Raw genomic sequence first — 70,805 nt, forward strand, 5'->3', positions numbered from 1 at the left:
TAGTTTTAATGACAATTATACGTCATGCATAAAAAATTTAAATCCATTTTCCAACATCCTAAAATAAAACTAAATGTCATGCATGCTAAATAAACCCAAAGCCTAAGTCCCATGCTACAGTTTAAAAATAAAACAGTACAGTCTCTAAGTAACAGAAAAATGAAAATAACAAATCTAATATACTTTTAAAAAAATTAATAGAGAAAACATTCTGAGTCGAGACCTACCAGACCTAGTGGGTTATCTGTAAAGATGAAAATTAAAAGGGAGTGAGCTTAAAAAACTCAGTGTGAGGCCGATCACAAGTAAATTGTTGCAGAGCAATAACCAAAGCATACAAAATAATAGTTCTCAATACAATTACAATCATATAGGATAGCATAATTCAACAGTTCATTCGAGCATACTTATGAATGTCATTGCAATTCATAAATAACAAGAAAGTTCCTACCCATACTCCGCTACACTCATCAATAAAAGTCCCTCAGAACTCTTCCAACCATAACACTCCAGTTTGTGGACGAACCTCCAGTATCTACAAATGAACTGTTAGTAGTAAAAAATTAAGGGTGAACCGCCAAAATTTTTAGCTTTAAAAGTTTGCAGACAAGCTGCGAATAATTTGTGGACGAACCACCAGTGTTGCAGATTATTTCACTGTTAGTACTTCCTCCTTACAATCGTCCCACCCCATGCAATGCAGTATGACATGTTTGTAACAATATCATGTAAATAGTAGACATGTTTAACATGTATTCAGTTCAACAGTAGCATTAGACATGCTTAACATGTATTTGGTTCAACATCAATAGTAGACATGCTTAACATGTATTTGGTTTAACAGTATTAGTAGGCATGTTGAATATGCAATCAGCAGTACAGTGGTAAGAATAACAGTAACAGTTCATCAGAAAACATAATGACAGTAGACATGTAATATTCACATGTAATACCCCGAAAATTACTACAGTAAGAAAGTATGTATCTTTTATATAGTAAAATAAGAAAAGAAAGTGGCAAAAAGGGAAATTTTGAGTTATGTCAACATTGGGAAGTATATTATGACATATTAATTTAAGAAAGGATTAAATCGCAAAAGTGAGAAAAGTTCTGTTGCCCAATAGTAAATACTCAAAATTTGAGGGGTTAAAGTGTAAATATGAAAAAGTTGAAGGACCAATAGTGAAAATATTTTAAGGGTGGATAATCTAGAAACTAAGAAAAATTGGATGAATTAGGACCAAATTGAATAGGTGAAGAATTATGATGGACTAAATCGTAATTTTACCAAATTAAGTGATGACTCAATGATGAAATTTTAAAAGATCATAAAAGGAAAAATGGTCAATCAGAAAGAGAGAGAAATCTAGAAGGTAATGATGATGTTGGTGATATTTTTAATTAATTAATTAGATAAATGTTATTTGATTAATATTTATTAATATTTTTAGTGTTATTTTATTATTAAATGATTAATATAAAAGGGAGAAAAGATGAAGAGAATTTTTCATCTTTTCATGCCTCCAACGTGAGAAGAAAAGGAAAGAAAATTTATTTTCTTTACAGTTTGGTCATTTCACCAAAAATCTACCATTTTCACTTAGAAATTAAAAAAAAAATCCATAGCCACCAGGAGAGAAAATTGATAAGGAGACTAATGGGAGCTAGAATATCAAGTTAGATTCAAGAAATAGAAGTTGAAGGAGAGATAAATTAAGTTAAAGATTGAAATCAATTGGACAAGGTAACAACATCAAGATTTTAATATATTTTTGAGTTTGGTATTATTGAAAAAAAATATGAAATTGATGTTAATCTAGAGTTTTATTATATAAGGTTCTATGTTCTTGATATGTTAGTGAAGGGAAATAAGAGGAAGTGATGGAAAATATTGTAGAGAAATGAAAGGAGGGTGTTATAAATTTAGTTAACAACATTTTTGTAACAGCCTGATTTTTGACCCTAATCCAAACAGTGGTTTTGAGACCACAAATCCGAGTCTGAAAAAAATATTTTAGTATTATTTTCTGTGTCTGCGATATTTGAATTTGATTGTGTGAAATTTTCATAAATTAATTTGACTATTTGTGTGTTTAATTTGATAAAAGGACTTAATCGCGTAAAATGCAAAAGTGGCTAGTTAATTGTTAAAGTACTTTATTGCTATGGTTTTTCTAATGTGGGGTCCTTATGTTGATATTATACCAAATAAATTATAAGTGGACTATTGTAGACAAATGTTAGTGGATTTTAAATGAATAAATAAAGGTTAAAATAGTAAATTAGGTATTTATATGTATTAAATAAAATAAAACATGAAAGTGGCCATGCACTTGGCTTTGTTTTGCCGAAAATTGAAGAACAAAGAACACCTTTGGTGTTTTAAACATTCGGCAGTTAGGAAGCTAAAATTTGGTATGTATTTTGCTTGGCTTTTGATAATTTTTACGTTTCTGAGATCGTTGCTTCGTATACTTTAAAACCCATGTCTTAATTTTGTGAATTGTGGATAATTTTGAAATGTGCCATTGATGAATGCTTGAGTTTTATGATGTTAATAGGTGGGAAATAAATATATGTTGTTAGCTTTTCATGTTATAATTAGTAATTTTTGATAAAAATGTGTATTAAGGACTAAATTAAGAAAATATTAAATTGAGGGACTAGAATGTGAAATAAATGACATGCATGGACCTATATGAGATTAGGAGTATTCGGCCATACTATAGTAAAATTAATTTGGAATATTTTGTGTTTTGTGTAAAAAAATGACTAAATTGTGAAAAATGTAAAATGCTAGGGGCAAAATTGTAATTTTCCCATTTATGTGAATTTAGGCTAAATTTGATGGAATAATGTTTAAATAAGTTTAATTTGAATTTATTTAGATCAATAATTAAAGAAGTCGAATTTGGATCGGGGAAAAACAAAAGTAGTCGAATAGTCGAACGTCTCCGTCTATATCCGAGGTAAGTCTATTAGCTATTTAATGATATTAAATTAGTATATATGTATGTATATCGATTGTAGTTGTTGTTGAGCTTTAATTTGAAGTAATTTGATTGAATAAATTAAAATTATAAATGGTATATATATATATGTGTATGAAGTGTTGAATATATATATATTTATATATATATATATGCTTATATAAATTTTTGAATTAAGTTAAAGTAGGAATGCTATAAAGCATATATATATAAATATATAATGTATTAATATTTATATATGTATCTATATGAATATGTTCTGAATTTAATTGATTGTTTGAAGGTTATATATATATACACATAAGATTGAATATGAGAAAATCAACACATGTATAAATTCTTGCTTTGATAAAAGGTATGTATTATACATGGGTTTTCGAATATACATATATATATGTAAAAAAACTTTGGGTTTTGATTAGTGATATGTATATTGTAATTGTATAGGTAATTTTTTAAATAAGGTGATTATATGTGAGATGGAACATTTATATATATAATTAAGTATTGATTATATTATAAGATATGAATGTTAAGCATGTATGTATAGTTTTGAATATGTATGGATGTACATAAATATGTTTTCATATTGAGCTTAGATACAAATATATATATATATATATATATATATATTATGCTCGAATAGGTGTGTATACATAAGTACATGTAAATTATTTGTATTAAATTTAGTTATGTATATTTATATATACATGAATAAGTTGTGAACTTAGGTAAAGGCAAGAATGTGTATATATAAATTCATATAGGTTCGAATATAAATAACATACTTGTATGGGCTTTTAATTTTTATTTAAAAGGCATAAATGTTAAATATGTATACGGGAGTTTGAATATATATCTATATGTACATTTGTGTACAAGTTTTAGATTGAATTAAAGACATAAAAGTTTATGTTTTTATAAATGAGGTTGGAATATATATTTATATGATTATAAGTTATTAGTACTTGAAGTGGATTGAAAATATGATTTGCAAACTCATTTATGTTTGAGCATGGACTACGGTGAATATGTGTTTCTTGTTAATAAATATTTGAGGAATTATTCGTATATGAGAAATTGAGATTTTCGGGTTTTAAAACCTAGCAGGCTAAGTTGGTGTGGTGAATCGGGCTATAAGCTGGCGGGCTAAGTGCTTGGTGATTTGAATCAGGCTATAAGCCTAGCAAGCTAAGTGCTTGGTGATCTGAATCGAGGCTATAAGCCTAGCAGGCTAAGTGTTGGTGATCTGAATCGAGGCTATAAGCCTAGCAGGCTAAGTGCCGGTGATCTAAATCAGGCTTTAAGCCTAACAAGCTAAGTGCCAGTGAATCTGTTTAAATTAAATGATTATTTGCATTAGGTATATATATGATTTTGGTTATATGTAATAGATAAATATATGAACATTTGTTTCTAAGTATTTGATGAGCATATAAGCGTTCGAATCTTTGTGTTTAGTGAGTATATATATGTTGGTTATCATGAAATTGTTGGATATATATATATATATATGTATGCACTCGACAAATGTGGATTATAGTAAAAATATATATGTGCATTCGGCACATGTGGTTAATAAGTATAAGTATATGCTTTTGGCATATGTATTTGAATAATATATATATGCATTCGATGAAGTGCAAGCGATAAGCACTTATATGCATTTAGATATATGCAGGTGATAAATACATATATAAATTTAGTTATAATAAGTGTATATGCATTTGGAGCTAATATTTGTTAAGCATATATGTATATAAGCATTCGGCTATTCATGTTTATGGTGAATTTACATTCGGTTTTAAGAGTTGATAATTAAGTATGCTTTTGACTATATGTAATAGTTAACATATATAGTATTTGCGAATTCATTAAGTGTATCAGGAAATTACATAATTATTTTATAATTTCTGTTATGCTATAGACTTACTAAGCTATAAAAGCTTACTTTGTTTGTTTATGTCTTTTTGATTTTTAGACTTAAGATCAAGCTTCAAGCTCGGGGATCGTCAGCAAGTTCATCACTCTATCTGCTGTCTCGGTATTAAACTGTTTAAATTTTAACTTTGGCATGTACAGGCTAGATAAATGTTTTGGAAAGTCGTACTTTGATATATTATATATGAAATTATAGCCATACAAAAATGGTTTATTTTCTTATGGTTTAACGGGATCAAAATGTTATGTTTTGTTTTAAAAAGCTTAAAGTAGAATTTATAATTATACTTACTTAAAATTTGGCTAAGCTTAATATATTTCCATTTTTATATATATATACAATGCTTATATTTTGATTTAGAAATAGTTGATTTAAACATGTATTCAAACGAATTGCATATCAATGTTAAATTCTTGAATTCTATTGAACGTTTGTATTGAGGTGTGTTTTGTTCAGTAATACCTCGTAACCCTAGTCCGACGACGGATAAGGGTTAGGGGGTGTTACATTTGATTGGTATCAGAGCCACGGTTAGTCAGTTCTAGGACTAACGTATTGCGTGTGAGTCTAGTTGTACATGCCATAATTTATATTTCGATAGTGTGATGACTTCTGACATCTAAAAATATGATTTCGTATAGTAATGGATCCCGATTGAGCTGTAGCTGATGACGTTGAAAGTATAGCGCCTGCTCCTGCGCAAGGGGCAGTGCCAGTTGATTCTCGGCCTACCTCAAGTAGCCAAGAGGGGAAGGCAAAGCAAGCCTTCTACCAAATGATGAACCTTGGTATTTCTGCAATTTAGCCAGGTAGTACCTTGGTATTTCTGCAATTTAACCAGGTAAGTTCATATGAACTATATTCTGTATAATCTTGATTAAAGTGAATTTGATATTGAAAGTAAATTTTGAAATGAAAGTGAGTTTGAATGAAGATTTGGAAACCTTATTAACTAGTCGAGTTGAGTCGAATATAATTGACATGTCATAGGATTGGAAGAGTACGGGAATTTATCGGCTTTGCCAATCAGTCACTATATGTGTCGTATTAGGCACCACGTGTGTCGTTTCAGGCACTTTATGTGTCGTATACTGCTTCTGATATATTGATCAGGTACAAAGTACCGTTTTAGGCACAATGTGCTGTACTGGTGTGTTTGGTTGGAATCCGTGTATTCGCCAAGGTCCGGGTTTATGAATAGGGTGAATAAGCAAAATGTGAGAATTGAATAAATTTGATTGATCGTACGACTGAAAGTATAAGGAAGAAATTGTTAGTCAAATTGTGAGATTTGAAAGCATGAACCTAAGGTTCATGAATTGATCAAATTCAAGTTATTAATATATGATATTGTTGATGAATTGTATATGAAATATGAAACTGAATGTAAAATTAGTTCTTATGAGTTAAATACTCATGAATTGAATATGGACTGGATAGTGCCATTGTTTAAATGAACATGCTATAATGACAGTAGACATGTAATATTCACATGTAATAGCCCGAAAATTACTACAGTAAGAAAGTAGGTATCTTTGATATAGTAAAATAAGGAAATAAAGTGGCAAAAAGGGAAATTTTGAGTTATGTCAACACTGGGAAGTATATTATGACATATTAATTTAAGAAAGGATTAGATCGCAAAAGTGAGAAAAGTTTTGTTGCCCAATAGTAAATACTCAAAATTTGAGGGTTAAAGTGTAAATATAAAAAAGTTGAAGGGCCAATAGTGGAAATATTTTAAGGGTGGAAAAGGGTGGAATAATCTAGAAACTAAGAAAAATGGATGAATTAGGACCAAATTGAATAGGTGAAGAATTATGAGGGACTAAATCATAATTTTACCAAATTAAGTGATGACTCAATGATAGAATTTTAAAAGATCATAAAGGGAAAATTGGTCAATTAGAAAGAGAGAACTCTAGAAGTTAATGATGATGTTGGTGATATTTTTAATTAATTAATTAGATAAATGTTATTTAATTAATATTTTATTAAGATTTTTAGTGTTATTTTATTATTAAATAATTAATATAAAAGGGAGGAACTATGAAGAGTATTTTTCATCTTTTCATGCCTCCAACGTGAGAAGAAAAAGAAAGAAAGAAAATTTCTTTTCTTTACAATTTGGTCCTTTCACCAAAAATCCACCATTTTCATTTAGACATCAAAAAAATTTCCATAGCCACCAAGAGAGAAAATTGATAAGGAGACTAAGGGCAGCTAGAATATCAGGTTAGATTCAAGAAATAGAAGTTGAAGGAGAGAGAAAATCAAGTTAAATATTGAAATCAATTGGACAATATAAGAACATCAAGATTTTAATATATTTTTGAGTTTGATATTATTGAAAAAAATATGAAATTGATGTTAATGTAGAGTTTTATTACATAAGGTTCTATGTTCTTGATATGTTAGTGAAGGGAAATAAGAGGAAGTGATGAAAAATATTGTAGAGAAATGAAATGAGGGTGTTATAAATTTAGTTAACAACATTTTACACTAAAACAGTTTTGAGACAGCAGCAGTAGTCTAAATTTTAAAATTTACCAAAAATCATAGAAATTGAATTAGAGGTTAATTAAAGCATTAAATTAAAGCCTATTGAGTCTAGTTTTACATAGAAGAAACAATTTAAGCAAAAGAATTTCGTATTATAAGATATATGAATTTTTGTGAGACAGGGTCAGATTGATTTCGGGTTCCCCTGTTCTTACTTTGTAAAATCACCAAAAATTGTAAAAATGGTGGCTATGGAAATTTTTTTGATTTCTAAGTGAAAATGGTGGATTTTTGGTGAAAGTACCAATTTGTAAAGAAAGAATTTTTCTCTCTTTTTTTTCTTCTTACGTTGGAGGCATGGAATGATGAAAAATTCTCTTCATCTTTTCTCCCTTTTATATTAATCATTTAATAATAAAATAATACCAAAAATCTTAATAAAATATTAATTAAATAACATTTATCTAATTAATTAATTAAAATATCACCAACATCATCATTACCTTCTAGAGTTCTCTCTATTTCTAATTGACCATTTGTGCCTTTATGATCTTTTAAAATTTCATCCTTGTGTCATCACTTAATTTGATAAAATTACAATTTAGTCCTTCATAATTCTTCACCTATTCAATTTGGTCCTAAGTTATTCATTTTCTTAGTTTCTAGATTATTACACCCTTAAAATATTTTCACTATTGGTCCTTCAACATTTTCATATTTACACTTTAACCCTCAAATTTTGAGTATTTACTCTTGGGCAACAAAACTTTTCTCACTTTTACGATTTAATCCTTTCTTAAATTAATATGTCATAATATACTTCTCAATGTTGACATAACTTAAAATTTCCCTTTTGCCACTTTATTTCCTTATTTTAGTATATCAAAGATACATACTCTCTTAGTGTAGTAATTTTTGGGGTATTATATATATAATTATTATAACAATAGCAAATCAATCATCAACTTACATATTCTAGCATGTTCATAATATCACGAATTGAGCCGAGTGAATAAAATTCCTAAAAATAATACAGGGTTTATATAAGGACTAAACTAAACAATTTACAAAATTCTGGGATAAACTATAAAACATTTGAGGCTATAGGTTGTCTAACAGATTGTGACTATGTGAAAAACGTAAGAATTATCCTACAAGAGAGACACGGTCATGTTACAAGCTGTATGAAAGAGTTGTGGCCGCGTGGTTCATGAAGTAGCCTAGGGTTTTGAGAGGCACCTGACCATGTGGTGGTTGTGTGGTCCACCCGTACGGCCCTAATTCTACACACAATCACTACCAATTCACTTGCAAAAAGAACACAAATCTTTCACTGGGGGTCCGATCAACATTTCTCACAATCAAATCTGATCCAATTCACCTAAATCATGTCCTTTAAACAACATTTACACATGAATTAGTTGTTGGTTTCAAGATTTGTCAAAATGATCAAAAGATTTGGCAAGAGTCATAAAAGAAAAGGTAATTGAATTGAAAGATTAACGTGGAACGATGCTATTGTGGGATTACGAGTTCGCCTTATTGAAATGAATGCACTTACCGAACTTCTGATGAAAATACGGATGCTATCGGTGATGAATTCAACAACCGGTAGAAAAAAGAGTAAACAGGGAGTTGATTTTGATTCGGTAAAGGAAATATAATTTTCAACAATGGAATGAAAATATAATGTAAAGAAAGGAAATGAAAATAAAGTGGGAGAAATAAAGAAATGAATACAAAATTCTAATTGGAATTGAAAAAGAAAGCAAGATCCAAGCCTAATTAGGAAAAGGTGAGCAAAATACCCAAGGTTTGGAAACCTTAAGGGTGGCATAACAATTTACCCATTTGCTGCCGAAAATAAAAAAATGCTTGGAATTGAAAAGAAAGTAATATCCAAGTCTAATTAGGAAAAGATGAATTAAATACGTAGGTTTTCCAGGGCGGCATAGCAATTTACCCCTTCACTATCGAAAATAAAAAATGCATTTGGGAATAAAGTGGCTCAAACCTAAGGTCACTTAAGGGAAAAGTTAACTCTTAACCATTAGGCCTAAAGCATATTTATTGTTTGGTCTATATTTCTAATTGCATATATTTGGTGTAACTTTTATCTTAGATTGTTGAAAATTAAAAGGAAAGAAACGAGAGGAAAATAGCTTGATCTTAGATCTCTAGGGACAACACTAAACACTTAACCATTCAACCTTATTCATTTTATTGTCTACCTATTACAATTAACCCCCTATATTTTGGGGTGTGGGAGTTAGTTTAAACCTTTAGCAACGATTTTAAGATAAACATTGGTAGCTCAAACCTTTTGCGACAGTTCTAAAACAACACTGCTTTAACCAATTAATTAACGTAGGGTATACGACTTACCACGAAATAGTTTTGGCGCCATACCTTTAGCCACGTTATTAAGTGAAACCCTTCTATATTACATATTTTACTGGCGCCAATTGTTATGATCGCCACTGTTGTTGTACCTTTTAGTGGTGTTTTATTGATAAATGCTGCTAAATACTTTTATGCAAAATAAATGTTTTTTTTGTTTTTGTTTTTGTTTTTCACATAGATGTGGTGGCGTTTAGACCTGAAACCCCGAAATATGTTATGCAGTAAAATCATATAATTAAGTATATTATAATATTTTACTTGATTATTACCAAAAAGTATTTTTAGTAATTTAAAATTATAGAATTAAATGAAATAATATCTAAGTAACAATTTTCTTTTATATAAAAAAGAATAAATGATGATTTATTTTATAATTTGAACAAATACTTCAATAAAACAATTTACTAAAATATTAAATTATTATAAAATATAAATATAATTTATTTTATATAGTGGAGGCCTTTGACAATTCATTGAGTGGAATTTTATTTGCTATATGTGTGTCGGTGCCAATCTCAAAGGTAGCATCGTTGGAAATCTGAGATGGAGAGGAATTTGTGACAAACTAAGCTATTAATAAAGGTAAAATTGGCTAATGGGAAAGGTGACCAACATCTAATAATAGTGGTCAGTTCCGGTACGGAAAGATGCATTTTAATTTTAAATGGTAATGATGTTTGCTTCCTTTATTATGGTTAGTTCTTTATTGCTTAAAAAAAACACTTCTGACTCCAAAAGTACTTTTGAAAGAAAAGCTGTGAAGAACAAGCTGCTTTTGGCTGAAATTTTTAGCTTTTCAGAAGTGCTTTTGAAAAGCATTTCTGAAAAGGAGAAGCTAAAAATTTTAGCTTTTCTTCTCCCAAAAGCACTTTTGATGTTTAATTACTTTTGCACCCCTCCAATAACATAGTATTTTTCTTTTTTTTTCTTGGTGTTTAATTACAATTGTGTTCAAATCATTAATTAAAATAAAAAATATTTTTAAAATACTAATTACAAATATTAAATATTTAAAATATAGTTTATATATTCTAATTAAATTTTATAAATAATTAATATTTATTGCTTAAAATATTTACAATTTATATTTTATATATTAAAATATTAACAACAAGTTATAATAATTTTTTTATATTATTACTAAAATATAATAATATTAACTAATTTAAATATTATTTAAATGCATATTTGTTACTTGATAATAAGATGTCTAAAATGGACATTTTATTTCTCAAAAGCATTTTTTGACAGCAATGCTAAACACTCAAATTCTAAACCAAACTTTTCAAAAGCATTTCTTAAAAGCACTTTTCCACAGCACTTTTCAAAAGCAATGAAGAACTGGCCCTTAGAGTGTAAAACAACTTTATTGATTTATATAAATATTTTATATTTGGCTATTTATGGATTTATGAATTGTATATAATTTATTAGGAAGAAAAAAACACCATAAAACGCCGTAAAAAGAGACACGTTCAATGGCGTTACATAAGAAACATCGCTATTTTTCGCTACATTGTTTATTGTAACGTCTTTTGTGGCGTTTTCTTGTTTTTCGTGATGATTTTTAAATGCGTTCATAAATTCTGCAAAAAAGTTAAAAAAAAAAAAGCCATTGAATTATTATTCTCTTGTAGTGGTTAATCAAGTTGAAGAGTAGAAACAAGTTGAATATTTAATAAAATGATCAATTTGCTTTTTGATCTAACGTACAATAATTAATTTGCCCTCTTTTTAGTTGAAAGGGAAAAATACAAGCAAATTTCTAGTATAGGGGCCTTCGTGGTAGTTTTACTTAATCCTACTTATCTTTTAATCCCACTTCAGTTACATACAATTTTTTGAAAAAGCCAAATCATCACTTAATAACACAAATGGATGGAATTTATAACAAAATGACTAATTCACACATTTTTCTCTAAAATATAAGGATTTATGTACTCAATTTTTAAGGAAATGAGACGAAAAATAATTCAAATCATAATACAAGGAACTCCATAATTATACTCAAAAATAAAGTAAAAGGAAATGAAATATATCAAATACATAAACTTACCTACAAAACATCTATTTAATTATAAGTAAAACTATAATTATTATCGATACGAACAAAATTACAAGCACAATGGCTTAAGTACTAAAAAAGCCTTTTGAAAATAACTCACAAATCAATTGAACCCCTCGCTAAAAAGTGTAATAAATTGTGCCCTTAATCAAAAGTTAACTATCAAGTAAACCTTTATAATATGGTTTTCTATAGCAACCCCATCAGACCATTAAGGATTGATGTGGTAAGTGACATAACGACTAACATGACATCTCACATGAAAATTTTAATGACATGACTATTGAAGTGAAAAAATGTTGATTTGGAGGATTTAATTTATTTTTAAGAATCATATAAAATTTTTAAAAGACGTAAACTAATAAAAATTAATAAATTATTACTAAATCTATCACACCCATTTTATGAAATATATACATGTATATATAATATAGAAGGAGTTTTATTTTAAAAGAAAATAAAAGTAGATTTCAAGTGACATTATTTTCCAGTTAACTTTAATGCGATTTATTGTGAGTGTGATATGTGTTCTATATGATCTATTAAAAAAAATGAGTGTGATAGATTTAGTAATAATTTATTGGCTTAATAGATAAAAAAAATTAGTAAAGTCCTCATGAAAATTTTGCACCCAATTCATCCCTTAAAGATGACAAATTAATCAATCAAGCCCCTAAATTAATGTTGATTAAGTTTGACTATTAAATTTTGTTGACGTAACAAATGGACCAATCAAACAATGATATTCACGTGTATATCATGGTGACATAGCATTTTAGCACATCAAAGCATTAATGTCTTCCCAATCAAAGCATTAATGTCTTCCTAATTTGTGACATTTATATAATTGAAATAATAAGTTTTTATTCTTATGAGTAATTCAAATTTTAGTAACAAAATTAAATATATAAAACAACATTTGAAGTAAAGTTAAAACGAATGTGGGTAATTTATATTCATTGATTCATATTTGTATGCACTATAAATTAATATCCAACAATAAATCAAATATTTAATATATAATGTGTATAAATCCTCAAAATAATAGATCGAATGGTGTCAAATAATTAACTTTTATTATAAATTAATGACTATATATATTTGTATAAATAAAAGCTTACATTGTCTTATGTATAAATTGTTTTATATCAAAATATGTTTATGGTCTCTTTACATGGGTAAATTTGAGTTTTGATTTCCATATTTTAATTTCACACCATTTAATCTCTACTATTATAATATCTTTAGTTAGTACAAATAATTAACATCTTTAACTATTTTGGTTAAAATGTTTATATGGATTTTCCTTAAAATAATAAATTCTAACTTATCATGTTGCAATATATATATATATATATATATATTATTAGAATGGTGTTTTAAAAGAAATTCATGTTACCATTCTACCTGAAATAGTTATTAATATTAATTATTTGGACTAATAAATATTAAATTATGTCAAATTAAGGTATAAGGATTAAATCTCAAATTTAAACATAATAGAGGCACAAAATTGAAAATTAACCATTACGAGTAAAATTATTTGATAAGTCAAATTAAAATGTAAGGAACAAATGCCAAATTTGAATATAATAAAAGCACCACAACTGAAAATAAACCATACCTTAAAATGCCAAACAGAAAAGACAATTGTAACTGCCTCCTCTGGTGATTGTTTTATATATAGGTATATTGTTAGTGGATTTAGTATTAGAGAAAATGTTAGTAGAATTTTTATAAGTAAAGTTGGGTCGATGATATGGTAAAAAGAAAATGTATATAAAAAATGGGACACGTGACAGATTTATATCTTTACTTGTGACATTAAAAAGAATGCACCACTTTAATATTAATGTAATTTCAAACTAAGGTGTATCCTGACTCGTTTTATTAAATTTAACGAGAAGTTTCATAATTAGTATAGATATTAAATTAAGAAAATAATTTGAAAAAATAAAAATATACATTATATAATTGTTTTAGAAAAACATAATTAGGTAATTATATAAAATTACTAGTTTCTCATCCCGTGCAAATACATGAGTTAGTTGTATATATTACATATAATATATTAAAATTATAAAAAATTTGAACATCTTAAAAATAATATAGCTTAAATACGGTATCAAATAATGTATATTGTTCAACACATTGATTGGTTGAATCAATAAAATCTTCTTAATGAATTTTCAAATATTTTCGTTCCTTTTAAACTCTTTAACAAATTTTTTTATTAATTTTAAGTTGCTTGTTGTATAGTATCTCGTACATCTCGAGTCTCGACTTCGCACTATAATTATTTGATCATTCTCGTTAAATTTATTCTTCAAATCTTTAATTTTATTTGTATAATAGATACTGTAATAATTTAATTTTATTTATGATTACTCAAATGTTAAACTAATTTGATACTTAGAATTATTCCAACATATATTTATACTAGCAACCCTTTAAACAAATAAAATAAGGTTAGAAAATGTAAAATCAGAAATTGCTCTTCTATTTGCAACTATATAATACCGGTTCCATATCTCTTTCTCACTCACCCTATATTCCTTGTTTTCTCTCTCTACAAAATCTCTGCTCCCCTCTCTTTATTTTATTTTTCTCGCCATCCAACCACACTTCAAAAATTTCATACTCTTTTGCAGTTTGCTCCTTATAAAGTCTCCCCATCTTTCTATGTATCCAATGACAAGTTACTATATTGAACACTAAGCTTTTTTTTCTAATTTCCTGAAACATTTTCCAATGGAAAATGACGATAACAGAGGCGACAAGAAGAGAGCCCGGGAAGAGTTTGAGAATTTTGAGTCAGAGGCTAACTCGGTTCCCTTTTTAAAACTCTCTCGAGTCCACTCGTCCGAGTTCACTCGTGTGGAATCCGACCTTGATTACGTGGACGTTCAGTTGCCAGAGACAAAGCATATCCAGGAGGATTTGCTGAACTTCCTGGACGATTCCGACCCGGACATTGGACCTGGGCTGGGGATTCAGGGACTTGACTCGGTTCTCAAAAGTTTCGAAGAAGAGATTGTAGTTCCGACTCAGGCGACGCTACCGGTAACATCGTTGGAAACCGGCAACTCGAGGCCGGATCTAGGGTTTCTTTTAGAGGCTTCGGATGATGAACTGGGTTTGCCACCGAGTTTTTCGTCTGTTGAGCAGGGCGTTGATATAGAGGGAAGTGTAGAGTTAGGAGCCGATGGAATAGAGGAAATGATGGGGTATGAGTACCCGATTCCGAGTTACGGATCGTTTGACTTCGGAATCGGCGGTGACTCAGATGCCGACAACAAAAATCATAGTAATAGTGGTGATTTTGTGGCGTTAGGAGGCTTGTTCGAACCCATCGTAGAAATTTCGGAGCTAACCTCGTGACCTGAATCGCTTTGCGAACTACGGTGCCGTTTGATGTAAATCTTTTTTTTTTTTTTGAAAAAAGAGAGTGGATATGTAGGTTTGTAAATCTTGTTAATTACTAAAATGGTAAATTAAAGAAAAAAAAAAGGGTTGGAGGCGGAAAGACGGAAATAAAATTGGGAATGCAAATTTGTTGGTGATAAATTTTAATTAAAAATAATTATTTTGAAGCATGCATATTTTACAAAATAATAATAAATTTATGCTTTTAAGTGATAAATTCCTGGATAATTATTCTGACGATAAATGACTTCCAGAGCGGTTTTTAATTATTTTACTATATTTTAGAAATAAATGGTAGCATCGTAAATTTTGATGTGGATAGAATGATATTTACTTATAAATATATAAAATGTGCAAAATATTTGAATCATAAATCAAACATAACAACTTAAAAGGGTTTAGACATAAACTAATTTGATTTGATTCAGAATTAATAAAACAAAGCTTATATATAATTTACATATGGAATCAAAAGTGTTTTTTAAGCAAGAAAATTTGGTACCTTTTTAGACTTAATTTGGAAATATTTAATAAAAATAAAATAATTACTTTTATATTTTAAAAAATTGTTTAAGGTTTGAATATATTTCGTAATGCACAAGTACATGCTTGCTTTTTGTATGCATCAATATTTAACAATATTTTTCATATCTTTTGAGAGATAGGAAAGGTGAGAGAAGGAGAAATAATGTGGTAAGCTTGATAACTATTTTTGGGATGAATAGGGAACAATGTCATATGCTTGAAATTGTTTCGAGTTATCTTTTAGTTTGAAATTCAAACGTCTTAAGCCTCAAAACATTACAAGCCTAGAAAACCTATGTGACCTAAACATTTCCTTTATATTATCTTCTTGATTTGTTTATAATTAGCTTAATGGATGTTTTTGATTCGCATTTTGTGCCTACTACATATCTATATAGTTTATGTTAGATAATATAATCCAGTATTTGTTCATTTGAATTGCCCCTAGGTTTGCTAGTTCTTTAGTGAACTAGGTATATTTGCTTTAGGAGTGCTTAAATTAGCTAAACATCAATCTTAAGTTGCATGTGAGATATGTCATGTACAAATTCAATATTCGATTGACATGCTTCTTATTGTTCAACACATTCCAGGGGTCATCTTATGTATGTTCTGTGTGATTTCTTGAGGACAAGGAAATGCTTAAGTATGGGGGAGTTTGATATGACGTAATTTGATATGTCAAATTAAACTCTTTCGAGTATTTAATGAGCTTGTTTTCAATTAGTTTATGAGTTTTTTAATGTCTTTTTAAATATTCTTAAATTTTAATGTTTTTGAGACCCAAGTTGATGAATTTTTTTCTGTTAGGAGTCTAATGATTGATTTGAGCTTGTGCAGGGAGATAACTATGGCCAAACCTTAAAGAAAATATCATTTGCTTTGGGTGTTGCAACATTGATGCGTGTATGTTATGACATCAATCCTCCATTACCTCAAGGGAGCAAAACTTCAATGAAAAACCAACCTGGAGCAGTCTACTGAGGATGTCGTGGCACCAAGTGTGCTGTGTCACAACACTGAACCTCGATATCTTGACTTCAAGCCTTTGAGGTTACAACTTCACAGTTGATGGTTGAAATTAAAGAGACAGGGCCACCGTTGTCGCAACACCGAGAACTCCCAAGCCAAGATTGTGCCTATTGCCACGAATGTCACAATAGTGAAATCCCACAAGTGAAAAAATTGTAGGGGCAATTTTGTATCCAAATAAACTTGAAGTTACTTTTTGTTTAAGGGCATAATTATTACTGTTAGGTTAAATATTAGTATATTATAAATTTTATTTTATAAGATTTTGGAAGTAGATTTTTGATGGTTGAACATTTTCCTCACATCCCATATTTTTAGATTAGATTAGATTTCTTCTTTTTTTTTTTCTTTCCTTTTCTTCTTATTTTTAGATTAGGTTTTCTTTTCTTTTTAGAATAGACTTCAATTTTGTTGCTTTCTATTTCTTTTTTTTCTTGTTGAAGACTATGCAAGAGAGAGATAATCAATCTTTTGAGCTTAATTGGATTTTCATCAATTAAATGAGTATTTTCTTACTCTTTATTTCTATGCCTACCATGTGTTTAATGAAATATTTGCTTGAAATTTAAGTTTGATTATGTGCTAATGTTTGTTCTTGATTAATTGATTTTCGATTATATTGAAGTGCTTAATACACTAGAATTGACGCCTTTAGTGAAAAATCTAGATAAGTGAGATCGATAGGAGAGTTTATCCTTGATAGTTCGGTATACTTATATTGGATAGTGAGACCAAGAGAAGAACTACTTGTCTAAGTGAGATCAAGAGAAGAACTTAGTAGATAGTTCCAAATTAATATGAGAGCGATAGGAGATTCCTTGTTAGAAGTGGCAAGCAATATAATCGGAATAGGTTATTAGTTTAACTAGCAATCGGCTAAACGGTTGACAATCATTATATCATTTTCATTATCTAAAACAATAAGAAAAAAGTTTAGCTTAGTTTGTTTAATTGATAGTTTAAATTTAGTTTATAAACAATTTATATTTGATTTTGCACTAATAATTTCCAACTCAATTAGATTAATAATTGCTAGATTATAAGTAATTTGACAAACACAATTATCAATTTGACAATCCTTTGTGTTCGATCATTTAAATACTCGAAGTGTTCAATTGTAACGCTTATAAATATTACAACTAACATATCATACTGACGCACACATGCCGAAGCATGGTCAGTGGGCCCCTACGCTATGTCCCTTGGTACCACAACCTAAACACCCTCTGCTAAATACAGTGTCTGCCGAAACTATATTTCATAATTGCAAGTTAACAAAACAATGAATGATAATTATGCATTGAAACCGTAGCCCTTTTGAAATGCTAAGTAACCAACCTCTTAATTTACATATCTATCAGTTTCAATTTGGAGTTGTCTCAACTCCTAATGATAGGTGGTGTGACTCGAGTTAACCTTAAATTAACAATTATTTTCAAATCTATCAAAAATATTATAAAAAATTAAATCTTAAAGCTCGTGCCTACATTGCACATAATGTCTTTTTACCCTTTCGCTAACGAAAAAGAGAACGGATGAGTAGAGATTTATGCTATAAACAACATTCACATACCACATCCATGCCATATATGAAGGAGGGTGCTACAACCGTTCAATTTCTCTATTTTCTGATTAGCCGCATTGTTTGAGCCCGGTGCATGAATGCCAAAATCGCAGAACCTTGGCTATTACTGTTTACATGAGCAAGGTCCTCCGGCAACAACGAATACATCAACCAGCAAAGGCCCCCTGCTTATCTGTCATTAAATGGACCGCTAATGATGTATAATATTAATACGTAGACTCTATCATGTTAGTTGAACTTTTCGTTGCTCATATCATCTCTTCACTGATGAATGTAGACTCCTTTTAAAAATAAAAAAGATTATTTTATAATTGTTTTAGAATAAGATGAAAGATATTGATAATAATTTTTTTAAAATTATAATTAAATAAAGATTAAACAAGCTTAAAATTACCACATTATCTGATTATCACTCTATCCCAAAATTAGCCGTAGTTAACCGAATTGGATTAAAAATGAGCAACAGAGAGGTCGTTTTGTAACCCTTTTATTATTGGTTGAGACATGTTTTTAAATATACTGTGTAGTTTACTCAATAAAATAATATCTGCTCGTTCTTATCCTGCTCGCTACTCTCCACTCAAATGGCGCTATCCTTAACCATCAGCAATGGCATCAGTAGCAGTAGCAATGCAAATGGGGGCCCAATCCTTCCCAACAACCAGCTACCCTTCGGCCTCCCTCATCGCCGCAACGTCCTCTTCCCAATCTCCCCCAGAACCTTCCACTTGACCTCCGCTGCCAAAAAGTTCTCTTCCCGAACCGGACGCTTCGATAGCAAGAACCGGAGGAGCAATCTCACCACAAAAGAACAAGATGAGGAACAGGAGCTCAAACGGACGGCGGAGATTGAAGAATCGAACATTGCTGTTGGAGTTGGATTGGAGGACGTTGGTGGGAGTTCGTCTGAGATTTCGGCTGATGGTAAGCCGTTCCCCGATCTTCCGGGCCTTCAGCCGGATTTATGGGAAGGTCCCAAATGGGATGTTTTCGGTTTCCTTGTTCAGTATTTGTGGGCTTTTGGCATCGTTTTCGCGGTATCTCTCAAAGCTCTTTATCTCTGCCTTTTTTTTTTTTTCCGTTGTTCAGTTTTGTTGTGCTGATGCCTGAAATGATCGATATTTGAATTCATATGAGCCTATGAAGGATTAGGATTATGGGTTTAAATCAAAGTTAAAAAATTTAACAATATGATAACTTCTGCATGCTGGTAAAGGGAAAAAAATCTACCCTGTCTAAGTGGTGGTTAGAACTTGAACTTGGGTTTGGAGATTTTAGTTGCAAAGTTCAAATTAGAATTTATGAGCCGGGGATGTGCCATAAGAAAATAATGAAATTCTGCTTGTGTTAGAGTCCAAAGCTTCATTGTGGAGTTACAGGGAAAAGGACCGAGAAAGAATGTTCATACTCGAGAGATTTTTTGTAGATTACATTTCCTCAGGAGGGGGATAAGGGAATGAATTAAAAAGATCAGATAAACACTAAATAGGCACCCGTGAAATTTGGAGAATTATGGGAGATTAGTCTGAAACTTTATTCGAATTTGGTGGCGGCAACAAGGTAGCCTGGACTATTTCTTGAGAATTTCTTTTCTTGGGTTTGTGATGGGAATTAAGGAAGGTGAACAGCATGCAGCACCCAGACTTGCTGGGCTTGATTTTGTGCTGACCAAATGTGAAGATGTAGTTCCCGAGTTTGGTGAAACATGGAAACTAATCTGTGGTTATGGTTTAAAATTTTATGCTAATATACATCATAAAGGAAACAAATGACCCTGCCCCTCATTTTGCCTTGCATGGAATTTGTAGAATGTTACATCCTTCAGTAGAATCAGTAGCGCTCAGAGTTTCTTCTATGTAATTTCTTCATCGTATACTATAAGAAATATCGATGTAACTTAAAGTACTTGACACAATTGAGATCCACTCTTAAAGACCAAAGTTTATGACAGCTTTCTAACCTTACACACAAAACACTCGTTTTCATAATATTTTTCATTGGATTAAGCACTGCCTTCTTTTTTGTAATACGTTTAATCGGTAGCGCTCATAGTTTCTTCTATTTCATGGTCGATGTAGACTATCTGTTACATTCATTCATGGATTACTCAAAAGGTGGTTTGAGAAGTAGGTGGGTGATTAATCTAGACCTGTTGCAGACCAATTTATATACTTCTATGAAGACACTTGGCTATGATTTGTCTCTTTCGTATGGTTGAAATACTTGAAAATCCAAAAAGTTGTAGTCCTTGGTGAATTGGTTTTCTGGGGAAGGGAGAGAGTTGTTTATTTCAAGAATAGGCTGGACCTACCCTGTTGTACTTTTTCTTTTCACTATAACTAGGAAAGAACCATGGCATTTCAAAATTCATTGCTATCCATGGAACAGGTGAGCTATTTTGCTTGTTTCTGGTTAGAAAAGGCACTATTTGATGATACTTGAATCTGAGTTTTGCACTTTATTGTATCAGTTAATTGCATGCGGGATTGCTGTGGCGACTTATAACGAAGGGGCAACAGATTTTAAGGAGACTCCTGCATACAAAGAGTCGATCCAATCTCAAGAGCTATTAGAACAACCTGATGCCTCTAATTCAGACGTCTTTGAATCAAATCCTACTGAAGTTGCACCCAGTTTGGAATAGTTGCTGAAAGTGGAATCAGATTCTGCCCTAAACCATCGACTGCTTTTCTAATGAACGCTCTCGGCCTTGGAAGTTAAGGGACACTTTTCAGAGGATGGATGCTAAAGTTGCAGACAATGGTGATGGCTAATTAATATCATGTAAAGCAAAATTCATAACAGCTCATAAAAGTTGACACTGTTAAACTGTTCTACCCTTATTTTTGGTTTATAATCAAGTCCTTAAATTATTCGGGATTATATGAAAAGAATAACAAACGGAATAAGCATCTCATGGTATGTTAATGGAGAAAGCTATATATATACAATTATTCTTCAAATTGTCTTTCGCTATAATTGGATTTGGAACAAATACAAATCCAAAATTATGCCTTTTCCTTGGTTCGAAAGAGAATAAAGCTTAGCAAATAAGCAATAAACGGATGCTTTCTCCAGCAAGAGAAATGGAACTATGTGTTTACAACAACTACTCCAATAGGTCAAGAATACATTAACTAATAGGCAATAAGCCATGCCAACATCCCATGTAAGAATCAGATTCCAATATCATAAGAGATAAAAAAGAATCTCAATATATTAACTAGTTTTCTTCACAAATTAGGGTTTATTTCCAGTTATGTGCACAATTTGAGTATGGTGATCTACAATTTTTTTTTTTGGTATTTTCATGTTTGTTTTATTGTCTAGGTTTGAAGTTTGTGGCTTACATTATTTTTTATATAAAAAAAAAACGAAATGCATGATGCATCGTATTATAATATTTGGTATTTTTAATTACTTTTGTTATACTAACAAGTTTGATCATGATTCCTTTTTCATTCTAAACAAATTCCCATAATTTTTTTGCCTTTTTAACATGCAACTTTTTTTTCTTTGTAATTCAAACCCCTCATTCTTTGGAATCTTGAGAGAACTCCTGCTGCAGTCTGCAGGCTTCATGACAGAAAGGGCAAGTTCCCCCCATTTTCCACTGATTCTTTCAAATGTTTTCTGAACTTATTGTTTCAATCAACTCTTCATTTATATTAATGCATTGCAGATTTGTTGCATGGTGATGAGGATCAACATTGACTGCAATGGGTGTTACAGAAAAGTAAGAAGAGCCCTCCTTGATATGAAAGGTTAGATCAAAATATTCATCATCATAAGATTTGCTTTGCTTAATAAGAACCCTAAAGGTGGTCATTTGTTTTCTTTGTAATAAATGTTATGATGTAGAGTTGGAAACGCATTTGATAGAGAAGAAGCAGTGCAGGGTAAGCGTCTGTGGGAGATTTGTCCCGCGGGATGTGGCCATCAAAATAAGGAAGAAGACGAATCGAAGAGTGGAGATATTGGAAATACAAGAATTTAGCATCAACGATGAACAAACTCACGAAGAGAAGCCGTTGATGATCACATCTAATACTTGGAACCTTGAATCCAACCAAACCCATATTGAAACCTGTGTAGCATGTATATGATGACTATAAATATTGCATATGAATTAATTCAGTTGATTTGCTTGCATATGTCGAGTGAGGAATATACATGTAAACTTCTGATGCCTTAGTTATGAAAAACTTGATTAAGGGTTGTGAAATTCAATGTTGGTGTGTGTCAATCCTGGTGGTCTCAGGGATGAAAACAGCAAGGTCTGTGCCATTTGTCTTTGGTGAATTGATGGCAGCATTACCTCTGTCTGTGTAATGGATTAAAGCAGGTAATTCAAAATTTGAATCAAAATAGAATGTCAAAATTAAAGCAAAGATATGATTTTGTTTTGTTTGATTAAGCTTAATTTCAGACAGGGTGAAATTAGAGGAAGTTGGCAGAGATCCGACAAATGATAGAATGGCTTTTAAAAATGATAATTTTTTATTTAATATTTTAAAAAGTTATTAAAATATTAAAATTTCATTTTAAATTTCATAAAAATATACCTTCTAAGTTTGGCTTCACCCCTAATTTCAAATTGGTTATTCAAATCTAACTTAATCACAACTATGAAGTGAAATTTGAAGATTTTATTGACTAAATATGAGTAACTTGTAAATACAAACATCTACCTACAAGCCCTTTTAATTTGTAGGCCAAAATCATTCACCAAGAATTTGGTATATTGTCAAGGTAGAGCTCTAAATTTGATAGATGATAGGATTCCATCAACATTCTCTCTCTCACACACACATGCGTCTTGCCCTTAATTTTTTTTTTATCAAATTTCAATTTTGATCCTTACATTATACTCAAATTTAAAATTTAATCATTATACTTTAGTTTTTAACATAATTTAATCTTTTTATTTTTATAATGTCTAAATAATTAGTATTATTGATTATTTTGATTAAAATTTTAGCATGAATTCGTATTAAAACCAAAAAAAAATTTGCCCTGATAACTTGTAATGAGTGTTTTTTTAGCAAAAATGCACATTGATATTTTAACCAATAGAGGAAAACAGAGAAGTAAAGTTGATGCAATCATAGTAGTCTCTAAACAAACTTGACCTAATATATGATTTCAAATACTGCGAGTTCATCACTGTCATTTTTTCATTCATTTTCTAAATGGTTTTGTTTTATTAAGTTTCGAAATAGATATATTACTTTGGGGGGTTCTCTGGTTTTTTCTGGAAATATCCAAGACCGTACAAGAAAACAGGGGCGAAGCTAGAAAGTTCTTTTAGGGGTCGACATAAATTGTAATTTTTATAATGGTTAAAATATAATTTTTAAAGAAATAAATCAAAATTTTATCATTTTTAAAAAAGATTAAAATATAATTTTATTTTTACTAATTTAAAATTTTAAAAAATTTTAAAGTCCCAAAATATAAAAAATTTCATTTTAGGGCGGAGCCCCATGCCCTAGATTCGCCCCTGCAAGAAAGTGCCGGACAACAGCTTTGAACCGAGTGGTTGCTGTCCGAAAGAGACTTTGGACAACGTTGGGTTTGGTGATCACAGCTTTTGGTTTTTGTATTTATAATGCCTTAGGTTTGCTTGCACGTTTAAATTTGGGTCTAAATTGATCAAAATTTCTGTATCGTACTATAATTTTGAGATATTGAATTTTTATATTTTTAATTAAAATATTCATCTATTCATCTAATTTTGCACTTATAAAATGTATAATATTTTTTAATCCTCAACTTTTATCCCTACGTACAAAATATTTAAAAAGTCTATGTTTTTATATTTTCAAAAAGTCCTAAAATTAAAATTTACAAAATTATTAAAAATATTCCATAAACATATGAAGAAATAAAAATATTTACAATTCAAAAATAAAAATACTATTCTTTTAAATTCATTAAATTATAAAAAATACAAAAAGTTTCCAATTTTTTAACAAATGTGTTATTTGCATCTTTAATTGTAATAAAATCTCTACAAAATTTGAGTTATTCATTCAATATATATTAAAATTGAATTTGAACTAGTATTTTAATTTTAATCTTATTCAAAATTTACATTAAAATCCAATTTAATACTTATTGAATGAATAACTCAAACTTTGAAGATATCTTCTTATCATCCAATAAGTAAATTACATATATTTTTGTAATATTTTTAACATTTAAATAAAAATTTTAAGATATGATCATTATTTTAAACCATTTTAGGATTTTTATTGCAAATATAGACACTTTTAATTTTATAATTTTATGTACTTTTAAACAATAAAGACCAAATTGACAAAAATTATAAGTATTGAGGGTTTAACAAGTTGTTTTGCCTTTTTTTATAATTATAAAATTATATGAAAGTATAGGATTAAACCTCTCAAAATTAAAGTACATACACTAAATTTTAAATTTCATAAAAGTAGAGGACTTTTATCATATTTAAACCATAAATTGTTATAATTTTTTTTACTTTTTGTAAATTGTTTTGAAATTTTATATAGAGCTAGTACTTAGTACACTAACTGTGGCGATTTTAACAGCATAATAATTTTACTTCTCAAAATTTACATATTTTATCAATTTGATCATAATACTAAAAAGTTCAATAATTTCAACTATTAACGCTATACATTCTATCAATATGACCTTAATTTTAAAATTTTAAAATAATTACATAAAATATAAAAATATTATGGGAAATAAATATAAGAATATAAAAATACATAAAAACTTTAAACTTTTCCAAAATTTTCAAAAGAAATATTAAGAATACATAAAATATGTTTTGTTGATGGAAGGCAATCAAGTAAGAAAAATATATATACAAGTATAATACAAAAAAGTTTACTTTTTTTTTTCTCAAAATTTGCTTCTCTTTCAAAATTAAAATCATAGGGGACCATGAAGTATTGTCCTTGTGTCATAGGCCGGGATACAAAGCAAGTGACCATCGCATAAAATGTATCCTATGAAGGTCTAACGATTAGATGGAGATTATTCGACTTACGAGAACGAACTCGATTTAAAAAATTGTTGAAGAAGCCTAGTAGCCCAATGAAGAAGATATGGAAAGTTAGGCTACATTGGTAAAAAAACTAACCTTAAAATATTAAAGAAAATAATACATGATAAGATTAAATTTAATTTAATTATGTAATTTTGTAAATCACGTAAGGATAAACTTCATCTTGTCCGTCGGTCGATGTAATTTAGCTTTAAACAAATAGCCTCCCCTCAATTATAGACCATCCATTAATCTGTGATGTACTGTATTCTTTGAAAGCAAATACTTAAATACCTTTCGTGCAAATTGCGAAATTAAAATTCTAACAGTAATATTTGGTCGTGGTTATCCTACTCTTAAAACCCACCAAAGGATATGAAATTCAAAACACCATTATATGTGGTCCTCCAAATACTAGATTAACCTCCTTCAGATCCACATTGCCTCTTCACCATTCGGGTTGTTAGAGTTGTTGAAACTGGGTGGAATTTATATTGGAAAAAAGACAAGACATCCCCATCAACTAAAAACATGGATATTAAATAATTATTTGATTTCAAAAAGGAAAAAATATTTGTTTTATAAGGATCGTTGGAATGGCGGCCCACATGGGAATGGACGGTTGAAACGTGAAAGACCTTTCCACTGATTCCTACTTTGATCGGTAGGTTCGGCATTTACGATGCCGGCTCATACTTTTCCCCTCCCTTCCCTCTTACTTCCCTGCTTCTCGTCACCCTTCCATCATCTCTTTAAAAAAAATTTGAATCCATTCTCCTCCAGAGAAGAAAAATTCTCCCCACGCTCTGTATTCATATTTTATGAACCATATGTAAAAAAAGAAAAACAAGTTTCTGTTTCTTAATGGCTGCCAAGTTGGGTTCGTTTAGGCACTCCCTGCTAGAGAAAAAGGGGAGAACAAAGGGGTACCCAGTGCTGGGACTGTACGAGGAAGAAGAAGAAGAGCAAGGGAAAATATGCTTTTCTTACAGGTTGGTAAGCGACAAAGTGACTGGGTTCTCAAAAAAGGTTCAAGATGTTGCACGCAAGGCATGCCAAATGGGAATATCGGATCCCAGAAAGATTGTTTTCTCTGCCAAGGTGGGTCTTGCCTTGATGCTTATTTCTTTGCTTATCTTCTTGAAAGAACCCATCAAGGAGCTCAGTGAACACTCTGTTTGGGCTATTCTTACTGTTGTTGTCGTCTTTGAATTTAGTATAGGTACGTAATTTTATTCTTAATCATGCTTCTATTCATTTCTTTATTTATTGTTGTCTTGGTTTTTGAAAACATACATCCCCTGGTTTCTTTAATGATTTTATTATTTCCTTCTTTTATGGTTGGAATAATTGCTTTTATGAACTGAAAATAACACCGTAATTGATTAAAACTAAACAAATAGAAACTCTGAATGAATTAATACCATAATTGTTTTTTTCCCCTGTAGGAGCAACTCTTAGCAAAGGATTTAACCGTGGGCTAGGGACATTATCAGCTGGAGGTCTTGCATTGGGTATGGCTGAATTGTCTCAATTGGCTGGAGAATGGGAAGAAGTTGTTATTGTTCTTAGCATCTTTATAATAGGTTGGGTTTCGTGGTCATCAGTTGTGTTTCAACTCTCATGTAGTATGCTGTTAATTAGTAGTATCTTTACGAGTTACTCGTAGGTTTACTCTGACATGACACACATTACCAGGATTCTTTTCAACTTATGCAAAACTGTACCCAGCAATGAAGCCTTACGAGTACGGTTTCCGCGTGTTCACGTTGACGTATTGTTTCATAACGGTATCCGGGTATAGGACAGGGGAATTTGTCCATACAGCAGTGACGCGATTTTTGCTAATAGCACTTGGTGCCAGTGTTAGTTTAGTTGTTAATATAGGCATTTACCCCATCTGGGCCGGTGAGGATCTGCACAACTCGGTGGCTAAAAATTTCATGAGTGTGGCGAATTCTTTAGAAGGTTAATATGCATCTAATGTTTACTTATTTATCTCTACGAATTTCAAAAGTAAGCTATCATTCTCATGCTTATTTACTTCCACATTTGATCAGGATGTGTTAAAGGTTACCTTAACTGCGTTGAATATAAACGGGTCCCTTCGAAAATTCTAACTTATCAAGCTTCAGATGACCCGGTTTACAGTGGCTACAGATCAGCTGTGGAATCGTCGAGTCAGGAGGAAGCTCTGGTAATTTTTGTTGTACTTTTGTTGCATCTTGAACTTGGTACTTGAAATTTTCATGTTGTTGTATTTATTCCGTTTTTCCTTCTTTTTCTGTTCCTATGCAAAGTTGGGCTTTGCCATCTGGGAACCACCGCATGGTCCATACAGGTCACTTGGTTACCCATGGAAGAATTATGTCAAAGTAAGTGGAGCATTGAGGCATTGTGCATTCATGGTCATGGCATTACATGGCTGTATACTTTCAGAAATACAGGTACTTATTCATACCTATCTCGAATGTATGCAATTGATGGTCAATTCCACATTCTTCCTGCATTGTTTTTTCTATAGCAGTGTGGCACTAGGATCCCTGAGTCATTGGCTTCCCTTTTTTCATTTAGCAGTTATTCATTTAGCACCAGGTTTATTGCTATGTTGCTTTGACTCTTCAGTTTTCTTTAAGCACATCCATATCCAACGCATATCAAGACATAGGTATAGGTATGTTTATTGAGAATCACAGTTTACTGATAGATGATTATCCGTTACAATTCTTCTCCTTGTTGACCATTGTAATTGCTACTTTTTTAATTTATTTTCTTAAAAAAGAGATGGGTTCATGTATTTTGAATAATAATATTTGTATGTGTAGGCTCCACCGGAACGGAGACAAGTCTTCAGTCAAGAACTTCAGAGGGTAGGCACTGAAGGTGCTAGAGTGTTGCGTGAGCTAGGGAACAAAGTAAAAAGGATGGAGAAATTGGGTCATACTGACATTCTATGTGAAGTAAGTGAAGCTGCAGAAGAGTTGCAAAAGAAAGTTGATCGGAAATCATACCTCCTTGTCAATGCCGAAAGTTGGGAAATTGGGAACCGACCACAGATTCTATTAGAGCCCCAAGATTTTCTTAGCTCGGATGGTGAAGAACACAAATTCCTGGGTTATAAGTCCTTTAGTGAAGCAGTACTTGATCTCAGATCAGTTTCCATGCCAAATAATTGGGATTACCTCAATACCAATGGGGATATCAACCCCATTGTCTCTCCTGGCACACCCTCTGAAGATTTACTTAAGCAACAGATATCATGGTCAGCATGCCCTACGTTTAACCCCGATGCAAAGAAACTTCCAGAAGAGTCAAAAACATATGAGAATGCAAGTGCATTGTCATTGGCAACATTTACTTCACTTTTGATTGAATTCGTTGTAAGGTTGCAAAATGTTGTCGATGCATTCGAAGAGCTGAGTGAGAAAGCAACCTTTAAGGAACCTGATGAGCTACCAGCAGCAGCAGCAGCAAGAGAGTCCATTGGCTTTTGGTCCAAATTGTTTAGAAGCCTGAAGTTTTAGAATTTGCATAAAACATAGTAGTTAAGAATTAGAAAAGTAGGAAATGGAATTGCTTGGAGCCTAAAGCCGGCGTTACAGCCTAAGATCTGGACCTCAACATGTAGGATTTTAACAAGTCTCTTCCCAATATAATGTTCTATAACTTAATGAGATCGGATCTGATAGAATGGAATGGAACGTGAAGTGAACACTGCTGTCTTAGCCAGACTCGACTTAAACCGACAGTGTACAATGTTGTAGGGTAAACATTTTGACCTCTAACTGCAACTGCTTTAGCCATGACTTCTATGTTATCATCCATCAATCCATGTTAAAACTAGTCCATTCGAACCAGCGAGTTTTAGATGGGTTCGATCTTTGTTATTCGAGAAGTACAACATGAAACTGCCATTGTTTTCGGGTTATGAGGTGGAGAATGTTATGATTTTCTTTATTGTCCTTGATCCCATTTCTCCCCTGGTATCACTTCAATGCTGCTTTGAATGGCTTCCCAAGCATCCAAGGGTTAACTCTTTTCTTTTCGGTATATTTAAGAGTTGGCTTTTGGTGAGCTGCATCGGTCGTTAATAGCTCAAGCTTATTGCTGTTGAAACATAACTGCTGACATTTTCGGTCAATGCAGACATCATCATTGCTTCTTTTGAGGTGATATTTTATTGAGCTTGCCTGAATTCAAACAAATTCGAAGTTGTATCTTCGTCAGTAGTTTTGATCACTGGTCAGGTCACGGTTTGGCTTAACCAGCTCAAAAATTAAAATATTTAAGATTGTTTTTACAACTAAATTTAAATAATTATCTTTTGGTACAGAAATATCTTTTATTAATAAATAGTAATTCGGTCAAGTCCAGCTGAATTAATTTACGAAGTGAATTGTTTAAATCTCGGTACAGGTAGATCTAGTCTATTGGGCCGAGTGGGTAGCCTAATACGGGTAAATCAAATATTTTGGGCCTTTAAGAGAATTAAAAATTATCATGATGGTTATTAGATAAAAAATCAGCCATTTTGCCAATATAAAAGAACGCAAAATGTATTATCTTCCTATTTATAGGTTGGGGATGGACTATGGATACTTCTAGTCATTGTGTCAAAAAGAGCAGGAACTTTTAAAAGTAATTTGATTTTAAAACTAACAAAATATACAAATCATATATCAACACACATATAATATAACACAAGTGGTGCTATGCTTTATCTATTTAATTTTTATAGTTTTTTTTCTTTTTGAAGATAATTGAATAAATAATTTATTTATATAACTTAAATTTGATGAATAAATTAACTTTCTTTTTCATATTTTTGTTTATTTAATTAACTATTTATTTTAAGGGAAAATATTTGGTAATAAAAAATATACCTCAATGTACCAAATACTAACATTATTTTAGACACAAATTTTAGAATATTCACTTAACAATTTATTATAGCTAATATATAGTTAAAAAACAAATATTTAAATTTCTATTTATCTAACTATTTATCCAGTTAACATAGGATGAAAAATATTTATTTATTCATTTAAATTAAAAATTGGGAAAAGAAACCATAACATCTAATATTTAAAAATTTGAATTTGAAAATCTCTTCTAAATACTTAATTATTAAAATATTTAGTGAATTTTAAAATTAAAATATATAAATATTTAGTTTCAAATTATATTCATAATATTTATCTTAAAATTAAATTTAAAATGAAAAGGTTTCATTAAATAATTATCTTAAAATGAAAATGTAAAATTTAAAAGCAAATTTTATTTATCTAATTAACTATTTACGTAATTAACGTGAGATAAGAAAACGTACATTGATTAATTCATATAAAATTAAAATTTTCAAAAAGAACTTAACATCTAACATGTTAAAATTTTATGTTTTGAAATCCAATCTATCTAATCTTTAAAAATTTAGTAAAATTTTGAAGTAAAATATAAAAAAATCTACTAAATTTAAATTTATTTTGAAAGTTTTTATCTTAATAATTCTCAAATTAAATTTAAAAATACAGAAAAATATTGAGATATTGATAATCTATATTTATTATCTCAATTATTATATTCATTTATTGCTTCCTATTACTTTTACTATATTCTTTCTTTGTTATATTTTTTACTAATATTTCTTTTTTCTTTTAAACTTTTACTTCTATTTTGGATCAAATTTAAGGTATATTTTTCTTCATTTTCTCTTAAAAATGCAATAAATTAATATTTAAGGTATAATTTAAGTTCACACACACATATATATATATGTCAATTTTGAATCAGTAAGGGTCAAATTAAATTTTAAACTCTTTATATTCTTTTTAATTGATTTATTTCAGACACAGTTTTGAAATTTATTCTATTGAATGCTTGCATATATTTTTCACATTTTTAAATTTATGCATCAATTTTGTTGTTATATTTGATTCTTAAAATAATAACTTTAAGCATGTAATGGTTTTTTAACGTTAATATAATTGTACAAACAAATAAAAATAAAATATCAATATTGTAGTTTTAGCTTTTCAAATGAAGTATTTATTTTCATTAACTATTATAATATAATATTAAAATGTCTAAAATTTTAATATTATAGTTGAAAATTTTGGAAATTATTGCTAGAAATTAGTAACTTTTTAAACATAAGGGATAAATTTTCTAAACACTCGTAAAATTTTCATTATATAATTTTAAAAGATATGCATAAAATTTTAAGAAATTAAAATTTTAAAAATTATTTAATCTTTTTAGCAACATAGGTGAATTTGAATTTTAAAATATGTAAATTATATATTTTAAAACAAATTAATAAAATTAAACTTTAAAGAATTAAAACATGTTTCTAAAATAAAAAATATTTATCATAAATAAATTTCGTAAATAAAAATTAATAGATTTCACAAACACTTTTTATATTTTTAAACTATAAAACTGTATATTTCATATATTATTTTAACGAATAAAATAACAAATTAAAATATATAAAAATTATAAAATAATTTAAACTTACTTATAATATTAATCATAAAAGTTATACAAAATTATTTTAATTAATGAATTTATCGAATGATTTTAAATATATAAATATATATATATATAATATTTAAATTTACTATAGATGGTATACATATGTTCAACATCCATGATCTTTTAATTAATAAATTTATTCAATATCTATTTTTGATAATATAAATTTTATATAAAAATGTAAATTTTATATTTCTATGACTTTCAAACATAAACGCATTGAAGTGTAAATAATGTATTTTATTCTAACAAACGAAATTTAAGCCCAGAAAATATAGTTAGGGGTTGACAAGCCCCGAACCCTCAAATAAAAAATTTCTATTTAAACTTTTAAATCATTGAAAGTAAAATTGTATTTTGGCTCTCATAAAATGATAAAATTTGATTTAATCCTTTAAAAATTATAAATATATAGGCTGTTAAAATAGTAAAATTACATTTTTATTATTGTAAAAATTATAATGTAATTTCGATTCCCTAAAAAATATTCTTACTTCGCTCTTGTTTAAGCACTGGGTTTCATTTAGCAGCTGAAACCAAAATATGCATGCTGCGACCCATTAACAGACATAAAGAGTCAAATAATTACAAGAGAGATGAAATACTAAAAATCTCATATTGTTCTCTTACAGTTTTCAATGATTCTCACTCATATTCTAAAAACCACAAATAGTGCTGCAAAATGCCCGCAGAAAGGTCTACTTGATAAAGCGGTTTATTAATTTTTTTCTTTTTCCGACTTGTCGATTGAAATAAAGTAAGAAGTGGTATGGTAGCTTCTAAAAAGTAAGTGATTCACTAGGTGGCTGTTAATTGTACATGTGAAAAATCGAAACTACCTTTATGATGCTTTTTTTCTTCTCAATAATAGTGTTTGAACTCATGTTATTTTTGTAAAAAGTGAACATTTGATTAATAGGTCACAATTTAAGATTCATATTTATGATATGTTTATTTATCATAAATTTTTTTTTTATGTTCAATTAGCTATTTGAATATGTCTTTTGATACATGGACTTAGATTCATGGTTCAAATAAGTCATTTACCTTTAAGTACTAATTTGGACAAAAATCTAAATTCAAGTGTTGATTTAAAATCAATAAGCCAAGTTTATATATTTAATTGGACCAAAATAAAATTTTAAGTACTAAATTGAACCTTATTAAAGCTAAGTTAAAGTTCCAAGGGATGAATTTGAACTTTGAAACAAATTCAAGTACTGAAATGCATATTTACACATTTCCTTAAAAAATTAACAATATTAATAAATGAATGAAAATCAAAATAATTTGAATCAAAATTTGGGATTTATTCAAATTAACTACCTAAAACTGTGCAAAATTGAGATAAAAAATAAAAAAATACCAATATCTATTTGATAAAATAATCAAATGCCGACAAGTATTTTCTTTTTAATGAATGACAATTTAGTTTTTTTTTAAATAATAAATATAAATTTCAGTAAGTATAATTATATTGAATATTTATTTTACATTTAACATTATTTTTTTTGAGAAAAAAAGAGAAAAACAGCAAAAAGCAGCTTCCTTCAGCTATTTCTCGATTAAATTCCTTGGTGTCCCCGAATCTCTCTCAGTATTCACCAAAAACCCAGATAGAGAAAAGCAAAAATGCAGATCAGATCTGAAAGACCATAGCTATAAACCAACCGAGATCGACTCATCGTTATCAGATCCAATCAACATAAAACAGAATACAAATGGCCAGAATATTTGAGTACTTCGTGGTGTGCGGGCTTGGCCCCGAGATTCGAACACTGGACGGGACGAAAGGATACCATGGAACTGAGTATTTGTATTTGCCTTCTCTGCTTGACCAGTATCCGCCTCTCAATCATACCCTCTATCCGCCGCCACCTCCTCAGCTCCCAACCGTAAGTCCCCAGCCCAGCAGTTCCTGAATTTTTAATTGGTTTTCCCAATTCTCGCCGTAGAGGTGTTTAAAACTTTGTTCTTGCAGTGTGTGTTGCCTGCTGGCGTGGAGTTGTTTCCATCAGGCTTTGATTCTAATGATCCCTTATCTCATCCCCGGAGCTATCCCATTGTTTTGACTGGTATGACACGGTATTCCCTATTGTTTTCTTATGCAAGAATTTTGTTGTAGTTAGTGTTGCAGTGAAGAAGATTTTGTTATTACGAAAGCTACTCTTATATATATATATATATATATATATATATATATATATATATACGTAACGAGAATTTCTTGAGCTTAATTTACTTATTGCGTAATTGGAACATGCCCCTATTTGTATAACGTGGATGGTATGATTTTGTAGTTGCTGGATTCAATTAATTGGCTGATTGGTAAGGGTTCTGCTTACCCTTCCAGTAAGCTTGGATTGCTATAGAACAGAAGAATTGCAACTTGGAGAGATTCTTGAATTTTACTTATGCAAAATTAAATGCAGCTACTAACCAACAAATGTTTGACAGAAATCAATACTTCAAATGTTATGTTGTCTCATCTGACATCCCTTTTATAGTTATCTGCGTGTGTTTTTACATGGTTAATAAGGCAGCCTAAAAACAGAAAAGTTATATGGCAACTCAAAAGCTGTAATTTTTCTCATCTTCTTAGGTAATTAGGTAAAGGAATAGAAACCACTTACAGACCCTGAAATTTGAGATGAGATGAGAAGTAAGGCAAATATGTCAAAGAAAGTGTTTATTTTTAGTAATGTTAAAGAAAGTGTTAGTAGGAGAGAATATTGGTAAAGTTGCTGGTAGGATAAGCGTGTCAATGAAGCAGGTTACCTGGTGTAGAGATTTTTCTCAAACAATGACATGTTTCATGACACGAGATTAAGGATTTTCTCTTCTTATTTTCAGTTTATTTCCTTTATTGTAATAATCCCATTTCTTATTGTTTATGGGTTTACTCTCCAAAAACATTGACATCATCAGTTTTTATTAATTATTTTCTGCAGAGGGAGATGGGTCAAAAATTTATGTCAGTTGCATCACATTTAGGGATCCAGTTTGTGAGGACATTGCAGAAGCTTATCGTATTCCGCCTAATTCATTTGCTGACAAATGTATCTGCGTTGTTTCACGTTCACCTTGTTTTCGTGTCCTTCGGGAGGCACTGGAAGAGATATTTGCACTTTGCTTTTCTCCTAGTGGTAGTAGGTGAGTTTTCATTTGTCATAATTCATAAAGAGTAAGTAGCTTGTGCACCAAAAACATTTTGTTCTGGAAACCAAAAACAAACTGGAAACTTTAATTATTCCCTCTATTTCTTTTCTTAGTTTGGTTGAATAGGAGCACAGATTATGCCTTATATGGTATGCCTGTATATCAAAAACTTTAATCACAATTCACCACATGTTCTGACTGACTTACGTTGCAAAAACTTAATGATGTAACTTATTTTTTAATCAAGCTAATTAAATAATATATAATCTTTGTTAAAATTTGTGTGGCATTAATATACTTAATTTTAGAAAAGATAGATAACTCAACTTTTGAGAGTAAATATTTCATTAACGAATCTTCTTTTGAATTTATTTTCCCGATTCATTCTTCTTTCTTATGATCAATGTTGGAAGAAATGCTAAACAACACTGATCTGGCATCAATAGTTAGACTTCTATTGGCTTTGCTTTGGATCAGGCCATTTGGCCCCAACTGCACCTTTTATGCTGAAACCAGTGCAAATGTAATTTTCAGAGCTATGTGTACTGTGTTTGTGTTGTCCAGTAGTTGTTAGGCTTTTGTCTGGTGCCAATTGGTGTCAAATGTCAGATCTGGGCAATAGCTGCCAGCTCTACACATTTAATCCTAGTTTCACATTCTAACATTGGAGTTAATGTGAGGGTGCTTGAGTGTTTTAACTTTGGTTTTCAGAGTTGGTCGTGAGAATCATGTGCCCAAACGATGTCCATTTGATTTTATGAAGATGCCTTCCCCCCCCCCCCCTCTCTCTCTCTCTGCGTGTACGTGTTGCTGTTGTAGTTTTTTTAATTACCTTTTCTGTCCGACTTGCAATTGCTAATTGTGATAAGCAGACTATTAATAACTTCCAACTTTCAGTATTATTTTTAAATTTTTTTTTGATATAGTTGGAGTTGATTCGAAATTTTATTAAAAAAATATAAAGTTTAAGTTCAATTCAAATTTAAATATGGATTTATAGTAAATAGATCAACTTATGAATCTTTTTTGGCCAAAAAAGTCATGAATCTTTTTGTTAATTAGGCACCAACTGACCACACGCAACATCGGCTTGTTTACATTAGTGCCGTCTAAGTAACAGTAAAGAGCAATTATAGGGATTTTATATTAATCCTTAATTAACTCAAAATTATAATAGAAGGGTTTAGAGCTCTAGTGTATTCAAGTATAATAGATCAGTTGCACAGACATGGATAGTGCCAGTGCTCTTCCCCCACCCTCCTTCTTCAGGATGACATCAATAGTTTATGTGCACACATTTTTCCTTTATGGTTTACATATGTGAATAATGTTTTATGATTGATGGAGATATAAAAATCTGTTTTTCCTTTCGGTGCATTTAATGTGTTATCTCTGTGACAATTCCAGCAAGCCGTTGTGGGATGTTATTGCACATATGGTCTCCAATGTACCTTTGCCTACACCTGGGAAAGAGCGGGTTCTATTTGCTATTGACAATTGTTTGCTTTCTGTGGAGGTTCCTCCAAAAGATGGTCTACCTCAAGCAGATGTATGAATATCTATCTGTTATATATTTACTGCATGATTCTTTTTCATTTTCCTTAAGTAACTATTTTTGAACAGAACAGCATAAATGATAAAATAGCTGACATCTTTTCACCAAATGCTGCAGATATCTTTTCAGCCATTGGTACAGTGTTTGGACGTTGACAACTTGATTAAACTTTTTACTGCTGTGTTACTTGAAAGGAGGATTTTGATTCGATCAAACAAGTAATTTTCTAAATCTAGGGAAAAGGAAATTCTTTTCAGTTCCTACTATGATGTAGATATGAGCACTTTTAATGGAATGGTAATGAGGGGTTACAGCAGCTGTTTTATGTTTCCATTGGAGTTATGCTCTTTCTACAGCTTTCCTCTATTTAAGAGTGGCATGTTGAAGATGCAAACCTTGATGCAGTTTTCATTGTGGTTATGAATTATGACTAGTGTCAGCTTCTTCTTGATAGTGTTTTAGCAATTGCATACTAGAGACAATTTTTTTGAAGGGACATACTTCTTTCTACTAATAGCTCATGCTAGGGACTATAGCTCCTTGAGAGACCCTTTATGCAAAACCACTTTTGAAAGTCTTTTCAAACTGTTTGTATTTATCTCCTGCTTAAACTCAGTTAAGTAACTTCCTTTTAAAAGGAAAAAAAAAACTTTGTAAAGTGATCAGTAACTCAAATCATTTTGTTCTTGAAACTGTACATGTTATGCCCCATTTGTTTGATGTGGTCTTATGTTAATCAGCTAATTTGATTACTTGAACCTAGGACCATGTGGTTGCTGTGATAAAATGTATTTAAGGCTGCCAAGAGATCTAATTGATGCAATATTGTTAGTATCTACTTTGATGCTGATTTAGTCACCGTTTTCTTCGTATTCTTCTGCTGGTTATTGTCCTATTAATAAGTTTCCCTTGTTTTGTTAATTTCTGGCAGGTATTCACTTCTGACCCTAGCATCGGAGGCCATATGCCATTTGATTTATCCATTTCGGTGGCAGGTAGGTTTATCTATTTGAATAACTTCTCTTTATTGAAAAACTGGTTGGAACTATCTGTTGTTTGAAGGATAACCCCCCTTATTCTTTTCTTTTTCATATAGTTAGATGGGCTATAAGCATCACTGAATATTCCTTGTATGAGAAATTTGTAAACTTTAATCTAATCTTTAAACTTTTTTTTCGTGCTGAAGCATGTCTACATTCCATTACTGTTTTTCAGTGGAGTAGACTACATTGACGCTCCAACACCATATATGATGGGTCTTCATTCAGGTGTTGATACATCAAATCTTGGAATGGACGGTGTAAGTTTTTCATGAACTTCAGTGTTTAACATGTCCATGTATTCTTTTTATCATTTTCAGTTTGTTCCTGTAGTATTTTTATATCATTTTATTATATGTGAATTTCAGTAATTATTGTTATTTCTCATTATTTTATTTCTTCATTTATCTTATGTGAATGATCTTGCCATAGCCACAATGGGATGGGGGATGGCTGCTTGGGTTGAGATCCTAGGTTTGAACTGTAGAGCCCTTGCACCAAAGAGAAAAATAACTTTGAAAATTAATAAAATAATATTTATTTCATTCTTGTATTATAGATATTAATAAAATTTTATCATTGAAAATTTCAATATCATGATATTTAAAAAAAATAAAACACTTTAGGTAATGTTTGAGTAGTTAAATTTATCAAACAATATTCAAAAGTTAGGGCTTACTAAGTAACTAAATCTCATGTCATTATACATATTATACCAGCTTTTTTATTTTTCTATTCATTATGGGAAAGGTTTGTAAGCTCTGATCTTTTGAGAAGAATAAATCTTCATGTTTTTTCCTTGGCTGGCAGAGGTAAAATACTCAAGATGGTTTTTAATTTTCTTGCTTTTATAAAGGAGTTATAATTATTTTAACTTATATTCCCATAGAATCTCTCTTTAATTAGTATTTTTATCATGATAAAATTTATTTATTTTATGTAAATACATGTAGCAATTTTTCTTCAATATGTTTCAAGGTATCAGTCTTTATATTGTTAATGTGGTTGCACTTTTCAGCAAAAGTTATTGAACATTTGCACTATTGATGAAGTTGCATCTTTCAAGAAATTTCATTTAAAATTTTAAATTTACATCATTTAACATGATTAATCACTCTTTATTTAATGATTTTTTTCAATCTGAGAATCTTCTTAAATTAGTGTCAAGCAATGAATGATGGATTATTTTTGAAGTATCTATTATCTTTCTTTGATTGGCTTATACCCTACTATAGAGCCCTACTATAGTTTTAGCTAATTTCTACCGAATACTTTCTATTTTGTTAGCAATTTGGAATTGCCAAACTTAATTGTAGTTTGAGATAGTTCTTACTTTTTATTTTTGTCTTATAAAATTGGTCTTAGGTTTTAGATTAAAATTGAATTCCATGGAGATAAGTAAAGTTATTCAAAGCAATGGTGTTATCATCCTGGAAATATTGCAATGTGTTAAAGCTAAAGATTATTGTCAATTTCTTCTTTTAATTTAGAAACTATACTTTGTTTCTCTTTATTGCTTTTGATTTTTTTGATCCTTTGTGTTTTATATTAAGGGTTAGGTTTGCTTTGCATCATTATCCTTTTTTGCTGGTGAGGCTTGCCTTGCGTATTTTTTTGTTGGTTGGTTGATTAATATTATTAGTGCAGCAGTTCTGTTTTGAACTATTTAGTTATAACATAAGTAGTACTAGCGTAAGGTATTTAAACAAATATATTGAATTAAATGTCTATTGGCTATAAATGTTAAATGTCTATTTGCTCAAGATCTTCCAACAATACCTGCCCATTTTTTATATTAAAAAAGAGGGAATCAGCAAATCAAGCAATCTGGATTCAGTCTTTAGGCTTTTTGATCCACCTCCTTTCTCTGGGATTGTTTCTAGGCTTTACTGCATTTCATAGTATCATATTTTGCCTCCTATCCACCAAAGAATTACAGTAAATCGGAATATCTCAAGTGTGTGATTGTCCATATGATTATTCAGCTTAAGCGTTTGCTACCAAATATTTAGTGACTGATTGCTTTGTAATTTTATCTTGTTCATGTTGAACCTTTTACTTTGATATTTGAAGCTACAATTTGCCTCGCTTCTGTTTTAGGTAGTTATCGTGGATCTCGAGTTCAATCAAATCACCGCGACTGAAGAAATACCACCGATTCCTGAGCCAGAATTAAGTTTATTGCGTGGTGAAATACTGAAATTATTGCATCCAAATGTGGTGGGGATAGATCTGATGAGGGCTAATTTCTGTGGTTCATCTGATCAGAATCTTAAAATCATCAACAAGCCTTGGGGAGAAGATCACGACCTTCAGCTAAGGTGATTCTTGTATGCCATATGAAATGTTTATGATGTACATTTACATTCCTATAGAGAGTATTCTATACTAAGTATTGACATAAGGAATCTCTAATATTTTCATCTTTACAACAATGAAATCCATTTCTGTACATATTTTCTGTCAATAGTGCTATAGTCCTGTTTTATGACATGGTTTAGATTGTTGCTGTTATGATTTGGAGTGCAAATGTTACTTTTTCATTCTCATTTTACTTTTAGAGGAGGAAAGAGGCACTAGGTGAAGTTTTTTGCCAATAAAAAGAGAAGTGTAATATTAGGTATCTAGGAAACTTGATCATATTTTCTGAACTTTGATTGATGTTATTCCAGAGTGAGGTTACTGATATTTGAAATTATCTTGTTGCTCTCTCTCTAGAAGTGATTATGTGAAATGACCATATTTTCTTAATTAGTTGTCATCTTTAATGATGAGCATGGTTATTGCATGACTCTGTTTTTTTAAATTTTGAACTTCTTTACAATGATTTCAGATAATTAAAAATAGTAAGAAAGATTTGTTATGGCTATTTACCTTCACATCAATATTATTGAAGGAATAGTTATATAGCCTTCATCTTAAGACATTGCTTAGTAATATTATGTCTCACCTTGTATTTCTCTTCAAGAGTTGCTCTATTTGCTTTACTGGAAAAAAAATCATCTTATGGATGATTATTTAGTCACTTAGCTTGAGCAATTCTTGCTTTAAAACATTTCCTTTTTGGTATAATTGTAAATGGTATATTTTCTGTTGCCTCAACTACTGGCAGTGCATTTCCCTTTGTGGAGTGCTGCATTTTACAGTTTTATATGAGTATGAATATTTGGGAGTCGTATTTATCTTAGGGTTTTATGGCTTGGATCTGGAAATACTTTGACTGGTTAATATTTTAATCAGTTGGTATTATAAGCTACTGAGATTTGGATAGTTTGAGTTTAGAGATTTTTCCCTCTTGATTTTACTCACTTCCCTATTACCTGTAGTTCTCATTAGGCTTCATCTTATTCTCAGCATTTGTTCCTTTGTTCTCTCTCTCTCTTCTCTGTTCTGTATTTGATAGCTAAGCTGTGAATATGCATTTGATTAATCTTTATAATTTTTATTGTGGATGCTTATCTTATATATTGTGCAACACTCAGCTTGTCATTTAAACTTCTTACATACACATCTGATTAACATGGAAAATTTAGTGCGTTTTGCTCAATTTTTTGTTGTTCAGGTTGATATTTTTAAAGTTCTTTGCTTCAATCTTAGCTGGCTACCGCAATTTCATGGTATGAAAATTTGTCTTTGATCTTGTATGGGTTTGGCTTTTTAACTTTGGACCAATCTAACCTGAGTATCTCGTTGAAATGATTTTCATTAGGAAAACAATGCCACTCATGTCTTTAACACTCAGGCATTTTTGAAGAAGCGGTCTCGGTCAACCAACCAGCCATCAGAGCCTATGGTGATGCTTTGTATGCTTGCTTACGTTATCTTTAATTAATGAATTTGTTAGTGATGGTTCAATGGTGAAGGATATTGTCATAGTAGTGTTCTCTTTGCCATTGTTTAGGATTGTCAATACAAAGTCAATGCTCATGATGTGCTGCATTGAGGAGTATGATAACTTAGGGTATTCAAAAAGGGTAGGTTATAGATGGGGTATAAAATAGTTATGGTTTTGTTACAATTATGGTTTCATTAAGTTCAGGTTAGATCTCAATTGAGGATGGAATTGAGCGGTGCTTAATTAAATTTTTGGCAGCATATAAGTAGATGGAGTTTATGGCTGCTTTTGTCATGCTGTCTCAAGTAACTTGAGAACATTGTAGCTAGAGAGGAAGGAGAAAATGAACACTCAATACTATTATGCAACCATGCTTCAACAAACTAAAACATGAAAGCTGCATTTCCCCCCCTTTTCTCTCATATGTATTTATTAAGACATGATGCTCAAGAATTTCATCGAAATGCTTGTACTGTAATATCAAGATTATATAGGCATTTAATAAGTCAGCTAAGCTTCTACTGACCTATGAAGACTAATATTCCTAGTTGAAGTAGCTTAAGACAGGTTAATAACTAACATGGGTTTGAAGAAACTGACCTATTTCCTGAAATTCATAAAACAGATTGAAAATAAAATTTTATTCCAGGTGCAGGATTTGCAGAAATTCCAGTTGTCCCTTTGCATGAAATAGCCAGAATTTATAAAATTAAAAACCTATATTTATGGTACTGAAATTAAAATGGGTGAATAGCCAGTTTCTTTTTCCATGCATGCATCAACTCTTTTGTGAATTAAAAATATTTATTTTCTTAAAAATTGCTCATCTCTAGCTATTTTTGATGTCTTTTCCTTTGGCAGATTGCACAATTTCTAGATTCTCATGGTTTCTTGGATTATCTGGAGAGTGGTTTAGGTTCTGACGAAAACAATGATAATCTTCTTGACAAATTACAAGATGCCCTAGGAAGAGGACAAAATCCTCTTTCTATTCTTCCTTCCATCTTGGCAGAACCTGAGATTGTAACAATATCTGATCCAGATGTTGGAGTATCAGGTAACTTGACGTGAATCTTTGTCAAGGTTCTAAATTCTTTTAGATCAATCTTATTCAGTGTGACAAATACATGTGAAGTTGTAAATATGTAACCATTTCTCATGTTCTTATTTACTCAGGATCAGGTGCCAAATATACCTATGACAGGTTCCCTTCCAATGTTAGAACAGAAGAGCAAGAAGAGAAGCGAAAGCAGATTCTTGCTGCTGTAAATGGGGCTATTGAGTACTCAGGAAGGCAAACCCCTAGGTAGTTTTTTTTTTTGGTGCTTGGTCATACGTGTTAATCTGCTTACTAACAAGTTCATTCTCACTTTTCCAGTTCACCGTCTATAAGTTCATTGGAGAGGGCTGTAAGTTATTTTCACCATTGTCTGATGTTTCAATAGCTTTTTTCGTCAATATTATTTGACTGTAAATGAATTCAACTACCATTGCTTTACAGGCAGAAAGAGAGCGCATGGTTTTGGACATACAAGTTAAGTTGCAGGTAAAAGCTTTTATGTTTCAATTTTGCTTGTATACCTAGGAAGCCTTTTCCATTACAATGTGAATCTGAAAAGAGAAAAATTGTCTTTTCTCTCATATATAAAATATGGTTTTGGTTGGTTTTACGATGTCAACCTTATGGCTATATTTCAATACCATTCGTCAAATTTTTTTGTCTTTGTTGTTATGACAGTCAGTAGGAGAGTTTGCTTTGTATTTATTGGAGATAAGCAGGGTGCTTAAATGAAGTGCGTAGAGAAAAAAAGTATCAGTTGTCTTTTTCTTTCATGAATCTGTCTTTTCTAAAAAGACGAGGAAGAAGATAGTTTTCTTACATTGTAATCTCAAGCTGATACGATTAAGTTGTTACGGTGTTTTTTTTTTTTTCATTTTCTCATATTTTTTAATTAAATTTTGTGCGTTTCTCTTTTGACAGGGATTATGGCTACGTCTTCTGAAATTGGAAGCAGGGGAAGATCCGCTTTCATCATTTGAATATGGCACAATTTTGGGTATGTTTCAGGAACAGCTAAACTAACTAATAGTTTACGCTGCCTTCTTATGGTGGTAGTTGAGAAATCTGCTTCCATTTTTCAAAGATATTTGCAAAGTAACAATATTTTGTGCTCTAATTTTGCAGCTTTGATTGAGTCTGACGCTGAGGGAATTGGTGGTAGTGGTTTTGTTGTGTGTATAAGAGAGCACATAAATTCAGTATGTATAGCTATAAGAAGCATACCATGATTAGCTGTTTCAGTGCACTAGTAACTTTATACTGGATTTCATGCTCAGGGATGGCATGGTCAACTGACTGAAGAACAGTTTATAGCTGTGAAAGAATTGGTATGTTAAGAATCATTAACATTATCAAATTTAAATGTTTTTGTTAATGAAATAGATTGTTTTCTAACTTCCTATATGCTGTTTTCTTTTACTTTCTGCTCTGACCTTTTAATGTTTGATGATCCTCTTGTAATTATTTTTTTTCTCCTTTTCCCAAAAATGTTAATGCGTAATTTCAGCTCAAAACAGCTATCAGTCGTGCAACCTCTCGAAATGATGTTTTGACTATTAGAGATGCCCTGGAAGTGTCTGCTGAGATGTATAAGAAAGATGCTAATAATGTTCCAGACTATGTCCAGCGTCACCTTATTTCTCTGTCTATATGGGAGGAGTTACGGTATGTATTACTGTGTATTACTCCCTTGGCTTAAGTTTTACGGTCATTTTCTGTTTATTCAAGTTGGACTTTTCTATAAATTGAAATTAAATCAGTTACTCTTATGCAAGATTTACTTTTAGAAGTGGTATTTGTTTCTTCCAAAATTAAGATTTTGTTGCTTTATTCAATTGCCCTAGAGAACATTGTTTAGCCCTTCGGGTTTTGCACCTAAAATTTGAAATTTTAGAAAGCTAAGGCAAGGTTCTTTCAGGTTTTGGGAAGGATATTTTGACTATCTTGTGGAGCAGTCTTCTGACAAGTAAGTTAATAATATTTTTAAAAAGTAGTTTCTGAATTTTTTTCTTTTAGATAGTCTGTGCATTAAATGTAACTAATTTCTTTAAGTTTGATATAATTATTTATTGGTATAGTAATGATATGTTTTGAACTTTGGCTGCTCATGGAACTGGGTCTCCCTTAGAAGTTGTCTTGAAAGAAAACATAGTGGAATCATTTTACATTTTAATTGTTGTTGTGGGTTTCACCGAGTCCCTTTTAGATCTATTCACTTTTCATCTGGATTTCAACTTGTTTTACGTTTTTGTGATTCAATGGATTTTTCAGCTAGTGTGAGTATATGTAAGAATTACTACTTGATCTGAGATTGTCACACTTTTTTTGCTGGTTGAAGCATGCTGATTTTTACTCATCGTTGAGTTATGGCTGGATGAGTCTGCCTACCCGAATATTTGTTAAATCTATTTGGGGTGCATTTTAGTATATCCATGTCTCTAGCCTGCAGTTTCTCCTGTTTAGTTCCCAGTGCGAACCCCAATGATTGATAGGGTTTCAAGGGGTAAAGGAATGCTGTTTGAAAATGGAAAGAGATTCCCTGGCTGGTGCGGAGTAAAATTGATATGGTCTGCAAATAAGGTCCAATCTTGCCATTAGATATGATGGAGGGAGAACATCAAGATTAAAGAAACAGATTGAAGTCTTTTTGCTACTCTACTCACCTTCCTGGCTGTCCCTGTATAAATGACACCATGTAAGATCTATCATAGTGGTGGATCTTCACAGCAAATATGGACTCTCATGTTGTTAGGAGAAATCTACACATTAGAAGTTAGTTCAGGGATAAGCAGCTGTAATTTTGGTTTAATCGCACTGCATATATCTTAAAATCATGATAAGACAGTTTCTAATTTGACATTAAGCGACTATTTCAGGAGGCTTGCCTTAGACCTACAATTAGTTCTTGATCCCTTTGCAATTTACTGTTAAGAGCTATTTGCTGATAGTTTGTCATGAAAAGTTGCATGCTATCACTTGACTCTTAATACTTTTCCTATCCTGAATTGTTTATCACCCTTTTACTTTCACAAAAATCAAGAAAAAAGTGAATTAAGTGTACTTTTTTTTAAAGTTTTAAGATCATGTTTCAATAGGTTTCACTGTTCTCTTCCGCTTCATTATTTGAGGAGACCAGCCATATTTTGCTGTTTATTTGGTCTCTATTGCTGTCTCTTGAGCCTATTTTCTCGTTTCATTTTTCCTACATCTGAATCTCATGTCCAATTGAGGATATCCTTCTCTTGCTCTAAAACAGAATCGCATAGCCCTTCAGTTGGGGTTTAATCTTATTTGGTAATGCTAGGTAAAGCACTCTTATCCATAAAATCATACAATCAAACTACTCTAATTTTTATTGAAAGTAATAATCAGGAATGATCATTTCTTTCTATTTCATTCCCTTAAAAATGAGGAGACTAACTCCTTTAGGCAATTGTCCTTTGGTTTGTCTTCAGTTCCATTGAACTCCCTATTTCCCATGCAAATTTTCTAACCCATTTATATTAGAATCTGTTACTAGTTTCTCCTAATGGAGTCTTAAATTGGAAACTAATGTTTATCTCATTTCGTTTTTCCTTTTCTCAGATCTGCCAATTATGCAGCTTTGGTGACAGCACAGCTCATTGTACTGGCCTCACACATGGTAGCATGTCTTGTAATTCAGAATCCTCTTCTAACACTTACTTTTTGTTTCCAAAACTGTAAGCATTAATAATATTTTATGTTATCTTGAAGGCTGGACTAGGACTTCCTGATAACGATGCCTGGTATATTATTGAAATAATAGCAGAGAGAAACAATATTGGATATAAGTTGCTAGTAAGTACACCTTCTATCCTGTAGTGTGTTACTGTGTTATTATGATTGGGACAAAGAAGTACATGGTTGAAAATAGTGTCTTGACCTTCTTTTTTCCTATAACTTTCTAGAAACATGTGAATACTTTGGGATTACCTCTGCAGCCTGATTTGATTATTTTTGATGTATTATTTTATCTGATAATCTGTTCTGTTTTAAGTTTCCGCTAGTTTCTCATGTCATATATTGCCATTCAAGTAACAGGTGCTTTGGAATTTTTGTGTTGTGTTTAGAAAGATAAACAATTATTTCTATGCTGAAGCTGATATTCTTAGTCATGAAGTTGAGAACAGTTAAAAACTGCATAAGGTGACATTGTTTTGAATCTAGGATTTCCCTGTATTCCCTTACATTCTATATGACAAAAAACAGATGAGGAATTGTTGACCAGTGTCCCATATAACAGATATAGGTTCATCTTTCAGGTTCATTGCTGCAATGGTACTTGTATTTGTAAATTGATGTTTAATTTGGTTACTTGCACTGAGCATTTTCTACGCAAGGTTTGCACTTTTACTTTCTGTTTAATTTGCTAACTTAACTCACCTTTGGTCATGGATGATGGTGCGGTTTTCTATCTATAATATTGCAACACTTATCAGCTTAAGTGGAAAATGTGTTTGATAACCTGGACGTAGTTCCAGCATTTTAACTTATTTTCTTTAAAATTTATTGGCTTTAGTTTTCTTTTTCTTTCCTTATTCATTCTTTCTCCAGTTTTTCTAGAAAATTCACCATCCTCCGTGTACCATACTATGTTCTTTTTTTTCCTCATCAGCAATGTTCACCACAAATATTGACATTGTTTTCCTCTTATTCCCTTTTCTTTTTCTTTCTTCCTTTATTTTGTGCTGTTTGGCCCTTTTCTCTAAGCCCATGACTGGTTCCTTCTCTGGATCCACACCTAGCATCAGTTATTTTGAGTTTCTTTCTATTCTTTTTGTGAAGGCTCCACTAATCTGCTGACAACTCCTAGATCAGAAACTGCATTGTCATCGAATAAAGGGATACTTAATATGGACTTCTCTAAATATCTGTCCTTGCAGCCTTGCCCCTAGCTCCTTATCCTGCCAAGTTCATCATCAGTTTCAATCCTCATGCCTTGAACACGGTGTTCAGTTTTTTGCGTTAATTCTTGAATTTAATTTTGATTTCTATCTAGCAACTTCTCTTTCCTTCATGCAATATTGTCTTTCCTCAAGTTTGGCTTTCAAGGTTTCAACTTATTGTGCAGAAGTACCCTTTTTGCACTAGCTAGAAGTCAGTACTTTTCTCAAATGCACCCTCTCATTTCTGTAGTCCATATTTGTGCTAGTCTTAGTATATAAAGGTGAGAAATCGCCTCATAGTACCTTTTGCTTTCACACAAAGAACATACTAGTAATTGAAATTGATTTCCATGTAATTTGACATAGCAAATTAATTTGGTGAAGAGCATCACAGCATTATTAAATAACTAATGGTGTCAGTCAAATCAGTATAATTCTATATTGCACCCAGAAAATAGCTTGAGTGCCTAATGAATTGTGTACAGTTAGGTGCCATTTCCTTAAGTGCTGATCCTCTTGATGCACACAAAATAAGCATCTTTGGTCACCGATTCAAAACTCATCTTTCTTGAAAGGTACTTTTGGCATCTCTAACTTGGGTTTTGGTAATGGAAATGAACTGGTTTTTGAAAGATAATGTTTGTGATTGATTATTGAATGCTGTCATGCATATGCTTTAAAAGTTAGACTTGGAACAACCTTATCTGCACTTTACTATTCTGTTAGTAACTTTCAGAGTTGCAGTGGGATGTTATTCCCTATTAAGCTTGCAAACTCAGTATGAAGTGTTGGAATCCCTATAATTAAGGATAGAAATCTTACCTTATTACTATTAGTTCTCTTGTAAATAGAAACTAATCTCAGTTACTGATTCTTAGGAAATTAGGATTTATTTCCTTTAAAATGATTATTCCTCTCTATATAAATCTGTAAACTAAAGCAGTAGAAGTATAACTGAATTTTTTCCTCTGAGTTTTTTCATGGCATCAAGGCTTTAGGATTCATTCGATCCTATTTTTCTTCTCTAATTTCCCTTCCTAAAAATTCCTTCGGTTTAGTCCTCCAATGGGTGATATCAATGAAAATTTCTCTGAAACTGAGTCATCACAAATAACTTAGAATATCAATCAGGGAATCACTCAAGGTGAAATTAATTCCTCCCTTATAATCACCAATCATCGGCTAAATAGGCAGAACTTCCTGCAATGGTCTTAATCGGTTCTAATGGTGATTCGTGGTCGTGGCAAATTAGGGTACATCAATGGAGAAATTCCACGACCAACCATAACTGATCCTACTTATGCCACTTGGGAACTCAACAATTCAATTGTAATGGCTTGGCTAATCAATTCAATGGAAGGCCATATAAGCCGCACCTATCTTTTTTTCAAAACTGCAAAAGACATGTGGGATGCAGTCAAAGAAAACTACTCAGATCTTGGAAACGCCTCCCAAGTATTTGAGATCAAGCTTAAGTTAAAGGATATCCGACAAGGAACACTCGAGGTAACTCACTACTACAACAATCTGAAAATTTTGTGGCAAGAACTGGATATGTATTATGAGGCAGATTGGGGTGAAGGCTTAGAACACAACAGGTTTATGACCCATCTCAACAATGAACGTCTTTATGAGTTTTTAGCAGGACTGAACCGTGAGTTAGATGAGGTCTGTGGCCGAATTCTGGGTAGATCACCTCTTCCAACGATCGGTGAAGCATTTGCAGAAGTTAGAAGAGAAGAAAAGCGTCGTCTTGTCATGATGGGAGATTCAAAGGAACCTAAACCTATGACCCCGATTTCTAACCGTCCTACTGAATCCTCTGCTCTCATCTCCAAAGGTCCACAGCCACAAAAACAACGTGCTGGAAATGATTCTGGATCAACAAGACCATGGTGTAGTCACTGCAATTGTGTTGGTCATACAAAAGAAAAATGCTTCAAACCCGATGGCCGTATTGATCGATACAAAGCTCGATTGGTGGCTAAGGGATTCACTTAAACTTATGGTCTTGACTACAACGAGACGTTTGCACCGGTTGCCAAGCTAAACACCATTCGGGTCCTGCTCTCTCTTGTTGCCAACCTTGATTGGCACTTGACTCAATTGGATGTAAAAAATGCTTTTCTCAACGGGGAATTAAATGAGGAAGTGTACATGGATTTCCCACCCGGGTTTGAAGAAAACAAGGACCAAGTGTGTAAGTTGAAGAAGTCCTTGTATGGACTGAAACAATCTCCACGAGCGTGGTTCAGCAGACCACACCATGTTCTACAAGCACTCGGAAGAGGGTAAATGCTGCATCCTTATCGTTTATGTCGACGATATAATATTAACAGGAAATGACTCGAGCGAAATTTTGAGATTGAAAGAATTTCTTGGTACAGAGTTTGAACTTAAAGACTTGGGGAGTCTTAAATATTTTCTTGGTATGGAGGTAGCAAGGTCGAAAAAAGGTATCTTCATTTCCCAAAGGAAATATGTTCTTGATCTACTGTCGGAAGTTGGTTTGATGGGCAGCAAACCAGCTGAAACTCCTATGGAGTTTAACCTTAAATTGGGAACTAATGAGGATGGAGAAGAAATCGACAGGGGGAGATATCAACGTCTAGTAGGAAGGCTCATCTACCTATCTCACACCCGTCCAGACATAGCCTTCAGTGTGAGTGTTATTAGTCAGTATATGCATGCCCCGAGGGAGAAGCACCTGGAAGCTGCATATAGAATACTAAGATATCTAAAAGGAACTCCTGGTAAAGGCCTGTACTTCAAGAAGACTGTCAACCGAAGCGTGGAAGTTTACACTGATGCAGACTGGGCAGGTTCTGTTAATGATAGACGGTCTACAAGCGGCTATTGTAGTTATGTTTGGGGTAATCTCGTGACGTGGAGGAGCAAAAAACAGTCTGTGGTAGCACGCAGCAGTGCAGAGGCAGAGTATCGAGCACTATCTCATGGTATATGCGAAGGAGTTTGGATACAAAGACTTATGGGAGAACTAAAAGTGCCTTATACCAGACCTATGAAGATGTACTGTGACAACCAGGCTGCTGTCAGCATAGCACATAATCCTGTGCATCATGATCGGACCAAACATGTGGAAATAGATCGTCACTTTATAAAAGAAAAAATACACTCAGGAGAAGTATGCATCACCTACCTACCTACTAGACAACAAGTTGCAGACATGTTAACTAAGAGTTTGAACAGAAACATGTTTGAAGAACTTATTGGCAAGCTGGGTTTGATTAACATTTACACTCCAGCTTGAGGGGGAGTGTTGGAATCCCTATAATTAAGGATAGAAATCTTACCTTATTACTATTAGTTCTCTTGTAAATAGAAACTAATCTCAGTTACTGATTCTTAGTAAATTAGGATATCAATTACTGATTCTTAGGAAATTAGGATTTATTTCCTTTAAAATGATTATTCCTCTCTATGTAAATCTGTAAACTAAAGCAGTAGAAGTATAACTGAATTTTTTCCTCTGAGTTTTTTCATGAAGAATAAGTAATCTACTCTGACTTCTGTTAGGGATTTAGTTTTATTTCACTAACCTTGTTCTCTCCTTTTTTAACATCTCTCATGCTCTGCTTTAAAGCACTTTATTTATGTTGGAGCTGGATCTTATTTTTCCATGGAACATTTATTTATGCAAGCATAAATAGAATTGCTGAATTGATGTTGCGTCAATGTTTCAGATAAAACTCAGAGGACTTTTGTCGCATATCCATCAACTTCGTATCAATTACTGGGGTGTCTCATCTGGGAAGCCACAATTGCTACTGCCTCCTGGATTGTCATCACCACGTCTAAAGGATGCTGCAGATGAGAATCAAGAACCTCTAGAGGCTTCTGGTGTTGGAAGGAGCTGGGTGCAGAGCATGTTCAGCAGGGATACATCATCAAGAACAAACTCATTTAGCCGTGTTCGTAAATGGGCTTCTGATGGTGCTACAGGTATGTCTTCTGTTAGCATTAGATACCCACAGTGTTCTATTATGTTTAGGTCATAGACCCTATGGTTTCATGACTCATCATCATTTAACTGATCAGAGAATGGGAATGCACGCAAACAAGATATGCCTTCTGCTGGGCAGAAGAAAACACAAACAAATGTTCGCATATTGAGGGGTCATAGTGGTCCTGTTACTGCTTTGCATTGTGTAACTAGAAAAGAGGTGTGGGATCTTGTTGGTGATCGTGAAGATGCAGGTTTCTTTATCAGTGGAAGCACCGACTGTACGGTGAGTTTCTATATCTTTTATTTTATATATTGGTCTTGTTTTGCTTTTAAATGACTGAATTTCTAGAACAACATTATGGGGATTCCCTCCAATTTTCTGGCTTGGTTCTACTGTGCTCTTCTGGCCAGTTTGCCTATCTAATATCTATTTTTTGAGAGAAGAAAAAAGGATCAAACTTTGCTGGTTTAGTCTTCAAATGATAGGAGAAGTTCATATAGTGTTTGTTCTAGTCTTCGGTTGTGTTTCTCAAAGAGTATTTGCATTGTCAATCTCTCTCTAATTGTTCTGTTCTTCCCTGTCCTGCATCATGTTCAGATTAAGAGGGACCTATAGTTCTTTTTATACAATCTTATGGTCTTTTGATTGTCTCTAAGGCTTTGTTGGTTGGTTTTTCAGCTGAACAAAACAAGAGTACTTCACTAGAGACCTACAAAACTTAGTTACTGTCTTTATACTCCACATCCACATCCATGATCACTTGTAAAGTGTGGTTATGATATATGATATATCTAATACAGACATGCCTATATTTGCTAAATTACTAGTGTTGCTTGTGTAAGGAATAAGTGCTTTGTGTTTCATATTTGTATGCTATGAAATCTTACTTCATTTGCTGATACAAATATTTATGATTGCTCATAATTATTCTGTTCAATAGTTATGATTTGGGTACATAAATCTTCCAGGTTAAGATTTGGGATCCTAGTCTTCGCGGTTCTGAACTTCGGGCAACGTTACAAGGACATACAAGGTCTCTGTTATGTGATATTTAAACACTTTTATTGGTCATTCTTCTCATTAAAAAATTTCCGTTTTTCAAATTTTTGTTGTTCAAAGTTGGTTTTACATGTTCCACAACTCTTGCAATGCAGAACCGTCCGTGCCATTAGTTCTGATAGAGGAAAAGTTGTATCTGGTTCTGATGATCTATCTGTTATCGTATGGGACAAGCAAACAACCCAGTTGTTGGAGGAACTAAAGGGTCATGATGCACAGGTTTGCTTGTTCATAACATCTTGATTGCAGACTGGGTTTAAAACTGAAGTGGCCATTTTTTAAGGAACATGTAAACAGTGAATACAGATTTTGCTGCACCAGTTGGCATTATTGAAGATATATTTGCATATACATAGAACAATTCCAGTTATCATCAGCATTATTGTAGTCATAATCTAGTAAACCCTGACTTTTTTTACCTTATTAATGATGGCTGTTGTTGAATCACCAATGATTGTAGCATTGATCATCATTGAATGTTTCTTTTTTCAATGTTGGATTCAGAAGTACTCAGAATGTAAAATTTCAGAATGGAGTGGGCGGAGTTGGGAGGAGGGGCAGGGTGGTTGGGGGAGAAAGAGATTGAGATAGCATTGAATAGAGAGTAAAGAAGGAACATAAATTGTTTTTTTCTTTTCTTTTTTGCCCAAAGGATTCAAGCAAAGACTTTTCCCTCTGGTCTTTTATCCTTTTTGCCTTTTAAACTAAATATGTAATTTTGTCTATTCTCAGTAAAGGCAGGAATATGAAAAAACTTATTTCAAGCATTGACATGCATATCTAATTTTGTATGTATGCATTTGAGGAAAAAAAAAATTGAACTAGAAGACATTTCTCTACAGCCCTATGTTTTTGTTTCTTGTATTTTTGTTTACGTATTACTGAATTGAATATTCCACTTTTAGGATTATTAATCATGGAATTATTATCTTCTAAATATAATATTAGCTTCGCCTTAGTAATGTCTTTTTTTCCTCATTGCAATTAATTGTGTCTAAATTCCTTTTCTTTAATGGTGTTCTAAAGGAGAAAATAAATCTGTGCGAATTCTACTTTTTTCTTGATTCTAAATGAATTAGATGATTGAAACGCGACATGTTACTCTAGGTCAGCTGTGTGCGGATGCTATCTGGTGAACGTGTCCTAACAGCTGCTCAGGATGGAACTGTTAAGATGTGGGATGTTCGAACTGATACTTGTGTAGCAACTGTTGGTCGCTGTTCTAGTGCAGTTTTATGCATGGAGTATGATGATACCACTGGGATCTTGGCTGCTGCTGGCAGAGACGCGTATGTATAAAATCACTTGCAGTTAGCCTGTAGATGATAAATTTAGATTTATGTCTTGTCACCTTGAAGTTGAACTGATGGATCCTTTGCATTTCAGGGTAGCAAATATCTGGGACATTCGTGCTGGCAGGCAGATGCACAAGCTTCTAGGGCATACAAAATGGATACGGTTAGCAAAGAAATGATGAAATTTTTATTTTTCGGTTAATTGTTGTACGTGAGCCTTGGAAGGAACAGTGTGTTCATGTGTCAGTTATGCAGGTCTATTAGAATGGTTGGAGACACTCTGATTACGGGTAGTGACGATTGGACTGCTAGAGTTTGGACTGTTTCCCGGGGAACATGTGATGCTGTTCTTGCTTGTCATGCTGGCCCACTGCTTTGTGTTGAGTATTCAGCATCAGACAAGGGAATAATAACTGGTTGGCCCTGAGTCTGTTTAGTTTATTTTAAATGTTAATGAATTTTAGCCACAGTTTTATGTCTAGGGCTTTAAATGAAGTAATACTTTGAAAATTTCCTCTCAGGTTCAACGGATGGGCTGCTCCGATTTTGGGAAAATGATGAGGGTAAGTGCAATGCTGGACTCGATCATTATTCATCTTTATTTGAGGTTTGCTTTTATCCAACCTGGTTAAAGCAGTTACTGAAGGTGTAATCTTAAATTTGTTTGATTCTTCATTATGTTTGTTGATGGTAATCTTTCAATTGATTCTTGTCTGTTACTTCCAATAATTCTTATAGTTTGTATCTTGTTTTGCATGCAGAGGGTATAAAATGCGTGAAGAATGTAACAATTCATACTGCTCCTATCTTATCTATAAATGCCGGGGAGCAGTGGTTAGGAGTTGGAGCAGCTGACAATTCAATGTCTCTCTTCCAACGGCCTCAAGAGAGGCTTGGTGTCCCTAACACAGGATCCAAAATGTCTGGGTGGCAACTTTATCGGACCCCACAAAAGACCAATGCTGTGGTATATGCTTTTATTTCCCCTATATACTTGTGTGGTTCTTGGTTTTCACTTCTGCTTATGCATTTTTTGGGGTCAATTTGCAGTTCTTGATTGTTTATAATTAAATTATATTTGCATTTGCAATACAAAAGGAAACATTAATAGTGCGACGAAAGTAGCCCTTGATATTTTATGTAATTGTGGGATTAGGAATGCAACTAGTTATGTTTGTATTACTTCATCTCTGTGGCATGTGGTTGAAATCGTGCTTTCTGATATTAAGGGAAGAGGAGAGAAGTGGAAAGGATAAATTAAATCCTTTTGTAACTAGAAAAGGGGGGATATCAAATGGATCTTTCATTAGTGTTGTTAAACTTTCTAATATGCAATGAACCTAACAGCAAATATGTTATAAATATGGAGTTAAGGTTAAGCATTTTGTTTTATTTTCATTTAGAGAGTGAAATAGGGTATTTAAAGAGATGATTTGTGATCTAGTTTTGGAAGTTAGAACACAATCCAGTTGAGGTTTGCATGTGTGTTGCCCTTGACATTGGTTTGGGTTTCGTAGGTACGATGTGTGGTGTCGGACCTGGAAAGGAAAAGGATATGCGGTGGGGGTCGCAATGGAGTTCTTCGGCTTTGGGAAGCCACAATCAACATCTGAGTTTGAATTCTATCCCTCCCCCACCTCCTACTGTTTTGTATTTTTCTTTTTTTTGGTCACATTATCGTTTCTTTGGAAGTGAAAGATGTTGTGGTGTGTAATTTTGATTGAAGAATTAATTAAATTTTTTTAGCCATAGTGGCTACTTTTTGTGGTTATCTTTAATTTCAACATAACAAACATCGTCACAGATTTGATTACTCACTCAGCAATCCCCACGTGGATGTGAAGTTAACAATTAATTAATTTTTGAAAATTTAATTAGTTATTGATGTGACATGCATGTAGATGTAATATCAATAAAATTAACAAATATTAATTTTTATTTGTTTTGGATTGATTTGATAAATAATATAAATTTAATGATTAGGAGACTAAAAATTAGATGGAAAGTTAAAATGATTTTTTTTTAATGTTGAAGGAAATAAGTTATATTGGGTATGTCTATTTTCCTTTTTATTATTTTTATCAAGAGATGTATATACTAACACTGCGGATAAAATTTAAAGAGAAGGATAAGAATGAGAAAATTTCTGAGGAAAGAAATTTCGGTTATGAAACTAATTGATGTTCAACATGCCATATTTTAAAGTTTCATTCCCCAATAGTGTTTATTATAATAAATTAACATTCACTTTTTCACCAACTAAAGGATTTGAATTAAAATTGTCATATTTATTCAAAAATAGAAAATAAAATTGCCGTCTTTTCTTTAACGTTCTTCAACAAGGAAATTAAATTTAAATCTACGTATAATAAATTATTTAAAATATATTTATTTCAAATATAATAATTTAAAATTATGAAGAAATATTTTTAGCCATGGTTAAACATTTTGCCTGATTTTAAAAAAGAACAAACGTAAATAATGATCAAAAGGTTAAAAGTAGGTCTTGAGTATCTAGGTTCAAGACCTATCATGCACAAGTCTCTTAGTTCTATCATGTATGAGAATTTTAGTCCAGTTAATTCCAGTTTGTTGGTTTTTAACTTGGACTGGATCAATTTTTAATCCTTTTGTGTTGTAATAGTTCGATTTTACTTGGTCTGCTTGTAATAGTTTGATACTTGTGGTTACTCAAATTTGTATTTATCATTGTACAGTACTTGTACTTCGGTTCTAAAAAACACAAATAATAGTATTATTGGGTGGAAAGAATTGGAAGCTAAATTAAAATATAAATTTGAATATTTGATTGAGCAAAAAGAAAAAAAGGAGACGGAAGAAAATATAAGAGAGAATCATTTTTCATTCCAACACATAAAATCAATCATTCTAAATTAGAGCAATAGATGAGAGAAAATGAGAAATATGTGTATGTTACTTTTAAACTTTTTCAAATGTTTGATTTTTTTCTTTTATTTTCAACTCTACTAAGCAATGGATAAAAGGTAATTATATTTTTACGCTTAAATTTTCCATCGTTTTAATTTTCTTTCCAAGTTGTTAAGAATATGAATTAGAAGTGTGCTAGCTAAAATCTGTTATTCAGTTAGCTATTAGTTTGTTATTTCAGCAAATGAGTTGTTAGCAATGGCAGTTATTCATGTACTCTATAAATATCATTGCTATTATGTAAAACAGATCAAGGAATCAATTACAAAGAATTTCATTCATACTAGTTATTCTTTTCAGTTTTCTCTGTTCAATATTTGAGTTTACCGAAGGTGTTAACATGGTATTAGTCGCCTAAGGTGCTAGAGACCTGTGATCATGACCACCACGGCTTTTGATTCTACCTCCGTCGAACATGGAGGTCCGGTGTTTACTAGTGCCAGACTCATTCACTCGTTTCCGCGTCATGAGACTGTTAAACTAAATGTAGGCACGTTTGTTCAGTGGAAGCAACATGTTAGGTTAATAGTTGAAGGTTATGAGCTTACTGGTTTTTTGGATGGAACGGTTCCTGCTCCACCGCAATTTGTGCCATCGCCGAAAGGCTCGATTGTGCCGAATCCGGATGCCTCGGCATTTCTTCAGCAAGATCGATTACTCACTTCGTAGCTTCTTTCCACAATCGATTCCTCACTTCTTTCCTCGTTTACAGAGGCTAGAACGGCTTGTGATGTGTGGTCCATCGCCACTCGTCTCTTTGCAGCCGTTTCGGGTACGAAACTTTCCCGACTCCGTCATGACCTGTATTCCATTAAAAAAGGTGGTTTATCTATCACGGAGTACATAACAAAAGTTAAAAACATGTGTGCATTACTCAAAGTTTCCGGTTCTCGGATCCCGGAGGCAGAGAAAGTAGAAATTGTGCTTGCAGCCTTACCTCCGGAGTTTGATTCTATTATCACCCTTGCGGCGTTCTCATCGGAGCCTTTGCCTCTTCAGCGGTTAGTCGATGTGTTGCTTGAATACGAGAGTCGGTCGATGCTTGTGGTGCTGGATGTACCGCTGTGTGCGAATTTGTTGGAAGCCGCTCCGTCACAGACGACTTCTATTCGCCGTGGTCGGTTCTCGTCTGGAGGCCGAGGTCGGGGGTTTCGTACTTGTCTTTAATGTCAGATCTGCGGGCGATTTGGTCATTCAGCCCAGAGATGCTTCTTTCGTTACAATCGTGCGTCCGATGGCTCGTCGTCTTCAGTGTCGATTCTGGCAGACCGCCACGGGCGTGGTGTATCCGTTCCACAGCCTCCCTTGGTGGAATCGCATGGCGCGTTGTTTGGTGAACAAATGTGGCCGTCTCATCCGTAGGGAAATGATGGCCACGTCTATTCTGGGCCTTATGTGGATCACTTTGGTCTTGGACAAGTGCCGCCTCATGCGTACGGGCGCACTAATGATGGGCAGTGCACTAATAATGGGCTTTCTTTTTCTAATGGTGGGCAGCGCATAAATGGTGGGCTTTCTAGGCTGCCAGTTGGACATTTTAATATTGGGCCTGGTAATCCTAGGCGAATGGACTTGATTCTCTTAATGGACTTGATTTTTTTAATAAGGCTTCTTCTGTTGGGCCATTGGTTCCTGCTCCACCAAATAGGCCGGTTTCAATTTGTGGAGATTTGGTAATTCTTTGGGTCCTGAACGAGCTCGTCGGGCCTTGGGTGTAGCTAATTTGTCCGGGCCATCTATTCTTTGGAGGACCAAGCAAAGAGCTCGTGTGTACACTAGGTACGACCCCTGTATTGGACTTCCGCATCTACTAGTCTTGCATGTCTCTGATGTTTCTAATTCCACCGAGTCTCAAATTAATGCTACTCAATTCGATTCAGAATATGAAGTTACCAAGTCTTATATTCCTATGCCTGTTGGATCTAACTCTTGGTATCCAGATTCAAGGGTTACACATCATGTGTGTCATGATGCGTTGGCTTTACATGACTCTACACCATATTCAGGTACATCTTCTCTTTTAATGGGTGATGGAACTCCTGCCAAGATATCGTATATTGGTAATACAGTTGTTCCTACATAGTTTAAATTGCTCCGCCTGTCAAATATTTTATGTGTACCTAATATTCGGAAGAATCTTCTGTTTGTGTCTCAGTTTGCCACTGAAAATAATGTGTTTTTTAAATTTCATCCGACGTATTGTGTTGTTAAGGACATCGTGACTCAGGAATTTTACTAAGGGGCCACATTCGTGATGGGTTCTATCATTTTTCTCTGCCAGTTATGTCTGCTCAGTCTGTTGAAGCTTCGTCTACTACTCCTGTTGGACTCCAGAATAAAGATGACAGTGGTGATATTTTTTCTCTGTGGCACAAACGACTTGGTCATCCCTTCGCTTCTCTTGTTAAGACTATTCTAGATAAATGTAAAATTGCTTATGCTTAGTTTTGTCTTGATAATATTTGTACTGCCTGTCAAAAGGGAAAATCTCATAAGTTGCCATTTTCCAACTCTACTACTAGATATACTGATCCATTTGCTTTGGTTGTATTTGATTTGTGGGGACCTGCATCTGTTGTGTATGGTCGTAATTGGTATTATGTGTCGTTCATTAATATGTGCACTCGTTTTACATGGCTTTATGTTATTCGTCAAAAGTCTCAAGCAGTAGAGTGTTTTGTTCAGTTTCAGCAGTTAGTCAAGACTCAGTTCGGCAAAACTATAAAACAATTTTAGAGTGATTGGGGTGGTGAATTCTGAGCTTTTACATCTATTTTAGCAACTCAAGGGATTATTCATCGGTTGTCGTGCCCACATACCTCTGAGCAGAATGAGGTGGTTGAACGCAAACATCGGCATATTGTTGATATGGGCATCACACTTCTAGCTCAGCCAAATCTTTCTATGGAGTATTGGGGTTGTGCGTTCTGTTGTGCTGTTTATCTCATCAATCGTCTTCCCACTTCAGTCCTAAATGGTCAAAATTCGTATAAGGCTCTCTATGGACAAGATCCCACATATGATTATTTACGTATATTTGGGTGTTATTGTTACCCATTTTTACGTCCATTTTTGTGTCATAAGCTGGAGTTTCATTCTCAACCGTGTACGTTCTTGGGATATAGTCCTTAACACAAAAGTTATCAATGTCTTCTGCCAGATGGTAAAGTCGTTGTTTCACGTTATGTTATGTTTGATGAGAAGCGATTTTTGTCACCTTCATCTGGTACAAAGGGCCTCCGGTCTTCGTCAAATTCTATAACAACTTTTGTCCCACTGGTTGCAAAGGTTCCTACATCAAATCCAGTTACTGGCTCCTTAGCTTCTTTTTCTGACACTTCCCTGGCCGAGGTGAGATTTGACACTGAGCAACAACGGTCTGTTTCTTTGAACACTAATGATGATGTTCCTGGTCCTACTATACCTACCACTTTTACTCCGTCAGGTTCTCCTTCATCCTCTTCTCTACCTCTCACAAATTCTCATCCAATGGTTACTTGGTCTAAAGCTGCCATTTTTAACCCCAAAGCTTTATCTATTGAGGTTGTTGAGCCTAGCACAATTGAGGAGGCCTTTTCTATCACAGAATGGAATGTTGCTACTCAAGTTGAATGTGATGCTCTCATTAGTAATTGCACCTTCCGTTACTACCAAATCATAAAGCGATTGGTTGCAAATGGCTTTTCAAAATCAAGAAAAATTCTGATGGCACTATTGCTCGTCGCAAGACTCGATTAGTTGCAAAAGGGTGTTCTCAAGTACCTAGGTCTAATTTCCAAGAGACGTTCAGTCCAGTGGTTAAACCTGCTACTATTCAGGTTATTCTGTCTATTGCGGTCTCAAATGGATGGCAGCTCCGTCATGTCGATGCGAATAATGCTTTTTTGAATGACAATCTTATTGACGAAGTGTTATGCAGCAACCACTAGGGTATGTACAATATGATCCAGTGGCAAACCTTTGGTTTGCCGTCTAAAGAAAGCTTTATATGGGCTTCGTCAGGCTCCGCGTGCTTGGTTTGATAAATTGAAGAGTTTTCTTCTTTCTGTTGGCTTTGTTGTATCCAAATCTGATGCGTCGTTTTTTGTTCGGGTTACCACTAGCTCCACTCTCTACGTCCTTGTGTATGTGGATGATATCATTATTACTAGAAATGTGCCCGATTGTATAAGCAGTTTTGTTCAGCAGCTGAATGGTGAGTTTTCTCTTAAAGATATGGGTGATCTCCATTATTTTTTAGGGATTGAGGTTACTCGTTCCCCCAATGGGTGTCTTCATCTTTGTCAGAAAAAATGTATTCGCGATCTACTTGATAGGAGTTCTATGACACATGCTAAGCGAGTTCATACTCCAATGGTTAGTTCATCTACTCTTTCCAAAGATGATGACGATCATCTGGGCGATCCTACTGAATACAGGAGTCTTGCCGGTGCTTTATAGTATGTGGTTCTAACTCGTCCTGATATTGCAAATGCGCTGAATTGTATCTGCCAATTTATGCATGCTCCTACTACTATTCATCTGGTAGCGTTAAAACGAATCCTACGTTATTTGTGCGGTACAATCGATTATGGGATTGTTTTTGTCCGTCCGATCGACTTTCTTTAGTTGGTTATGCGGATGCTGATTGGGAGCTGGATTTTAATGATCGGCGTTCTATGATGGGCTTCTGTATGTATTTTGGTCACACACCTGTCTCCTGGTGTTCAAAGAAACAACTGGTTGTTTCACGATCTACGGCTGAGGCTAAATATCGGAGTCTTGCTACCGCTACTAGTGATGTCGCCTGGTTAGTCTCGTTGCTACGAGAGTTACACCTTTAGAGTGTTGATCTACCTACTATTTGGTGTGACAATTCTAGTGCAGTTCCCGTTGCAGCTAATCTTGTCTTACATTCTAAATTCAAACACGTTGAGCTTGATTTGTTCTTTGTTCGCGAGAAGGTTGCTGATGGCTCTATTATTGTTGGTGAAGTTCCTGCCTGTGAACAGGTTGCTGACATTCTTACCAAACTACTCTTTGCCTCATATTTTGCTCGATTTTGCAATCTTCTTCGGGTTTTGCCTCTCGAGAAGTTGGGTGAATGTTAAGAATATGAATTAGAAGTGTGCTAGCTAAAATCTGTTATTCAATTAGCTGTTAGTTTGCAATTTCAACAAATGAGTTGTTAGCAATGGCAATTATTCATGTACTCTATAAATATCATTGCTATTATGTAGAACGGATCAAGAAATCAATTACAAAGAATTTCATTCATACTAGTTATTCTTTTCAGTTTTCTCTGTTCAATATTTGAGTTTACCGAAGGTGTTAACACAAGTAAATTGAGAAGAGGAAAAATTATTATAACAAAATATTGAAGCATTTTGGAAATCATATCAACCCATCATTGTTTGGTTTATTGGTGCCATCATCACATATTGCTGTTGCTGCTGCATGTTTTGTCTCCTTGCTAGGTTTCCATGCCACCCTATATATATTAACACACAATACGCAACTCTTTATAAGAATAGTACTTGAATATATGTAATAAGCATTTGTTAGGGTGTTATTCTGTAATTATGGTGTTCTTACATCAGCAATTATGATAAACAACATGCAGTTATAATACCTGCAGATGGATCCCAGCCTCGTTGATGAAGTTCTCTATATTCTTGACAAAGAGCGCAACAGTCGCAAAAACAATGCACAACCCAGTCCGGGGCTGGAGACTCGGATAGCTGAAACTTGCTCCTAAGTTTGGTGCGGTATCCGCACGACAATATGCAGGGAATCCCTATCAACAATGCTATCACACCGTAAAGCAATCCACTGCTTGCACATGCTGTCACACACACACACATATATATAATATTATGCGTCATCAGCTAGCAAATTAGTCGGTCCAAATTCAAATGAAGTTCTACTTTGTAGACGGCTGGCTTGGAATTTCAACGCTATAAACTTGAATTCATCAAATCTTCATTTTGCCAAGGAGATAATATGATTAAAACTTTGCTAAACAAAATTGATTTTATTGTTTAATTTATAACTTTTTAAACCTAAAAAGAGCAGTGTTTGCTAAAAAAAAACCCATGCAGAATGTAGTTCACTCCTTAGACACCTTCGATTATTCTATTTTTAAAAAAAATATTTTTTATATTTATTTTATGATCAATGTTCGAGTTCTGTGATTGCTTTTATCATAATTGCTAAGCACATTTTTTTAATCCAATTTCAGTGATTCCTTTTTAAATTTAATGAACTGTGAGAGTGGGATCTGGGATAAGTAATTTAGGGTTGTTTTAGGAGGAAAATCAAAAGAACTAATAACAAAGGGATCAACTGAACACTAGGGTGGATGTTGAAAAAGGTCAAAAGTGTAGGTAAGAAAAGATGGATGACTTACAGGTACGACCCTCGTCCACAATCTCTGCGACCTGCCCGAACGTCACGCATGGGAAGCAAACTGTAATCAGAGCTGCTACCCACAAAATTAGCCTTCCTTAGTTACCTTCTAAGTAACACTGTTTTTAATTAGCGAAAAGTGATAGTGCTATCCAGAAATTAAATTTTACCATTGATTGGGTCATCCATGCAATCGAAGAGGCCAGTTTTCCAGCCCTCAACATGCTGCTGGTAAGTAGAATGAACGTATGGTGCCATAACAATATACCCTGGAGGAACCTGGTAAGCAGCTTGCTGAAAGTGTTGCGAATGTGATGCGTAAGTTGAAGCAAAAGGCCTTTGCCCTATATCTTGAGGATAACTTGGCGCCGGAGGAGGAGGTTGCTGATATATTGCTCCTTGGTGGTGGTGGTGGTAGATCGCATTCGGCTCATTTGAGTGAGGGGCTTGGGGCGTCGGCAACCACGCTGCCTCTATCGTGGGTGGAGCGGACGGTGTTGGAAGCCCATATGGGTGATTCGCTTGAACTCGATTTGGAACATATTCTGCTTCAGCTCCATGAAATTCCAAATTATGAGTATCCATTTCTATTTGAGCCATTGATCTTTTCTCTTTTTCTTTCAAGTTTTATAAATGCTAGGATTCCTATTCTATAGCATTGATAAGTGTATTTTATATATTAGAATTTATGACACCCACTTTGGGTGACAAATCATTTTTTACAAACTAATTATAAATTCAATGAAAAATAAAATAGTAGGGTTAAAAATGAAGAGTAAATATGAAAATTTTTTATTTATGCCCTTATAATTTATAAAATTTTAAATTAATAATGGTAAAATTACATTTTGACTCTCAAAAGTAATAAAATTTGATTTAATCCTTTAAAATTATAAAGATGTAGCCTATTAAAATGGTGAAATTGTATTTTATTATCATAAAATATACAATTTAATTCCGCCTCCCGAAAAGAATTTTTGACTCGCCACTGATTAAATGGTTTTAGATATAAACAGTCACTAACTCAATGAAAATTGAAAAATATATTTTTAAAATTAAATCAGATATGAATAGTTATTTAGAAAAAAGCTAATTATTATCAAGTTAATTAACAGTATTGTTATAAGTATGTAATTGTATTGTGGATTAAATAAAACACCAAAATATATAACCGTCCGAAGAAAAGGCATTAATAGTAAGAAAATGATAAGAAATATGATGAAGACAATTAACTAGTTTTAACATAGTAATTATCAGTAAATGAGACAGACAAAACCACAATGTGAAAATAAATATTACATTCAGAAAACAACAATTGATTAATCAAGATGAGTTGTCCTTGTATGATTACTACAATATAGTGTCCCAATGAGAATGCCGGCAAAGAAGAACAACTCCAAAATTCATTAGTCTTATAAACCATTTTTGAACTTACACCTATTATGCTGCCATGCCATGACATTTAGAAGCCATCACCACTCCAAACACAGCTGAAAATCACCCAAATTTGTAAACTTAAAGAGTCAGCTATGGTCTCCAAGGCTACAAAGTAGCACAACTATATGTCCACCCAAAACAATGATTCCATACCAAACCTTGCTTACAACCTATGGATCTGGCAAAATGAACTACTCCTACATGCCATCATCGCTTTTGTGTCCCTTGTTTCATCTTCTACTGCTTCACATGTTACATTAGAAAAACCGTAACTTAAATTATTTGCAAGTCGCTAAAGATCACGGGTTATGGGTCTCTAGGAAAAATTGAGCATTGCTAGAGGATCCAAATCTAATGATGATTTGACAATCTATGTTGTCAATTGAATTTCATGAACTAACGAAGGTTATACGTTAATGTGACACCTCTATTAAATCAAAAATAGTAAGTGGGTAAGTGAGGAGTGAATTAGTATTTAAAATATAAAAAGAAATGTAGAGAATTAAAGACAAATCAAAACAATCGATTTATAGCGATTCAATCTCAATCTCCTATCTCCACTATATTAGTTCCACTTGTCAAGGATTTCCAAAGACAAAGTGACCATTACAAGGCTAAAATAGAAAACCCTCCTATGTTTTACAATGGATAAGATAGAACAATTCTATATTTTATGGCTCAACTAGAAATCCTCCCAATTACAAATTGGTGAGACAATGTAAGCAAAAAAAAAAAACCTCTTTAAAGTGGATGTTTACAACATATAACCTCTCTCTCGATAAAATAAAATCTATACAAAAATTTAGCAATAAAGATTTCACTAAAAATATCATGTAAGAGAAATAAGGAATAAAATAAACCTTCGGTGAATTTTCTCTTGATTTCTTGCTTCTTAGAGTGTTCTTGATGTGTATTTGTACCAAATAACAAGTTTATAACCGTTGGAGACAAAATATAACCGTTATGAGAAGAAAAAACACAACTTTGGACAACCTTACACATAAGGGGAGTAAACTTACACCATCAGCTAGAAAATGTGACAGTTAGACATCGGGTATCGAGCAAAATTCAATCCCCAACCCTTCTATACAAAAGTACTTAAAATGAGTTTAAAATATCTATAAATTGTTTTAACTTAGCTCAAAAAATTAAAAATAAATCAAATGACTTTAATAAATTGTTTTGAGGACTAAAAAATATTTTATAATATTTTCTCAAAGATGATTTGAGAATATATTGATTAATTAAAACTAGCATTCTCTTCGTTCTAATATAATAAAATGTAAGAGAAATTTGCAATTTGAAAAAATCAAATCATTTATACATTTTCAAAATACGACTCCTCTAATCTCCTTAATAAAAGCATTCCTCGAAATTTAAAATTCTAAAATGTTATAACACCAAAGATTTTTTAAAAAACATTTTAAATTTCAATTAATAAGTCCAAAATTTCAAACTTTATACAATAACTCAATATTCTCATTTACGTAACTTAAAACTACATTCATTTTTTTTCTTTTTTTGCTCATATTGATATTGGTGAAGTCTCCCTCTAATTCATAAATAAGAGGATAATGCATTTTAACGTACTCAAACTTATATCTTCTTGTATAGGTAACAATGTCCATACTAATCAAACTAAAATTCAATCAGTTTAATCACCTTAAACTTAAAAATGTGTATTATTGTCTCATAGGCCTTGACCTTCGTTATGTTCAAAAGGTCCAACTCGATATCTCTAAGTAGGCCTGCATTCTGAATTTCACAATAACCCACCCACCATTTTCACCCTTCAACTATATCTCTATAAATTAATACGAGTTGATGAAAGTAGAGTTACATTAAATAAGATTTTTAGGGTTTAGAGTTACATTTTAAAGTCTTATGTCACACTAGAAATAACCACCCAAAACAAAAAAACCAATTCAAAATTCTGAAAGAGAAAAAGGAAAAAGTCAAATTCTAATTATTAGGTTACATAATTTTGATCTTAATCCCAAATCTTGACTTAACTAATTTGAAGTTAAGCACCAACACACAAAAATTAACAACTCTTAACATGTTCAATATAAACAAGTAGAATTTATAATTATTATACTCAAAAGTCGAAAGTGAAATCAACTTATTTACTAAGCATTTTTAAACCCTAACAAATATAAAAAAAAAATAGGATTGAGACGGTCCTTAATCCCTTTACCCAAGGGCTCATCATTTGTAAATTATTTAAAACATTTTGTATTAATATTTAGTCCTTAATTTATTACCATGAATACATTGGAAAACATAAAAGAGAGAGAGAATAAAATCCAAAGTCAGCCTTAAGGGTTAAGCTACCTGACTTCGTGCCTTTGTATATTTTTGTTTTTTGTTTTAACGACGAAATAAAAGGAAAGGAAAAGGAAAAGGAGAGTTAGGTTCAAAGCTCCGCCCTGAGCTAATTGCTTTAATGGTCTGCCAGCCAACAAGCCTGACGTGACCTGCCTCCCTACCCACATAAATAAAACCCACTGCTCACTCATCTCTCTCACTCCACAACCCCAAACATGGCTGCTGCTTCTTCCAACCATTTCCTTCTCTCCTTTCCCCTCTTCCTTTCCTTTCTGTTCACTTCCACCCTCGCTCGTCTCTCTCCCCAAACAACCACGACTACACTCGATGTCTCTTCCTCTCTTTCACAAGCTCAACATATACTTTCCTTCGACCCACAATCTTTGAAAGCTTTCGCTCAGACCCAAACCCAACCCCTTTTCTTCAACTCTTCTACTTCTGCTGCTGTTTTCTCTGTTCCACTTCACTCTAGGGGCTCCGTACACAAAACCCACCACACCGACTACAAAGCCCTTGTCCTATCCCGACTAGAGCGTGACTCCGCCCGTGTCGACTCTCTCTCTACCAAACTCCTACTCGCTCTCAATGGAGTCAAGAAATCCCAGCTCCGCCCACTCCCTACCCAGATCCAAGCTGAGGCACTTTCTACCCCCATTATTTCCGGAACAAGCCAAGGGAGTGGAGAGTACTTTTCCCGGGTCGGAGTCGGTAAACCGGCTAAACAATTCTACATGGTTCTTGATACTGGAAGTGATATCAACTGGATTCAGTGTGAGCCCTGTAACGAATGTTACCAACAATCCGACCCCATATTTAACCCATCCGGGTCCTCCACTTACAGCCCGGTTACTTGCGAATCAAAACAGTGCTCTTCTCTTGAAGTTTCCGCTTGCCGTAGCGGGAAATGCCTATACCAAGTCTCGTACGGTGATGGATCTTACACGGTGGGTGATTTCGTTACCGAGACAGTGTCGTTTGGAAACTCCGGTAACATGAATGGAGTGGCTTTGGGTTGTGGCCATGATAATGAAGGCTTGTTTGTTGGAGCGGCGGGGTTGCTTGGACTCGGGGGTGGACCCTTGTCTTTAACATCCCAGATTAAAGCGACATCGTTCTCTTACTGCTTAGTGGATCGTGATTCGACCGGCTCGTCGACTTTGGACTTCAACTCGGGTGTACCGGCCGACTCGGTGATCGCTCCATTAATGAAGAGCCGGAAGGTGAATACGTTTTATTACATCGGTCTCACCGGGTTCAGCGTAGGTGGGCAAGCGGTAAACATTTCCCCGGGGCTTTTTGAAATCAACGAGTCAGGAGAGGGAGGAGTGATCATAGACTGCGGGACTGCCATCACTCGGCTGCAAACTCAGGCATATAACGCGCTGCGAGACGCGTTTGTGAAACAGACACAGGGGTTGCCGAGCGCGAGTGGGGTGGCGTTGTTCGACACGTGTTACGACTTGTCGTCGAAGAGCAGCGTGAAGGTGCCAACGGTGTCGTTCCATTTCGGGGAAGGGAAATCACTTGATTTACCGGCTAAAAATTATTTAATCCCCGTGGACTCCTCGGGAACGTTTTGCTTCGCTTTTGCTCCTACGTCGTCGTCTATGTCTATTATTGGGAACGTGCAACAACAAGGGACACGTGTTAGCTTCGACCTTGCTAATAATAGGGTTGGCTTATCTTCTCATAAATGTTAACGACGCTAATTAATTTAATAATTACCCTTTTTCTTATCTCTGGTAACAAATGAGGGTATTGCTGCTGTAATATGAGTACTGCTTTTTTCTGTTTGAAAAGGACGGGTCCCACTGGAATAAATTATAAAAAAGAAGAAGAAAGTATTAGGGTTCTGTTAGAAATTAAATCTGATAGTGTGTTTTTACAGTATTTGTATAGTAAGTTATAATAATCAAATTCGTTCCGTGATTGTCGGCAGGCGTCTTTTTCGTTCTTCATTCATTTAGATGACACGTACACTACCTTCATCAACCATATCCATTTCCCGCCAATCCAAGTTTTCAAATCAATTTCCCAATTATTTTCATTTAAACTACTCCTTTTTCTCTCTTTTTTTTAAAATTAAATTAATGTAAAAAATATCATTGTGAAATCTACATTATAATTGAAGAGAAGGGTATCTACTTTATTTGTATAAAAAAAGGTTGTTTCTGGGGTGCTATCCAACAAATTTGGTTGTGAAATGGAGATGTAAATTTAGGGTCATTGGTCAATGGGATAGGTGCGGCCGCTGCTTGTCACGTGACAATAATGTCTAACTCAAGCCCAGGCCAACCTCCATTATTACTTCTTCCCTCCTTTCAATTTTCACCTACTCAAATTTAGTATTTTGAATCGTTGGTTTAAGTGTGCTCTCATTTCTTTTTCCTAATCAGGCTATTTATCATCTGTACATATAATTTACTTTTTTTTTAATTTTTTATTGTATATATTTTCTGAAAAGATAAATAAATATTTATGAAATAGGTTTTATTCTCGTAAGTTGGAGATCGAATCTTCGAGCACCACATCACACTTTATAATTTATTATCATCTCATATTGAAGTGTTAAGTGTGAGTTGAGTGAAAAGAAATGTTGAAACTTTACCTATTACTAATTAAAATATCTTAATTATAATATGTAAATTATAAATAAAATTGATTTTATAATGAAAATGCGAATGACAATTTTTTTCTTTTGATGGACTGTTATATTAATGGGGTAAAGTTAAAGTTAAAACACAGAAAAATGGAAGGCTTTTGTTTCTAAGTTGGTCAAAATAATATTGTATATTTCTATAAATATTCATAATTTTTGAACTTTTTGTTTTTAATAATTTTAAAAATCATTGTTTTCAAAATTGATCAATTTCTTAAAATTTTTATAATATTTATAAATTTCATATTTTTCAAAACTTTAAAAGAATTTTATTTTATTATTTTTAGGATAGAAATTAATTAAAAATGGAATAGGAAAAAGAGTGGATGGTTTATTCTAGACTCCACTAGTTTTTATTGAGTGTTGTGTTAAAATTGATGTTTTTTAAAATTGACTAAAGTAGCTATATCTTTGCTTCTTTTATTGAGGTTATTTTCACATTTAATTTGGTGTTGGATTCATTCTTAATACTAATTCCTACATTATGTGATATCATTAGTGAATAAAGAAAGAGTGAGTGAGAAGAACAGAACTATGTCTAGGCGGATTTGGCATAAAGATTCATCAATGGTGAACAAGAAACGAAAAAAAAAGGAAAAAGTGAGATTAAATAAATAAAAAATATGTTGAGGCAGATTTGGAGTGAAAGATGAATATCTCATTCCCTTGTTTCTCCTTTTACAGCATATCTCTTACTCCCAATTTCCTCTCACAAAATGTAATTAAATAATGCAATAAATATAAATTTATTTTCTAACCTTTATTCATCTTATTTTTCTAAAAAAATTATTTTGGCTTTAAACTTTTAAATTTTAATTAAATTGTTTGTCTTTTATGAAAAATTTGATTCAATTATTAAAATTTTAATAACATTGACGTGGCGACTTATATGGAATTTTATGTATTAATATGGATAAATTTTTTAAACTTTGTTGATTTTTAAAATATATTTTTTAATTTTTATGAATTATACGCGGATTGTCACGTTAATGACCACATCAATGCTATTAAAATTTTAACAGTCTAATTAAATTTTCGTCCCAAAATAAATAATTTAATTAAATTTAAAGGTTGAAGGTCAAAATGACAAAATGAATAAATGTTGAGACTAATTTTTTATGTATTTT

General features: G+C 32.6%; 7 protein-coding genes and 3 long non-coding RNA genes across 10 annotated transcripts; 8 read left to right on the forward strand and 2 right to left on the reverse strand.

Moving 5' to 3' along the window:
* The first annotated feature begins 2,332 nt into the window (after nt 1-2,332).
* Nucleotides 2,333-6,258, forward strand: LOC128032770 (uncharacterized). The gene is made up of 4 exons (XR_008189088.1): nt 2,333-2,415; nt 2,889-2,969; nt 4,972-5,034; nt 5,574-6,258. It is a non-coding gene; the product is annotated as an uncharacterized LOC128032770 (long non-coding RNA).
* Nucleotides 6,259-14,653: 8,395 nt separating this feature from the next.
* On the forward strand, nt 14,654-15,283 carry LOC105800086 (uncharacterized). The gene has a single exon (XM_012630993.2). It carries the CDS (start codon nt 14,654-14,656, stop codon nt 15,281-15,283), a length of 630 nt encoding a protein of 209 aa, XP_012486447.1.
* Nucleotides 15,284-18,990: 3,707 nt separating this feature from the next.
* Nucleotides 18,991-21,433, forward strand: LOC105800087 (uncharacterized). The gene is made up of 2 exons (XM_012630994.2): nt 18,991-19,507; nt 20,941-21,433. Exons 1-2 carry the CDS (start codon nt 19,055-19,057, stop codon nt 21,112-21,114), a joined length of 627 nt encoding a protein of 208 aa, XP_012486448.1. The 5' UTR covers nt 18,991-19,054; the 3' UTR covers nt 21,115-21,433.
* A 154-nt stretch (nt 21,434-21,587) lies between these two features.
* Nucleotides 21,588-22,695, forward strand: LOC105800088 (uncharacterized). The gene is made up of 3 exons (XM_012630995.2): nt 21,588-22,062; nt 22,153-22,234; nt 22,332-22,695. Exons 1-3 carry the CDS (start codon nt 21,970-21,972, stop codon nt 22,574-22,576), a joined length of 420 nt encoding a protein of 139 aa, XP_012486449.1. The 5' UTR covers nt 21,588-21,969; the 3' UTR covers nt 22,577-22,695.
* A 3,481-nt stretch (nt 22,696-26,176) lies between these two features.
* Nucleotides 26,177-29,668, forward strand: LOC105800089 (aluminum-activated malate transporter 9). The gene is made up of 6 exons (XM_012630997.2): nt 26,177-26,728; nt 26,955-27,092; nt 27,205-27,474; nt 27,567-27,703; nt 27,807-27,953; nt 28,332-29,668. Exons 1-6 carry the CDS (start codon nt 26,371-26,373, stop codon nt 29,028-29,030), a joined length of 1,749 nt encoding a protein of 582 aa, XP_012486451.1. The 5' UTR covers nt 26,177-26,370; the 3' UTR covers nt 29,031-29,668.
* Nucleotides 29,669-33,558: 3,890 nt separating this feature from the next.
* Nucleotides 33,559-55,689, forward strand: LOC105800090 (DENN domain and WD repeat-containing protein SCD1). The gene is made up of 31 exons (XM_012630998.2): nt 33,559-33,935; nt 34,022-34,115; nt 34,992-35,193; nt 36,607-36,748; nt 36,872-36,972; nt 37,686-37,749; nt 37,941-38,054; nt 39,895-40,115; nt 41,357-41,411; nt 41,504-41,587; nt 42,491-42,686; nt 42,806-42,935; nt 43,008-43,038; nt 43,131-43,175; nt 43,611-43,686; nt 43,815-43,888; nt 43,967-44,017; nt 44,197-44,354; nt 44,608-44,655; nt 46,275-46,332; nt 46,425-46,508; nt 51,301-51,559; nt 51,656-51,846; nt 52,533-52,597; nt 52,719-52,842; nt 53,731-53,912; nt 54,010-54,081; nt 54,174-54,334; nt 54,440-54,481; nt 54,680-54,885; nt 55,436-55,689. The coding sequence occupies exons 1-31, from the start codon at nt 33,762-33,764 to the stop codon at nt 55,529-55,531; spliced, it is 3,600 nt and encodes a 1,199-aa protein (XP_012486452.1). The 5' UTR covers nt 33,559-33,761; the 3' UTR covers nt 55,532-55,689.
* A 1,392-nt stretch (nt 55,690-57,081) lies between these two features.
* LOC105800092 (uncharacterized) lies at nt 57,082-58,231 on the reverse strand. The gene is made up of 2 exons (XR_001135732.1): nt 57,805-58,231; nt 57,082-57,668 (listed from the first exon to the last, which is right to left on the reverse strand). It is a non-coding gene; the product is annotated as an uncharacterized LOC105800092 (long non-coding RNA).
* Nucleotides 58,232-58,278: 47 nt separating this feature from the next.
* LOC105800091 (uncharacterized) lies at nt 58,279-59,382 on the forward strand. Its single transcript, XR_008188960.1, has 2 exons — nt 58,279-58,873; nt 59,080-59,382. It is a non-coding gene; the product is annotated as an uncharacterized LOC105800091 (long non-coding RNA).
* A 2,863-nt stretch (nt 59,383-62,245) lies between these two features.
* Nucleotides 62,246-63,854, reverse strand: LOC105797966 (protein PLANT CADMIUM RESISTANCE 6). Its single transcript, XM_012627827.2, has 4 exons — nt 63,425-63,854; nt 63,256-63,327; nt 62,479-62,691; nt 62,246-62,337 (listed from the first exon to the last, which is right to left on the reverse strand). Exons 1-4 carry the CDS (start codon nt 63,852-63,854, stop codon nt 62,246-62,248), a joined length of 807 nt encoding a protein of 268 aa, XP_012483281.1.
* A 3,342-nt stretch (nt 63,855-67,196) lies between these two features.
* On the forward strand, nt 67,197-68,957 carry LOC105800093 (protein ASPARTIC PROTEASE IN GUARD CELL 1). Its single transcript, XM_012631002.2, has one exon. It carries the CDS (start codon nt 67,235-67,237, stop codon nt 68,717-68,719), a length of 1,485 nt encoding a protein of 494 aa, XP_012486456.1. The 5' UTR covers nt 67,197-67,234; the 3' UTR covers nt 68,720-68,957.
* The last annotated feature ends 1,848 nt before the right edge of the window (nt 68,958-70,805 follow it).

The sequence above is a fragment of the Gossypium raimondii genome, chromosome 9 (assembly GCF_025698545.1).
Source record: "Gossypium raimondii isolate GPD5lz chromosome 9, ASM2569854v1, whole genome shotgun sequence".
NCBI classification, from domain to species: Eukaryota; Viridiplantae; Streptophyta; class Magnoliopsida; order Malvales; family Malvaceae; genus Gossypium; species Gossypium raimondii.

Bases quoted from the DNA above. Each gene is read 5' to 3' on its own strand.
- LOC105800086 (XM_012630993.2), top strand. From the start codon at position 14,654: ATGGAAAATGACGATAACAGAGGCGACAAGAAGAGAGCCCGGGAAGAG.
- LOC105800087 (XM_012630994.2), top strand. From the start codon at position 19,055: ATGGCGCTATCCTTAACCATCAGCAATGGCATCAGTAGCAGTAGCAAT. The intron at 19,508-20,940 runs GTATCTCTCAAA...TTATTGTATCAG, and splicing joins CTTTTGGCATCGTTTTCGCG to TTAATTGCATGCGGGATTGC.
- LOC105800088 (XM_012630995.2), top strand. From the start codon at position 21,970: ATGCAACTTTTTTTTCTTTGTAATTCAAACCCCTCATTCTTTGGAATC. The intron at 22,063-22,152 runs GCAAGTTCCCCC...AATGCATTGCAG, and splicing joins CAGGCTTCATGACAGAAAGG to ATTTGTTGCATGGTGATGAG. The intron at 22,235-22,331 runs GTTAGATCAAAA...GTTATGATGTAG, and splicing joins AGCCCTCCTTGATATGAAAG to AGTTGGAAACGCATTTGATA.
- LOC105800089 (XM_012630997.2), top strand. From the start codon at position 26,371: ATGGCTGCCAAGTTGGGTTCGTTTAGGCACTCCCTGCTAGAGAAAAAG. The intron at 26,729-26,954 runs GTACGTAATTTT...TTTCCCCTGTAG, and splicing joins CGTCTTTGAATTTAGTATAG to GAGCAACTCTTAGCAAAGGA. The intron at 27,475-27,566 runs GTTAATATGCAT...ACATTTGATCAG, and splicing joins TGTGGCGAATTCTTTAGAAG to GATGTGTTAAAGGTTACCTT.
- LOC105800090 (XM_012630998.2), top strand. From the start codon at position 33,762: ATGGCCAGAATATTTGAGTACTTCGTGGTGTGCGGGCTTGGCCCCGAG. The intron at 43,889-43,966 runs GTATGTATAGCT...TTTCATGCTCAG, and splicing joins TAAGAGAGCACATAAATTCA to GGATGGCATGGTCAACTGAC. The intron at 46,333-46,424 runs GTAGCATGTCTT...GTTATCTTGAAG, and splicing joins TTGTACTGGCCTCACACATG to GCTGGACTAGGACTTCCTGA.
- LOC105797966 (XM_012627827.2), bottom strand. From the start codon at position 63,854: ATGGCTCAAATAGAAATGGATACTCATAATTTGGAATTTCATGGAGCT. The intron at 63,328-63,424 runs GTAAAATTTAAT...TGTGGGTAGCAG, and splicing joins CATGGATGACCCAATCAATG to CTCTGATTACAGTTTGCTTC. The intron at 62,692-63,255 runs GTAAGTCATCCA...TGTGTGTGACAG, and splicing joins TGTGGACGAGGGTCGTACCT to CATGTGCAAGCAGTGGATTG.
- LOC105800093 (XM_012631002.2), top strand. From the start codon at position 67,235: ATGGCTGCTGCTTCTTCCAACCATTTCCTTCTCTCCTTTCCCCTCTTC.